The 72,089-nt window shown below is 35.4% G+C and overlaps 1 pseudogene; it reads right to left on the bottom strand.

Moving 5' to 3' along the window:
- Nucleotides 1-19,163: 19,163 nt before the first annotated feature.
- Nucleotides 19,164-50,224, bottom strand: LOC122201801 (annotated as a pseudogene).
- Between the last annotated feature and the right edge of the window lie 21,865 nt (nucleotides 50,225-72,089).

Genomic DNA, 72,089 nt, shown 5'->3' with positions numbered 1-72,089 from the left:
AAAGGATTTAGAAAATGAGAAGCAAATAAGGCCTAAATGCATCAAAAGAAGGGAAATAGTAAACATTAGAGCAGAAATAAACCATATAGAAAAAAAAAACCAGATCAGTGAAACTAAAAGATGTGTTTTTTGGAAAAATAAATAAAATTAATAAAACCCTAGCCAGACTTATCAAAAAGAAAAGATAGAAGGCCCAAATAGATAAAAATACGAATGAAAGAGGAGAGATCACAACCAATGCCACAGAAATACAAACAATTATAAGAGAATATTGTGAAAATTTTATGCCAACAAACTGGGAAATCTGGAAGAAGTGACAAATTCCTACACACTCACACACTACCAAAAGTTAAATAGAAAGAAATAGAAATTTTGAACCGACCAATAACCAGCAAAGATATTGAATCAGTTATCAAAAATCTCCCAACAGGGGCGCCTGGGTGGCTAAGTTAGTTAAGCATCCGACTTCAGCTCAGGTCATGATCTCACAGTTTATGAGTTAGAGCCCCATATAGGGCTGCGTGCTGACAGCTCAGAGCCTGGAGCCTGCTTCGTATTCTGTGTCTCCCTCTTTCTCTGCCCCTTCCCTGCTGTCACTCTGTCTCTCTGTCTCTCAAAAATAAACATTGAAAAAAGTTTTAAATTCTCGCAACAAATAGGAATCCTGAGCCAGATGGCTTCCCAGGGGAATTCTACCAGCCATTTAAAGAAGAGTTAATATCTATTCTCCTCAAACTGTTCCAAAACATAGAAATGGAAGTAAAGCTTCCAAACTCATTCTATGAAGCCACCATTACCTTAATTCAAAACCAAGGACCCCCAACTTACTAAAAGGAGAATTACAGGCCAATATCCCTGATGAATCTGGATGCAAAAATTCTCAACAAGATACTAGCAGGTAAAGTTCAACAGTACATTAAAAGATTTATTCACATGACCAAGTGGGCTTTATTCCTGGGCTGCAGGGTTGGTTCAATATTCACAAGTCAATCAATGTGATACACCACAATAATAAAAGAAAGGATAAGAACCATATGATCCTTTCAACAAATGCAGAAGAAACATTTGACAAAATACAGCATCCTTTCTTAGTAAAAACCCTCAAGAAAGTAGGGATAGAAGGAACATTCCTCAGCATTAGAAAGGTTAATACATTAACATTTATACATAACATTAACATAACATTAACATAAATGTTAATACATTAACATTTTATGCATGTGTTCATTCACCTTTCCTTATTTCATTGATCTACAAATATGCATTGATACACTACTGTGTATTAGAGTCTGTTTTAAGTTCTAAAAGTTCTTCCTCTTGTGTTTTGCATTCTACTGGGGGGAGAAATGTTATATTAAGTGCTGTGAAGAATATGAAAGCCAGTGGTAGGTTAGAGAGTGAGTAGGAAGATTCATTGGCCAAAGGGGTCTATGATTTCTGTCTCAGGAATTGAAAGTTAAGCAAACACCTGGATAATGAGCAGATGTTGAAGAGTGGAACATCTTATAAGTGAAGATGCTTACAGATGAGATTTCAGATTATGTCAACACCAGTTCAGGTAGCATTTTCTGATGATAAATAAATAAAAGGTGAGCAAATGCCCACTGGTAATTTCATATCGGGATAAGATCTCCATCCAATGGTACCCTAAAACAATAAAGTTATCAATATTAGACACAAACTAAGAAATAAGAAAACGTAGCAGAATTCCGATGCACAACATCAACTACAATTGTAACAAATGGAGGAACGAGCTCATTCTTTTAAGAAAATATCCTGGGCTTTCCTTCTCAGAGGAAGAATGACTAGACACACGGTGGCTGGAGTCCGCTTCTATACTTTCACGAGAGGACACAGACTGTACTATTTTCCCAGATAATTGGTAAAGTATATAAACTCCCTGTGATAAACAACATAAAACCAGACCAAAGATCGTGATTTCAAAATGTTTGATGTTAACTTTTGTTAAAGGTCAGGCTGAAAGAATTGATGTATTTATAAGGAAGGCAGCCTGCAATTTACAATTGAACTACCTCATATCTTCTTGTTATTTTCTCAAATCAAGCCAAATGGCCAGAAAGCTAGGAACTTTGGCCACTTTGGTTTCTTCCCCATCCCAAATGGTGACAGTAAACCTATATTATAAATACTTTAGCACCACCGCATTGACTAATATTGAAGATAACTGTGAAAAGGAAATATAAAAAAACAACAGTACATACAACCTCTTATTCTGTTTAGTGAATGAAAATCGCTGCCAGCACTTTTCACATCATCAATTTTCCTCCATTATGAGATGCACATCTGAAATTTCTTTCTTAACAAAAGCCCAGAAAATGACTCTGCGAAATCATTATGTGTGGGTGTGATGGATGAAGTGAATCATAGCTGAAACCTTATCTATTCTATTTAATCCAGATTTGCAGTTCAACTCTAATCCTGTAGAACTTTGACTTAATATGTACAAACCTTATATTGCTACTCACCTTTGACCATGTCTTCTTTTCGTATTTTTTCCTGACTCTGATTTTTATCAAATTGTTTTTTTTTCTGCAAAATTGCTTTATTCCTCAAGATCGCTCGTGTCTTAAGTGAAGTCAAGTGGACTATAATTGAATAAATAAGATAGAAAACTACTGCAAATGCCCTTTTAATTTTTTTCTTGCAGAAATAAGAATCTGTGAATAAAACCTCTCATGGGAAAATGCACATAAATATTACGGACAATATTTCTACTACTAAAGCTACTTTTGAAGAACCTGAATATTGTGTAGAACCCAAGTGTTACTCTGTGGAGAAGGACCTTGGAATATAGCATACTGGTGCAGTCTCCAGTTAGCTCAGAAATCGACATTCTTACTAGTGTTTGTATAGAAAGAGGAGAGAATATTTCCTCCACTTGCAAATATTCAGTGTTCTTCTACTACCACTTTGCTGGGAAAATATGTAACATTCTTGTAACAGGAGCAGTAAGCATTGGACTGTGACCCTTGCATTTTGCTCATTAATATTTTGCAGGGCTCTCAGTCTGCTTCAACATTCAGTACAACATCTCGGTGCCTACTTGCTCCCCATGCCCAGGGTCCTGACTAGTGAAATCATGAGATGACTCCTAAAATTCCATAATTCCTGCATATTTAACTAACCTCAGACACTGAATGGTAACATTGAATAAATTAGAAATGCTGAATTCTATGCATTAGCAGTGATATTTAAAAATCTTAGAGCACAATGATGAAGAAATATTGACCTAGGTGGTTTTGACTCCTAATCCCTGGAGTTTCAGTGATAGGTCCATATTAGCTTCCTTAATTTGGGTTGAAACCACTCTTAGACAAATTTTACATCCTATCCATTAATGGATATAATTCTATTAGGAACCCCAATAAAGTTTGTTTTGAATCTCAATCAAATTATTCTAAAGCTTATCAGGAAAAATAAGCAGACAAGACTAGCAAAAAGAATTTTACTCTAGAAGGTCAATGAGAGGGCACTAGCCATCCCAGACCTAATTTTAACCGAATAAAAAATTGACATAAAGTTAGAGGAACAGAGCAGTGAAACAGAATTGACAGCTAGGAACTAAGACCAATTACATATCTGCCTATTTTAAGATAAAAGAAAAAGCACAAATGAAGCCAGAAAGGAATTTATATTAAATAGTGTTGAGATAATTGGTTAACTACTTGGAAAAATAATACAAGTAGAGCCCTATCTTACAACACATAGCAGAGTATTATAAATGAATAAAAATGGAATTGCTTTAGGTAGATTAATTTTTATTCAAACAATGGAAGATATTATTAAGCAGAAGGTGGACACATTTTCACTTTATAAAAATTTAAAACTGGCATATCTAAAATAGTAACCAAACTATATCCATCAAAAATAGGGGATACATTTATTTATATATTTATATTTTATTAAACAAGGGTCACGTACACAGCAATAAGATGCAAACACTGTGACTCTGATTACAAAGTAAAGGCAATGAGCTGGTAATTCCTTAGGTATAGGTGTAACAAGCGGATATAAAAATTAGGAAAAAATTACCTAGGTTGGTAACTGTTCATATGACCTTATTTTGAGGGTGGTACATAGATTTATCATTTTAAGTGTTATTTATTAAATTTGAAAGAGAGAGCAAGCAGGGGAAGAGCAGAGAGAGAGAGAGAGAGAGAGAGAGAGAGGACTCCAAGCAGACTCCACACTGTAAGCACAGAACCCGATGTGGGGCTTGAACTCACGAAACGGTGAGATCATGACCTGAGCTGAAATCAGGAGTTGGGTGCTTAACCAACTAAGCCACCCAGATGACCCCACAGATTTATCTTTTTATAAAGCAGTTTGTCAACATAAATCCATGTATCAAGGCATTTTAAAATGTTTCTGTGCCTATCCAAGAAATTATACAGCTGTTTACTCTAGAAATTATTAATTGGGAGCATTGATACACACAAAAATCTTAAATGTAGTGTTTTTATAAAGCAGAATTTAGGAATAGCTTACATTTCCAAACATAGGGGGAAAGTATGAATATGGTGACGAATCTACTTAATAAAACTGTATGCAGCCATTGAAAATGCTTATTGTGATTAGGTGACATTATGGAGTGCACCAGGAAAATGCTTATTAGTTGAAGTCATTAGGAATAAAAGGCAGATATAAAATCATATGTAATAGTTCAATTGTTTAACTATCACTATGAAAAAAAAAACTTGAAGGGACTACATACATCAGGAAGAGTAGACATGACTGAATATATTTCAGATAGAATAGTTTTTAACATATATGTTTGCCTTTTAACGAATATTATAATGAAAAAGTTACTTTAAAAAGAGTACATTATATATAATCTACAGCATTCCTACATTACCTCTGAATATTTTTCTAAAGCAATAATGCATTTTTCAGAATTTCACCTCCATTTTCTGCTACAATGTTTGCTATTCAGTTACAGATATCTGTGGTTTTATTCCATACAAGACATGTTTTTAATGCTTTGAAAAGTACCAAGCTATTCTGCACATACTATTATAAAGATGATATGCCACAGCAATCAGGAGCACCAATTAGCATCAATTATAACCTATCTTACCTGTCACCCTGCATCCTTGTGAAAATAGCTACAGAACTTTGCTTCTTTATATGCCCTGGGATTGAGGGATTTCATTGTTATTTGAGCTTGAACCCAGTCATTCAGTGAACATAAAGGTTAAATGAGGGCTGTGCAAATTAAGACTTTTAACAGATCATGATGTTTTCTAAAATTCCTTTTACCACTAACTTTTCAACTTATGACATTGAAAAATATATATGTGATATTACATTTGTGAGCACCTGTAAAGGTTTAGAAATGTGCCAGCTCTAATGGAAAGTGTAATTTAATGTGTTTTTTTTTGATGTTCTTTTAAGAGAATTTCTATAAAGTGCATTCTGACTGTATTTATACAGTTTTCTATAATGTATTCTCAATTGAACTGATGCTGCTTTGGGGAGGAAATGGACAAAGTCACTTTTCAATGCAAAGATACCATCTTTCATAAGATTTTTAACTTCTTTTTTGAAAAAAGGAAAATGATAGTAGTCATTTACTTTGAATTACGATATGATATCTATCTATTCCTTTGCTTTGCTGAGACATTATTTTTTAATCTTTTTACTTTTGAAATTGGGGATAAATGAGTGAATACTGTAGGTACAGACACATTCAAAGGAGGAGAAACTAATTTCTTCAGGTCTAAAACAAAAAATAAAGTTAGACATATCAAATAAATCTAATTAAATAGCAATGACACCACCATCTGTGTATCCAGTATTATAGTCTCTCACACTTTGTAAAAACCATTTGCTGTGTGTGTGTGTGTGTGTGTGTGTGTGACAGACCAAACCTCTTGCACATGATTTCTTTCTATTTCCATCACATTTGGCAATGTCGATATTTCCTATTTTCCAAAACTTCTCTTTCCCCAATTATTGGACAGTATCTTCTATGGATGTTGTTCTGCCTGCCTGACATGCATCATTTGAGATTCAGGACACTTGGGCTGAAACACAGAGTAAGGCAGGAGTCAGTTTCCTGAAAGCCATAAGCAAATCTGTGAGAATCTAGAAACAACACAGTATGGAGTCAGGCTCACAGAGCTGACAGGTGCCAAAATTACCCAGCTCTTACCTTCCTGTCTCATCTAAGATGTGGAGAAGAGGGGAAAAGGGAGAGAGAGAGACAGAGAGAGAGAGAGAGAGAGAAATACTTGTGAAAGAGGAAAGAAAAGAAAAGTGACTTCTGAAGGTCACAGCCTTTGGAAAGAGGTCTGCTAAAACGCTGAGGTTTAATCATAACACTATAGAACACTTTCTTATACTCTGTGAAGTGCTCAGAGGGAAATTTATAGCTATAAATGCCTACATTAAAAAAGAAGAAAGATGTCAAATCAATAATTTAGCTTTGTACCTCAAATAACTAGAAAAAGAAGAGCAAACTAAACTAAAGCTAGCAGGAGGAAAGATATAATAAAAACCATAGTGGATATAAATTAAATAGAGAATAAAAAGTGATAGAATCAATGAAATCAACAGATGGTTCTTTGGAAAAAGCAACAAAATTGAAAAAATATTTAGGTAGGCTGACTATAAAAAAAAGAAAGAAGAGAGAAATAACTGAAATCTGAAATGAACGTGGAGCTATGATTAATGATCCCACAAATTGAAAAGAAATATAAGAAAATACCATCAACAATGTATGTTAACAAGTTAGAAAAACTAGATAGAATGGACAAATTTCTGGAGACATACAAATTACTGAAATGAACTCAAGAATTAACAGAAAATCCAACCACTTATGGATTTATTAATAAAAATAAATGACGGATTCATTAATTTAAAAAACAACAACAAAGAAAAGACCAGGTCAAGGTTACTTCTCTGATTCTTTCTTTCTTTCTTTCTTTCTTTCTTTCTTTCTTTCTTTCTTTCTTTCTTATTCATTTTGAAAGATAGAGGATGGGCAGAGAGAGAGAGAGAGAAAGAGAGAATCCCAAGAAGATTCCACACTGTCAGTTTAGAACCTGACACAGGGACACAGGGCCAAACAGTGAGATTATGACCTGAGCCAAAGTCAAGAGTTGGTTGCTTAACAGTTCCAGACACCCCAACTTCACTGGTGAATTCTACCAGAGATTGAAAACAAAACAAAAGAAAACATCAATGCTTCTTGAATTCTTCCAAAAATTGAAAATTATTCTATAAGATTAACATTATGTCATCCCAAAGTAGACAAAGATACCACAAGAAAAGTAAACAGTAGACCACACATGAAGATAGGTGTGAAAATCCTCACCAAAGTAGTAACTTACTAAATTTATAGAATAATAAAAATACTCACCACGAATAAATGGATTTTTTCATGATTGCAAGAGTGGTTTAACATATGAAAATCAAGATAATATACCACATTGACATACTGAAGGGAAGATTGAAATAATTGTATCAATTGACATGGAAAACACATTTGACAAAATCTGGTATCTGCTTATTATAAAAACAGAGAATAGTAGATATATACAGAAATTTCATGAACATGATAAAGAGTGTTTATAAGTAACCCACAACTGGGGGTGTCTGGGTGGCTCAGTCAGTTAAGCATCCAGCTTAGGCTCAGGTCATCATCTTATGGTTCATGAGTATGAGCCCTGCATCTGGCTCTGTGCTGATAGCTTAGAGCCTGGAGTCTGCTTCAGATTGTTTCCCTCTCTCTCTGCCCCTCCCCTGCTCACGCTCTGTATCTCTCTCTCTTAAAAATAAATAAACATTAAAAAAATAAAATAAATAATAATAAATAACCGATACCTAACAAAACACTAAATATTGAAAGACTGAAAGTTTTACTCCTAAGATCAGGAACAAGACAAGCATCCCACTTTAACCACTGTTATTTAAAGTTATATTAGAAATTCAAGAGAAATAAGGCAAGAAAAAGAAATAAACAGCATTCAAGTTGGAAAGAAAGAAGTAAAAAAAAAATCCTATATACAGAAGAATTCAGGAAAGGTACTGAGTACAAGACCAACATGAAAAATCTAGTTGTATTTCTATACACTCTCGATGGAAGTAAAAACAATTCCATTGGTAACAGCATCAGACACTATAAAATAATTAGGATACAGTTATCTGTGGAAGTATAAAAATAACACACCAAAAACTACAAAATACTATTGAAGGAAATGAAAGTAAATAAATGGAAATAAAGGGGAGTCTGTATTGATAGACTGAAAGACATAATATTTTTTTAATGTTTATTTAAAATTTTTTCCATGTTTATTTATTTTTGAGAGATAGATAGACAGAGTACGAGCAGGGAAGGGGCAGAGAGAGAGGGAAACACAGAATCTGAAGCAGGCTCCAGGCTCTGAGCTGTCAGCACAGAGCCCGAACATGGGGCTCGAACCCACAAACTGAGAGATCATGACCTGAGCTAAAGTCGGACACTTAACAGACTGAGCCACCCACGTGCCCCTATTTATTTATTTTGAGAGAGAGAGCGTGCATGTGAATGCAAGCAGGGGCAGAGCAGAGGACGAGGGGGACAGAGAATCCCAAGTAGGCTCTGTGTTGTAAGCACCGAGTAGTAGGGGAGATGGATCTCACAAACCTGAGCCCAAATCAAGAGTCAGATGCTGACTGACTGAGCCACCCAGGAGCCCCAGTAAACAAAAATAAATAAAAAGGAATCTCTATTAATAAACTGGAGGACGTAATATTGTTAAAATGCCAATACCACTCAAAGCTTTCTATACTTCCAATGAACTTGCCATCAAAATCTCAACAACCTTTTTTTCTTTTTTTCCAGGAATGGAAAAGACTACTGTAAAATCTGTGTGGAATTTTAAGTGTTTCTAACAGCCAAAACAATTTGCAAAATTTCCTACAAAGCTACAATAATCATAGCAGTTTGATGTTTGCATCACCCATATACATCAGTGAAAAAGAACTGAGTGTCTAGAAATAAACTCATACAGTTATAATCAAGTAAATCTGGAAAGGGTGTCAAGACTAGTCAGTGGGGAAAAAATTGTCTTATCAACAAATGGTGCTGAGATAAATGTGCATCCGCCTTCAAGAGAATGGTGCTGGATTCTTCAAACCATATATAAAAGTTAAAATGGATCAAAGGCTTGAATATAATAGCTATAATGATAAACCATGTAGAAGAAAACATCGGGGTAAATATTTGTAACTTTGGATTTGGCAATGATTAATTACACATGACAGCAAAAGCACAAGCAAAAAAATAAAAAAAAACGTAATAGACTTCATTAAAATAAATATTTTTTTGTGCGCTAAAGGACATTACTAACAAAATAAAAAGACAACCCAAAGTGGAAGAATGTATTTGCAAATCACTTACGTGATAAAGAATTAGCATCCAGAATACAAAAAGACTTACTCCAATGCAACAACAAAAAGAAAAGCAACCTAATTAAAAATGGACAAAACACCTGAATAAATATTTCTCCAGAGAAGATTTACAAATTAAAAAGAAGCACATGAAAACATTTTCAATACCATTAGCTATTAGGGAAATACAAATCAAACCACATTGAGATACCAATTCGTACCCATTAAGATTTGTTATATCATAAGAAAAATAAAAAAGTGCTGACCAAAATTATGGAAAAATTGGAGCCCTTGCATACTACTGATGGGAATGCAAAATGGTATAACCACTTTGGAAAATAGGCAGTTCCTCAAAACTTAAACATAGAATTAGAGCCCCTGGGTGGCTCAGTCGGTTGAGCGTCCGACTTCAGCTCAGGTCATGATCTCACAGCTTGTGAGTTCGAGCCCCACGTCAGGCTCTGTGCTGACAGCTTGGAGCCTAGAGCCTGCTTCGGATTCTATGTCTCCCTCTCCCTCTGCCCCCAACCCACTCGCATTCTGTCTCTGTCTCTCTCAAAAATAAATCAACATTAAAAAAATAAACATAGAATTACTGGATGGCCATAAATTATAAACAGGTACTCAAACAAAACTTATATACAAGTGTTCATAGCAGCACTATTCCTAATATTCAAAAGTAGGAAACAACTCAAATATCCATCAATTGATGAAACGATAAATATAATGCACTATTATCTGGCGATACAAATCAAAGAAATGCATGTACATACTACTACATGAATAAAGTTTATAAACATGCTAAGTGAAAGAAGCCAGACACAAAAGTCACACATTACGTGATTTCATTTATATGAAATGTCTGAATAGAATGAGCCATAGAAACAAACAGCAAAGTAGTGGCATCTGGGAACAAGTAGGAGGGAGGAAGGGAAAGTGGCTACATAATGAATATGAGGCTCCCCTTGAAGTGATGAAACTGTTCTTGAACCTAGTAGGGTCCTTGTCATATGACATTGTGACTAAATATAGCTAATGATAAATTTTCTTTTGTGTATTTTACTAAACACAAAACAAAACAAACCCCAAAGCAAAAGAAACAAAATCAGCCAGTGACCCGAAGAATCTGTGTTTTCACAGAAGAAAAAAAAATATATATATATGCAAACATGGAGGACATATTACAACTTTAAAAACTTACAGGAAGTGATCTAAGCATTTTTATCTACCACCCATTGCTAATAATACCCTTAATGGGCCTAGTCATCTTATTAAAATATATTCTAATATTTTAGAAGCTCTAAAAATAAATTTAAATTATATGTTTTCATGTTTGAAGATGTTTTCATACCTTGTCCCCCTTCTCTCCATTCTTACCTGCTCTTGCATTGCCCTAAAATATATGAAAAACCTGATTAAATTAGTGATATCCTAGAAAGTAGTGTTGCTTCATGTTCTACTAAAGAAGCAACCCTTACAAATAGGTTCCTAGCTTTGGGCCCATTATATTTACTGGACCATTTTAATTAGGATAGTTGCTTTCTCTGGCCATGGAATTTTCCATAACAGAATTTACTTGGATGTCTCCTAGTGTCCTGAACTAGTCAATGCACTGTACCTAAACAAATAGGTAATTTTGCTTCAACCATGTGCTCTTAGTTTTGCTCTAACAGGAAGTTTCCTTCAAATCTATTAAAATGTGTTCATGCTCACCATCTGAAGATAACAATTTTGTTGTCTTCTCATGTCATGAGTCTGTCCTTTATATATACAACAAGGTTCAGGGTTGGATTAGCTGGCAGAGAAGTTCTGGGAGGTTTTAAGAATTACAGCTATGTCTGAATTATGATCACTCAGGATATAGGTTCACTAACATTTTAGGCAGATCTCAAGCTCTAGACAAAACTTGATGACAGAGAATCAAAAACAGTAAAATCATAGAAGATGATTCCTTAAACTGGGTCAAAGTGGTCCATTTCAGAATCAAAAAGCTGAGACATCTCAAAAGTACAGTGGAATTTGCACTTCATTTGTGAACACAAATTTTCAATATTTTTCAAACTGGAATTATTAAAACTTGGTCAAAATCACAGCTGCTTGTTATGTAAACACACTATGTAGCTCTGCTTTCTCCAATTCTAAATTTTTGGCTGTGTTAAATCCTTCGAGAAAAATGGAGAAAATGCATCTCCTTCAAACTAGTCTTTATTGCCTTGCCTATGAAATAGCTCCATGAGAGAAAGGCAATTAGCTTGGAAAAAAAAAAAAAAAAGACAAGGTTATCATCATGCTTCCTGCAACCTTAGACTTTCCTGGCTTAACTCCACTATCTTTCATTTATTACAGGTCTTCTTTCTACCTTGAGGTCTATGTGAGGACATTCAAGAAGTCACTTAGAGTATCCAGACTTGAGGCTGATAATATTGCACCAGACATTTTTAAAACCTGGATAAAGTCACAAGAGAACCTAGTTTATTGTCCAAGAGATTGCTAAGGTTTGGCTTCATCACGTAAGTTTCTGGTGGCATGATGGAGATTGTGAAAAACAAATAAAATATTAAAAAAAAATAAGTTATTGGCAGTGGTGGATGATATCTAGAACAGATTTACCTAAGCAGGTTCTGTTGTGTTTCATTCTGAAGACAGTGTTCTTTGGGGAAAATTCCAAGACATAAAAATGATATTCTTATTAAAGTCTCCAAGATGTAGTTTTGTTTTCTATACCTCCAGATATTGTTCCGTTATTGTTTTAAGCATCTGAATTTTTTATGAGTATTTACAGTTATTCTAATTTCCCTGTTCTAGAGCTCATATTAATAATATTTGTAGAACATAAAGGAACTTTATATCATCTACAAAGAATCTCAGAAAGCAAAGAATGCTATATTAATATGTTTATATGCTTTTTCCTTGAGATAAGTAGTTTTTAAAATACCTTCTATATTTTATTGTAGCATAAGCACAAATACATAGTTTTGAACTTACTAGTCTGAGGCAATACCTGCCATCACGTAGCCTCAGTAAAGACTTAATGTTTGTGCATAAGCATGTTTTTTAAGTGTGCATGTGACACATTGCATTATTGCACACGTGGTATGTTATTATGTGTGATTGACTAAATCTTTCTACAACTGTTTATAGGGGGTTATCTCCTGAGAAGTCTAGCAGAGTAAAAGAAAGAAAGAACCTGATTTTAGAGCCATGTAGTTGAGATCAAGTTACATCTTCAGGATGTCATTGTATTTTTATTTATAATGTAGTCAAGGACAGAAGTTGATAACAATTTTCTGCTGCCTTCAAATTAAGATTCTCTCTTTTGAATTGTGGTAACAGAATGTTTTCAGATCTCTGTGTGGCCACTTCAATGGTGTATTCCAGTGGATTCCAAACTCTAGTGTGTGCAGAACTACCGGGAGTCTCACTAAGACAGAGATTGCAGGGCCCCACATCTGAAGAGTCTGAGTTGCTAATTCCGAGGTGAAACCCGAGAACTAACAAGTTCCCAGATGACATTTAATCATTTTATCTATTTGAGATAGTTTCACACAGGTCGTGAGATGAGTCTCTCACTTGTGTTCTCCTCCCAGAAAGACCAGCCTTGCACCCGCACTCTCACTGCCTAGTTCTCCTACCTTCCCATGAAATATTCCCTGAGTACCGTTATGTCTTCCTTCTAGGCCCCCAAGATCCTCTCTATTTACTACTCTATGCAGCACTTGCACAGGCTTAAATGAAAGCCATATTTTTAAAAAAATTATTGGGGAACCTGAGTGGCTCAGTTAGTTAAATGTCTGACTTTAGCTCAGCTCATGATCTCATGGTTTTGGGTTTGAGCCCCACGTGGGGCTCTGCACTGACAGCACAGAACCTGCTTGGGATTCTCTCTTACTCTTTCTCTGCCCCTCCCCCACTTGCTCGTGCACGTGCATGCGTGATCTCTTTAAACTTTAAAAAACATTAAACTTAAAAAAAAATAATAATAAAAAAAATAAAAAACATTAAACTTTAAAAAATTATTTTTTCCACACACTTTCAATACACCTTTCTCTAGTTACTATCTTTTCTATTTCTTCCCCCTTTTAAAACTCTTACGAACTTTTCAGTTACCTGTTTATTCATCGTCTCACATTTCTCACCTCAACATATTCTCAACATGCCTCTCTGGCTTCATATCTAAAAGTTCCTAAGAATAATTTTTAAACAACTTTTACTGCAATTCAGACACCATTTGATTTTTAAAAAATCCCCTTGAGTTTTCTTTTTCTAGTTTCTATACCGCCATAATCTCGTGTTTTCCTCTACTTCTTTGACAACTTCTTTTCCATCCGTTTTGCTTATTCTTCTTTCTTTGCGTAACAATCAAGTGCTTGAGGTTCCGAATCCTCTAATTTCAATAAGTTCCTTTTCTCACTCTATATCACCTTTAAACAAACTCATTCACTCCGGTGATTTCTATTTTCAGCTATAGGCGAACAACTTCCAAGTTTTTAATTCCAGCTTTGATTAATTTTTGAGTACGAGACCCACAATTAAACTGCATACTAGGTGCTCTGAACTTAACATACCTGATGCATAATATTCCCCTAAAATGGTTTGTCATTCCAATATTCTCTGTCTCATTGAGGGGTACCATCATCATTTACCCACTCATTCATTCCAGAAACACCTAAGTTATCCTCAACATCTCCTTTCTTTTCACCCAGCTTCATACAATTAGTCACCGAGCTTTGTCAATTTCACCTCTCCTATCCTCAAATTCTCCATCCACCCCAGTGATCCCAGGCTGACTTCATTCAATGTTTTTCTCACTAAGACCATTGCCTTCTTTAACTTCATCTCATTCTAGAAAGAATCATTCTTGAACAATGCAATCTAAACATGCTACATTTTCCCTACTTAAAACATGTTTGTCCCTTTACATTGTTCTTAGGACAAAGCCCAGACTTTATGGCATGACTCACAAGACATTTTTTACCTGTTATTTTATACCTGATATTTTACCACACTTGTTTACAATTTAAACATATTGATTACCTTTAAAAATCAAATGATCTTTAAATAATAACTTTAATAAATATTGAATGTACTCTAAATATCATGCCATGCCATATACGACTTGGAAAACATTTCTAATTAGCAAAATTTGAACAATAGAAATATAATTGTAAAAGATCTTAAAAAAGTGCAATATTAATTTGGTGCCACAAAAGCAGTGTTACATTTTTTAAAAGGAATATGTATAATTACACACTTTCACACACACATATGTGACTTTAGAGAATGACTGATTTGATACTACATGTATATTAAATTGTCTGCAGTTGAACATTGTGATTCTATTAGCTGTCAATTCCACAGAAATAGTCAAATTTGTTTTACAGTGATGAATAACCATAGTTATTCTTTTAAAGAGTTGCATATCTTTAGAATTTTTTCCTATGGCTATTTCTGAATCTCTCTCTTCAACCCAAAGAGTAATAAATTGACATTTTTGCTAATGAAGTGATAGTTTGGTACATTTGACACACCTTGTTCATAGATGAAGCATTCATATTTCTCCCTTATCAAATAAGAATCTTTTTTTTAAAGTTTATATACTTCTATTGATAGAGGGAAGGAGAGGAAGAGAGAGAGGGAGAAAGCGAATCCCAAGCAGGCTCTGCACTGTCAATGCAGAGCCTGACGTGGGGCACAAACTCATGAACCATGAGATCATGACCTGAACAGAGATCACAAGTTGGATGCTCAACTGACTGAGCCACCAGGAGTCTGCCCAATAATAATCTTTAAGTTAAATTTATTTAAATCCAACAATATTTCATATTTCATGCATGAGCCTTTCAGAGGTCCTCATATAAGATGGAATGGTAATGACAGCCGTGCTTCTGTGAATGTTCTGGCTCAAGAAAAGAAATGTCTTTAGGAAACCTATCATCAAAGATTCAAGACCATCAAAGTTAGGATTTACCAAGTCATGCTCTTACTTTTGCTATACTGTCTTATGTATGCTTTTGGTCTCATGCAAGTAAAAAAAAAAAAATACTGTCCATAAACAGTATAATTTCTGTATCTTGCCTGTTCAAAAATAAAAGAAGTCAACTATATATTCAATTCTTTTTTATCTTTTTTGCTTCAGGCTTTGTAAAGATGTTGCCCATTGACATAACATTATCTTAACCCTCACCATTTTTAATTTTAAAATTACCTCGTGTATGACATGAGTCTGACATATACATTGTAAACCAACAGTGAATCTGACAATATTAGTACTGGAGAATACATGTTTAAATACTTGAGTTTATAATTTATGATAAGGATAAACTTCCAAATTTAAAATTTTTTTTTTTTTTTAACGTTTATTTATTTTCGAGACAGAGAGAGACAGAGCATGAACGGGGGAGGGTCAGAGAGAGAGGGAGACACAGAATCTGAAACAGCCTCCAGGCTCCGAGCAGTCAGCACAGAGCCCGATGCGGGGCTCGAACTCATGGACCGCGAGATCGTGACCTGAGCCGAAGTCGGACGCTTAACCGACTGAGCCACCCAGGCGCCCCTTTTTTTTTTTTAATTTTTTTTTTTTTTTTTAACGTTTATTTATTTTCGAGACAGAGAGAGACAGAGCATGAACGGGGTAAACTTCCAAATTTAAACATCAACTGCATATGATTTATTAGCTTTATGTTTAAGTGTAACAAAGAGAACAGCAATAGAAAAAAGCCATACATAACTAGTCACTAGTGATAATTAAGCAATAGTTACTTTTCATCTATAAAGTATATTACTATAGACTATTACTCTCAATGAACGTGAAATGACTTTGAGTGATCAAAGTCTGGGCATACTAAATAATAGTCACATTTTGTTATGTATTATTTCACAAAGGAAAGTGTGCAAATACGGAGAGGTTAGCAAAAAAGGAGAAATATGAATTTCTACAACACTTGATTTCATAATTGTTGGGAAATAATTCTGTGGGGGAGAAATCACCCTCAAAGTTACATTCTCAATATTTACTTACAGACAAAAGGAAGATGAGACAGACACAAAACAATATTAATGTGATCTGAGACAGTCTCCTTTGAGATTTCCATTGTTCATACAATTTTGCCTATGGCAATGACACAATTTATTTGATATACAGCATTAATATGCATGAATAAATAGACTTGATATGAGTATCAGAATAAGCAAGGCTACTGTGATAACATCCAAATATAATCCTTAGGCAAACATAAGATAGTGTAAAGCAAACCATTGAAAAGTAGATTCATTAAGAACTAGCATCATATTTATGTAATTGTTTTCCTTAAATCTACAAGGAAGTTCAACTTTTGTTCACTCAAAGATAAAAAAAAATTCTGACAAAATCTAAGCTTTGGAAGTCAAAGTATGCTTCTTTTGGATAAAATCCTATTTCAGAATTTGAACTAACAACATACTTTTTTACTTTATCTGGTTCTACTTAACTGTCAATTATTAATTAGGAATTATCTTGGCTCCCACCAATTATCTTTGAATGACATTAATTATTTCTCAGGTTTCAACAGATTTTTGCCACTCTTTATCTGATGAATTAGCACAATACATATTAATTTTTAAAATAGCATATGATTATTTTCTACTGCTTTCCCTTCACAATGTAAATGTAAATCTTATTAACTTTTCTCAATTACCAACACAGAAAGCCAATTAAAGTAACAGTAAATGAGAGAGGAAAATAGCAAACAGAAAAGAAGTAAGAAACAAAAAAAAATAAATAGAAGAAAAGAAATTTTCATTGTGTGTTAATGCATATTGAAGCTGACCTAAATCTTGTAAGAATAAAGATAGTGCAATGTATTACCTAACGAAGACTTTTATTTATTTGTTTTGGTCATATATACCACTTTATTAATTATGCAATTGAGTTCTGTGCGTAAAGCTAGCGTCACTGTTCCTGTAATTTTCAGGGAAGGAAAACTCTGACAAATTGTGCGGCAAAGTAACAAGGGAGATGGACGGATTACTACAGACACAAAATTACTTTAGACCCAGGGTTTTGATCCTTGGGTTTGCCATTCCAGAAAATGGATTTGATATCTCTGGAGCAAGCTTATACCAGCCCCAAATCATGAGATTCACAAGAGACTGACATATAAAGTACAAGTTCCATTTGTTGGTTACAAGGAGAAAAGTAATTCTGACAAACAGGTTGGGATCCTCATGACGGCAGGACTGATGCCTCCCCATAGTCACATCTACCTAGGAAGAAAACAGATAAGGTTGCTTCCAGAACATGAAATCAGAGAGGGAAGATGAGTAGGTTATAATTCATAGAATCATTGATCCGTAATAGTCAATTCAGTCATTTTTTTGCCCAAGAGCACCCCTGCTTATGAACAAAATTATGATTTTTTTTGCATTTAGATAAAAAGCATATCTCAAAAAAGTTCCAAAGTAATATCATGCAGAACATGTTAGAATAGATTTAAAAATTGTACAATATCCATCCAATGAAATATTTATGGCATTGAGAACGATCGAGTAGATATGTGTAAAATAACAGATAAATGTCAAAAAAAAATCCAATGTTGGGCTGCTGGGTGGCTCAGTCAGTTACACAGCCGACTCTTGATTTTGGCTCAGGTCATAATCTTGTGGTTCATGAGATTGAGCCCTGCCCTGTGAGCATGGAGCCTGCGTGGAATCTCTCTCTCCCTCTCTCTCTGCCCCTCCCCCTCTCACATGCTCGCTTTCTCTAAAAATGAATTAAAAAATAAAGCTTGAAAATAATTTTCAGTGTTGAGTGAAAAAAGCAAAAGGTAATAATCCATTTAGTATAATATTACGGATACAAAATTCAACACATACAAAATGTAACAGTACTACATTTAAAAACACTCATTTATAGTAATACTATTTTTAATACTTTTATCATTTATATTCATTTATTTTTTGAGAGATACAGAGACAGCATGAGCAGGGGAGGGGCAGAGAGAGCGAGACAGAGGGAGAGTGAAACCTAAGCGGGTCGATGTGGGGCTGAACTCACAAAACCATGAGATCATGACCTGAGCTGAAACCAAAAGTTGACACTTGAACTGACTGAGCCACCCAGGTGCCCCAGTAATACTATTTTTAAAAGCAGAAGAGTCATAAGCACAAAATTTAGAAATGTACTTGATATTAGAGGAAAGGCAGTAGGATTCAAAGGGCACTTGAGTATTGAGAACTACTTTTTCAGCTCATTTGATTTTCAGATGTGTTAGGTTTATATGTAGATATTTGTTGGTTATTAATATATACACATATGAAACCATATATTCTATCATATATCCAAGATGATACTTGGTGGAGATTCCATAGGTAGATAAATTCAAAAGGTGGCAAGTACAACTACAGTTCAGTTGACATTCTGGCCGCTTGTATTACAATCAGGTTAGTTTTATTCAATGCCACAAACCACAAATTGGAAAAACAATAGCTTTCATCTTTGATTTTATGTTCTTCAGTAGTTTCATTTCAAACTGAGACTGATGAATTTCCTTTTCATTCTCAATAGTTTTTCTTGCCTTTTACTTGTTTCCCATCTCCCAGAATGGAACCCTACTTTGTAAAAATTCAGAAACAAAATTTATCAAGCATTAGCTTTTTTTTTTTTTTTTTTTTTTAACATTGGGATGAACATTTTAATCTGACAGTAGCACATAATACCATACAGGCAGTACTTCTAGCTCCAAGAGTCCCCTTCCAGTTTACAAGGAAGTTATCAAAAATAACCAGATTTGCTACAGCCTGGTCCCCTGCCCCTGGAAGGGACAGGGAACGGAATGGGCAAAGCACTGAGGTCTGCTTTCTTGCCACTCATAGATCCAGTTCTGAGCTCAGCTTTTGTAATCTACCAGCTCCTCAGGCTGAAACCGCAAGCCAATCTCCTTCTCTGCAATCTCCATGGAATTGCTGCATGGATAAGCTTCTCCTGCCAGCTTGGATGCACAAGTTTCAACAGATTATACTAGGTATGGAGCCCACAGGATTGGTCTCCCTGAGCATCACTCAGCCTGTCTCTGCCACATCCAGTCCCTCTAAGATCATGGCAACCACAGGTCCTGATTGCATGGACTTCACCAGGCCAGCAAAGAATGGTCAGTTCTTTAGGTCAATGCAGTGTTCCTTAAAAAGCCTGAATTAATCTCATAGCAATAAAATGGAATCCTTTTTGCTGAAAACGCTTGATCTCCCCAACAAGGCTGTGCTGGACCCCATTGGGCTTGATGGCAATGAAGGTGTGTTCGCTGTTGGCCGTGACCCCTCTAGCTGCTCCGGCTGCAACCAATGGCAACACTTAATGTTAGCTTTTGATGTCACATATCATTTTCATGTCCTCTACTGGACCATCAAAATAACTGAAAAATTGCAGGCTCTAAAGTGGCCATGTAATTAAGACCAAATATCACGGCTTTGATCTCCCTGGCCTCATGAATTCAGAACCGATGTGGACTTGGGTGCCTAGCCCATATCCACATGGATGATGATGATAAAATGCCCTTTTTGTAATCTACTCCTACCACGAAGTACATATGAGCCTTGAGGAAAGGAGATATTGTGAGAGTGGATCCTTGGATACACACAAAAAATACCTCAACTAACTTAGATTAAATTACTTTCTTCTGGTGGAATAACAGCCTGAATTACAAATGAATTTTAGTTAATCAAAATGAAAAAAAAAAAAAAAAGAGAATGTCTCTTAAAAGCTGAGGTTTTGCTGAGTTCCTGGGTGGCTCAGTCGATTAAATGTCGGACTTCGGCACAGGTCATGATCTCACAGACTCTGAGTTCCAGCCCTGCTTCGGGCTCTGTGCTGACAGCTCAGGGCCTGGAGCCTGCTTTGGATTGTCTCCCGCTGTCTCTGCCACTCCTCTACTCATGCTTGCTCACCCTCTCTCAAAAATAAATAAACATTAAACAACTTTTTTTTTTTAAAGAACTGAGGTTTTGCTTAGGAAAATTTATGCCCAATAAAGATACTTGAGGCATAGAAAATTTGTTTGTTACGCTTTTCATCCATAAACAAAGCCTGATAATTTCCTTTTTCATTTGTTTTGAAGATTAATAAGAAAAACAAAATTCTAACTGTTTGGGCTAGCTAGTGACTTCTGCTTAATCCACACAGGGACATTCACAGAATATGACTATTGGATGTGTTTGCATTATAGGTTTTGCCATAACAAAATTGAGGGTGAGACTTGTGTGATATAGCTAATATCTCCAAAATTCTTGGGCTAAGGCATATTTCTGAGTTTCTCCTGTCCCTGATTATCAACTGGGCTTATAGTCACTCCCAAATTCCATAGCATTTTTGTGATCAGCTTTTGACCCAGGGACTTTAGTTATTATCTGTTTACAAATTTATTTCACATTTAGTTCATGGAATACTTGAAAACAACTGTAGTATTATTTTAAATTAATGCCAACATCAGTTTAAGATCTATAAATTTTGTGAAGTATTTTCTGATTAAAATGTACTGAAAGAGCTAGCTGGTTTATTCTCCTCCAAATTACTCTTGCCATAAGCACAGACACACTGAAAACTATGAAATTTCAACTGTATTTTGTATGGAAAGACATATACTTAGTTTGTCACTAGAATACAAAGAAGGCCAGAGTGACTATAGCAAAATGAGAGAAAGGAGAATTAGGTCCAAAAATGGGGCCAAAGTGGAGTGGTCATATCCCATGAGGATGTGTAACCTAGGCATAGTTTAAATTGTAAAATGAGGTAAAACACATGCTAGAATATTTACACTGAGAAATGTGATCAACTTATTCAAGGATCACCCTGGCTGCTAGGTGAAGAATTGAAAATGGAGTGCAGTGCAAATTGATGATGCTACTAAATTTATAATGCTGAATATTCTAGAAATATAGAATCTTCTACCAAAAGAATTATGATTTGGTCTACCAATATGTTAAAAAACAATATAGTATTGATACAAAAATTGATAGATGGGTTGACGATTTAAAGGTCCTTGGGGCAAAAGTTGACAGAGAAAATAGTGGAAAAGAATGACAGCTCAGAAATTGACCAATGTGTACATAATATATATATATATATATATATATATATATATATATGTTTTTTTTTAAGTTTTATTTATTTTTGGGACAGAGAGAGACACAGCATGAATGGGGGAGGGTCAGAGAGAGAAGGAGACACAGAATCTGAAACAGGCTCCAGGCTCCGAGCTGTCAGCACAGAGCCCACGCGGGGCTCGAACTCACGGACCGCGAGATCATGACCTGAGCCAAAGTCGGCCGCTCAACCGACTGAGCCACCCAGGCGCGCCCCTATGCATAAGTTTTAAAATACCCAAATTAATTAAATTCAGTGATAGTCAAACATTGCTGAAAATTTGGGCCACCTGCATGGCTCAGTCTGTTGACCATTCGGATCTTAATTTTGGCTCAGGTCATGATCCCAGGGCCATGGGATTAAACCCAAGTCAGGCTCCATGCTGAGCAGGGAGCCTTCTTAAGATTCTCTTCCTTTCCCTCTCTCTCTCTCTCCCTCTGTACTTCTCTGTGGCTCATACTTTCTCTCTCTCTAAAATAAAATTTAAAAAAAGTACAAAACATTGTCAAAAAATTAAGAAATAATATAAAAAATGTCATTCACATCTTACATCTGAACTTATAGTTTAAAAAATATAAAGAAAAAGATGTGTCTATGTATGGAATTTTGTGAAGGAAAGTATTTCCTAAACATATTAAAATTCTTTTAAAGCGACATAGATTTTTAAGGATTATAAAAACACAAAGTCAAAAGCAAAATTAAATGATATATGTACAATAGCAAAACAGTTAGACAACCATGAAAAAGAATTAGTATCTTTTTTAAGGAAAATTATCTTATCAAACACAAATGCAAATGGTAATACATCTACAGAAAAGAAGTACAAGATCATCAAAAGAAAGGAAGATCAGTAAGAATATAAAAATTCCAAATCGTTGTTTATTAAATGTATGCGGATGAAATGAAAACAAATGTGATCATGAGGTGTCAAATTTTCTCTTTTCTAAATATTTTTAAGACAGAAAGTGCGCACGAGTGTACACACACACACACACACACACACACACACACACACGAGTGAGCACGCGCGCGCGCGCCCACGTGGGGGAGGGCTGGGGGGAGGGGACAGAGGATCTGAAGCAGGCTCTGTGCTGACAGCAGAGAGCCAGACGCGGGGCTGAGCTCAGGAACAGTGAGATCATGACCTGAGCCTAAGTTGGGCACTCAACCAACTAAGCCACCCAGAGGCTCCTCAAATTTTCGAAATGCTTGTTCTCTCATAAACTGCTAGTGAGAATACTGACTGATAAAAGATTCTTTAGAGAGCAATTAGAATTTTAAAAATATGTACTTTTTACTGTAATTACATTTCTACAAATTACGCTGTAAAAATAGAGGATATGTTTAAGGATGTCCCCCAAACAATATTATATTGAGGCATTGGAAATAAACAAGTTATTTAAATAAAGTATGGCAGGACAGGATTAAATAATGTGTAACCAATATTATGGATATTTTCAAAAGCTATTAATGATGCAGACTACTTTCTTGAATGCAATGTTACCTAAAATTCAGGATGTAAAATGATTGCAACCACATTAAAATCATGCATGTGCTTAGATGTGGCAATGAGGGCAGAGTGTCTATAATCATGGCATTAAGGGCATTTGCTTTGCCCTCAAATTAGGAAGGTCTGGATCACGGTTCTGAAACCTGCCAGCTGTGATACCTTAAGCAATTCACTCTCTGTGACCTTGGCAATATTAATATGTGCCTAAGCTTGGCTTTACAGAAAATAGAATAATAGTAATATATGGCACTTTGTGAAAATTTATTTCATGATATCATGAAAAGAGAGGAAAAGAGAGCCAATAACAGTGTTTTACATTTTATATATGATTTCCATTTTGTACGTAAGAAACACTTCTGTTTCCACCAAAAAAATAAAAAATGTGAATATTTACTGTATTTTGGAAGCCTTTTTCTACCCCTCTTTCATCATACCCCTTACAGTTGCTCCCTACAAGCAGCTGTTCTCCTTAAATTCATGTCGAGCATTCTTTTGAGCTGTATTGTTTAACTGTCTGCTTTTGAACTTTATGCATTTGTGAAGATACCATAAAGTTTCAAACGTAATTCGCTTCCTTTTCTTAATATTACATTTTTAAGATTCATCATGGTTGACACGCATGGCTTGTTGATTTATTTTCATTGTGCATACTATTCATTGAATGAATGTATGATGATTAATCATTCTATTATTGATGACATTAGGCTGTTTCCACTTTTTTTAGATATTACAAACAACATTCTTATATATGTCTTCTATGCACCCATGCCAGATTGTCTATAGATATCTATAGAATTGAAATTGTTGGGTTGTATACACACACACACACACACACACACACACCTTAAAGGAGAGGTGTACAAAACAATACGAGGCTCCTTACACTATTCAAAACAGAGATAGTTTTGTAGAGAGGGAGCTTTGTCTGTAATGCCGAGAACTTAAAATTAACACATCCCCACCAGAAAATGGTATGTTCTAACAATGCTTTTGTAGAACCCAAATGTTCTACCTGGCTGACACATTTCGCATTTGAGGTTACTGATGTGATAGTATCTCCTCTCGTGGGTACTATTTTCCCCGCCCATATCCATGCTTTAGGCATGAAGTGAAAGAAACAGTGATTTCTCAAATAGCAAATGTTTCAGGCAAGCCATTTTCTTTGTTTAAGTGTAACATCATCAATTCATTATCAGCATTATTGTTGACGATATATACTCTATTAGTTTATAAAACCTAACCAGGTATCAATAGCTCAACCACCATCAGCATTTCCTTGACTGCTTTATGGTATGGATTGAGTGGGCTGTGTATTAATTCCAGTTTTGTTTTAATGATACAGAGAGATGTGCTCAGGCTTTTAAATTACTGCAGCAATGCAGCTGGAAAAATTAAAGCAATTTCACCTCGAACCGAGGTAAACAAATCATTTTCACCCCGTTTTCAGCTTTCATTCCTTCAAAAAGGTATAGGACAGCAGCCTTTCTTTACAGCATATTACAACATTAATTATTCTCTGGATAAAAATAAGGAATAAAGAATACAGTGGGTGAGGTATTTTTAACTGGATTTGAACATGGATAATTAACAGGCAAGAAACGATGTTTCTGCTCATAGCTAATTTTTTATTATAATTTCTTTTGTTGGAAAATGTGCAAAACTTTAGTTTCTCTCAATCTCTGAATGGCTCCCATCTATTCTAAAGCTGAGAGAAAAATCTGTGAAATGTTTAGAAAAACTTCCTAAATATTAGTGTCTTTGGACACTAATGTGTTCATTGTGAAAAGAAGGGGGGGAAATCACATAAAAGCGATTCCAACTAAAAATAGCTATGCTATGTTGGTTTAGCTGAATTACAGCCAGGAGAAAATTTTAACAGGAGAAGGGATGAGAACAATAGTCATCATTCCAGACTCTAAAAGGACAGAGGAGTATCCTGGTATAAGCTGTAAAAATTTGTATGATTTTTACAAATCTTTTTTTTTCAAATGGATACTGCTGAAATAAGTCTAGGTTTGCCTTGAACATGCAGGGGCACACACTCTGAAGTCTTTCCCTTATTTACCAGGGTGACCATGGGTCACCATGACTTGGACTGTCTGAGACCGTCCTAAGGGACAACCTTGGTGAAGATGGAGAAGGGATAATTGAGGACAATTGACCTAACTAAATAAGGTAACTAAAACAAGGCAATGCACTTTTCTATATTAGACATCAACCTGTCTGAATGTATGAGAAGATGTAAGTAATGATCGTATCTAAATTGATTTTAATTTTTCTCATGTAACAAGAACTGAAAAGTATTTCATCTGGGGCCAATATGGTGGTTTGAAAATGTGGTCAGTGACACAGTACTGTCAAAACTTCCACTCAGTCATCTTGGGATGGTGGTTTATATCCTTCATCTTGTCACCTCATGGTTACATAACAGCTGCTTTACCACCACCATCTTCATTTTAGGAATAAGTGAAAGGGCATGCCAGTGAGAGGCCCTTCTCTTACACAGGACTTTCCTAGGAGGCTCTTCCAATGACTTCTACTCTCATCTTATTTTTCACAAGATTATATTACAACAGACGTCTTTGTTCCCACCTTTTGAAAGAACTATTACAATTGTGAAATAAGATGTACTGAATCATGTTGGTAAACAGATCTTTTTTCATGAATTAAAAAAAAATTATAACCAAACTCCTACATGCAGAGGGCACAATATAGTTGCCAAGCTGGGGGTGGAGGAAAGGGGGAGATGCTGGTCAAAGGGTAAAACATTTAGTAATAAGGTGAATAACTTTCAGGGATCTAATATAAAGTCAGATGACCATACTTAACCATACTGTATCGTACACTCGCAAGTTGCTACGAGAGTAAATCTTAAATATCTCATCATTAGAAAAAAAGGTTATTGTGTGAGTTGATGCAAGGTGTTAGCTAATGCTATAGTTGTAATCATTTCACAACATTTAAGTGCATCAATTCAGCACATTTTGTACACTTTAAATTTATGCAATATTATATATCTCATAAACACTGAAAAAAAGGAAACTACTCAAAAACTGAGAGGGGCACGTGGGTGGCTCAGTCAGTTAAGCATCTGACACTTGATTTCCACTAAGGTCATGAAAGATCTCATGGTCCTGAGATTGAGGCTAGCATTGGGCTCTGTGTTGGGTGTGGAGCCTGCTTGAGATTCTCTCTCTTCTCCTTCTGCCCCTCCCCTCTCTCAAGAGAGGGAGAGAGAGAGAGAGAGAGAGAGAGAGCAAAGTTATGATTAATTTTATTTGTCCACCTGGTAGGTGTTTTTTGGATGACATTAATGTTTAATTTAGTGAACTCTGAGTACAGCAGATTGTTCTCCATAGTGTGGATGGGCCTCATCCAATCAGTTGAAGTCTTGCATGTTACAAAAAGGCCAGCCTCCCAATTCTCCAGAAAACAGCTGGTTGACTTCACCAGTTCTCCTAGATCTCCAGTCTGCTCACTCACACTGTGTATTTTGTACTCATTAACTTGTGTAATCATATGATCCAATTACTTACAATAAATCTCCTATTTAGGCATGTATTGTATTGTTTCTGTTTCTCTGGAGAACTGGAATAATATGAGAGTCATATGAATGGAATCAATGAATGGAGCTCCACATGCATGGAGCTTTATGTCTTCTCCAAGCTCTTCCATTCCTATGATGATTTTTTTTCTTGCCCTTGATCGGTATTTTACATTCTTCTTCATACAGATTTTCTGCTTTTCTTCTTAAATTTATTCTTAAGTACTTTAAACTGTCTTGTTTTCCATCCATTGTAACTCCTGATTATTATTTACAATCATGCAGGCTCTTTTTTTCTGCATATTAATTTTATACTTAGCCACTTCACAAAATTATCTCACTTTTTGTACTAATTTTACATATAATTATTTTTAGAATTTCAAGCGTACAAAAATATTGAAAACTAATGATAATTTTGTGTCAACTTTTTAAAATGTTTACCCATTATGTTTTCTCTTTCTTAATTGCTTGACTAGTACCTGCAGTATAATAGTATCCTTGTCCTTGACATTAAAAGAAATATTTCTCAAATGTGATATAATATTTTAAAATAACAAGTAAAATAGTAAGTTTTGCAGGTTGAAGCCACCTTTTGTCTTCATATTTCTAGCCTACCAAAATCACCACTATGACTACAAATATAATGGTATACAATAGGTATAAAAATATAACTTTTAGTGAAATAAATGACAAAACCATGAGGTCCATTTAGCAACCCCTTTCTACCATCACACTTTGTAATCGCATCAATATCCTCAAGACATCTGACTGCCAGTTACCTTGTTTCAAAGTGGGCAGAATTTCCTCTCTTGCTCATTTAGTGTTACAGTTTTGCAGAGGAGATCTCAAAGATCACATCTTGTGCTCTCAAGGTCAGAGAGTATTTCCGTTAAATAGTTCTTTCTGTGATCATGTTATTACTTACACATGTGCCAGGTGAATGGTGGAGGTTTAGACCTCTCAATATACCGCCACTATTCTCTGCATCACGAATTCCATCCTCTTCAACAACCAGCCACCTGAAGTGGCCTTATTGGCATATCTACTTCTTTCTCCCCAAAGAACATGTTCTTTTAGCAGCGGCTCCAAACCCTCCATTGCAAGGAAATTGGATGTACTACTGTTCTATTTTTCATAGTTTTATGCACAATTATTGTGTCCCTCTGAAATTCATATATTGAAGCACTAATCTCCAAAGTGGTGATAAAGGATGTGGAGCCTTTGGGAAGTAATTAAGTTTTTATGCCATCACTAGGGTGGAGCCTTTAGAAAAAGAGAAGAAAATACCAGGATTTCCTTTCTCCAGCACGTGAGGCTATAGAAGAAGGTGACCATCAGCATCCACAATCTGGAAAGAGGGCCTTCACCATGAATCAAATCTACTGGCACCTGGATGTCGAACTTCCTAGCCTCTGGAAGTGTGAGAAAAAATTGTGTATTGTTGAAGCCAGCCAGTCTATGGTATTTTGGTAACAGCAACCCAAACTGACAGACGCATATGTTCTCAGATTTTTCTGAAACCAGAGGTGAAGTTAAGCTAGGAAATCTTGCCAAAATACATACAGCATTCCATTTATTATATTTTTGTTACACAGATGGCACACAGAGGCTCAGGGATTAAGTAAACTCTGAAAAATCAATCACATAGCTGGTAAGTGTTAGAGCCATGATTCATACCCAGAACTGTCTGAAGCCAAAGCACTTGTTCTTTCTAGTATACTACATTCTTTGTAAAAACTGGAATATAGCTGGGGCACCAGGGTGGCTTAGTTGGTTAAGCGATTGACTCTTGATTTTGGTTCAGGTCACGAACTCATGGTTTCATGGGTTCAAGCCCTGCCATTGGGCTCTGAACGCTGACCACGCGCAGAACCTGTTTGGGATTTTCTCTCTCCCTCTCTCTCTCTCTCCCTCTCCCCGACTTGCGCTCTTTCTTTCAAAAAATAACAAACTGGAATAGAGCCAAAAATATAAATAATGTTGCCATTAAATTGTATAAAATCAATAACAATGAATCAAATTACATGTCATCATAGAAAACAAGCACATTGGAGCTACACGCCTATCTACGGAGTTTGGCACTAGGGTGGACAGACTATCTTATCTTAAAGGAGAGAGAATACTGTAAGAAATATTTTGAGAGATTTCAAATACATAAAAATAGAGAAAGAATGCAATAGAGACTTTCTTCTCCGTCGACACAGCATCCAGTTTCAACAACTACTATCCCATGGCCATCCCATACCATCTTCTCCCTGGCAAGGTATCATGTTCCAGTAGATCCTAGGCTTCCATTCCATTTCACCTGCGAATAGTTCAGTAGTATCAATAAAAGATGAAACTTTAACAACAACATAAAAATGATACCATAACCCTATCCTTAAAAACACACTAAACAATTATCACTAACAGTCAGTGAAGATTCAAGTTTCCCCGGAAATCTCAAAAATTGATTCTTTGAATCAGGATCTAATCAAGATTTTCTCACTTTAAATATTTTTTAACCTCATTTTTACTCCCTACCTTTTTGTTTTCCCTGTACTTTGTTGTTGTTGTTGTCATTAAGAAACCATGTTGCCATTACATTATTTTGCTGGGGTTTACAAAATTGTGACATATTAATTCAACTATTTTTCTTAATTTATTATATGAATATTTTTTGTTAAAAAAAATCTCCCTTAACTATTTGAACACCCTGAGGTCAGAGGTCACACAACACAGGGTAAAAATTCGACTTTTCCTCCCATAAGTACTATTTTTTAGGAAAGTAGCCAACGAGGTGTTTTTTTGTTTGTTTTTGTTTTTGTTTTTTGTTTTTTGTTTTGATCTGCAAACTATTACAAATACTTAGATTTAAATGTATTTGATACAATTCACTCTAAGACTATTACTTTCACTGCTTCCTAGGTAGTCCTATTTTTGGCCAATAGTAGTCTCTTTACCTTTGTTCCTGGACCCTCAGTCGATTTTCATAACTACTTTGCATTCTGATCCACCATGTTACGGGGATCAGGCTTATCTTGCGTGCTTCCCCCATTCTTGGAATCAGCCATTTTCTTCATACATCTTTGTATTTTTTATTGGGAAGTAGTTTTTCAGATACCGTAGTCTGGTTTATGGGTGTTCTTTGCTACTATTTGTGTTTGTTTTGGAGAAAATATACCCTAAATTCATACTTATATCTCAAGATTAAATTTGGGAGAATAGGGTTTTGTATTTGATATGTTTGATTTAGTTTGCATCTATTTTCTCTAATGATGATAATATTGCATCGAATTATGAAATTTACGATAATTAGTGAAGCAATCTATGACATAATAACTTAAACATTTAAAATTTAATTATGTAAAGAGACGTTAATAAAGTGAAAGATAAAGATAATATGAAATGTCATAAAAATCCCAACAGCAGTGTGTATTCCTGTGTGTGTGTATGCATGCGTGTGCATGTGCAATAATTAAAACATTTGTTTGGAAGTACAAAGGATTTTAAATAGCTAAGCAAATGTTTAAGAAAGAAAAAAAACTTTTTTCCAGTTATCTGTTCTTAAAATAGTGCATAGTAGGAGGAGTACAAATTACTATTTTGTAAAATCATTTGAAATATTCTTTTCTGGGATTTTTTGCCATCTTGATACACAGGATATTTATTTCATTTTGGCTTTGATTTTAAAATTCAATTAATTTTTTGAAATATATGTTAATTTTTATATCTGTATTTGACTTTGAGTTGATAAATATTCCACATAGTTTTATCTATCCACACATATATGTATTTACAAGTTATAAAGTCAACTTCACAAATTAAGGTATAGTTAGAGAAATACAGGCTCTCTTTGGCTTCTACTGTTTTTCCTATTTTTTTTCCTTTCTCTTTTTTTTAATAACCATGGGCACAATATTTCTTTTAATTTTTTTTAATGTTTTTTTTGAGAGAGAGAGAGACGGAGCGTCAGTGGGGGAGAAGCAGAGAGAGAGGCAGACACAGAATCTGAAGCAGACTACAGTCTCTGAGCTGTCAGCTCAAACCCATGGGGCTCAGACCCATGAACCATGAGATCATGATCTGAGCCAAAGTTGGACATCTAACCGACTGAGCCGCCCAGGCACACCTCTTTGGTTTTCTTACAATATATTTTGGAGATTACTCCATAGAATTTGATAGCACTATGTTTACACTGTTTCTTACTGGCAAACATTTATGCTACTTGTGGTCTTTTTGGTGGCACAGAAAAACTACAATGGAGAGCTTTCTGGAAAAGTCTTTCCAACTTTTTCTGGGTATATCTACAGGAGAGATTTCTTGTATGTGGGATCACTGTATCAAAGCTTGGATGTATAGGTAATTTTATTAGGTACTGTGTGATTCACTTCCATGGGTGCTGTGTGATTTTGCATTCCTCACAGCAATCTGTAGAGTGTCTATTCTCCATAGGAACATAAATATGTTTTCAAGTTTTGTGATTTCTGCCAATGTGATACATACATATCTCTTCATAGTTTATTTTGAAATTCTTTTCAAGTACAGTTGAGCATCTTTTATGTGATCAGGAGCCACTTCACTTGTATTTATTTGTGACCACTCTGATTACATGTATGTGACATTTATAACTATATTAAGTAGATGATAGAAAGTGATGAATGGAAAAGTGGATAGATAGACAAAAAGTTATTAACTATTACAAATTTAATTATTTTTCTTTAGTTATTATTTTATTTGCTTCTGATGCTCCTGTCTGCAATGCTTTTTTTTTCAGCATCACTAAGTCCAAATTATCACTTCTTTCTTTTTTATATCTAAATTTTAACTCATAATTATAAAACTTTCTTTATATAAAAGTAATATAGCATTCAGTTTATATTTTCTCTAGCATTTGTATGGATATAATTTATACCTATAAAATTGCACACTATTTTAAATGTATAATCTGATGAGTTTTGACAAATGAAACGCTTAACCACTATTCCACTTGACATTATAACCATTCCATCATTCCAGAAAGCTCCACTGCCGCATTTTACAATCTCTCAACCATTTTATACTATAGGCAACCACCTAACCACATTTTATCTAGACTGATGTCTTTGGTGTTCATCAGTGATGAGAGTATCTGACATTCTTTTAAAATATTGTTGACGATAAACATTTCTATTCCCAACTAATGGTTATTGTAAGTAAAGATTTATTGAAATTCACATGAAATACTTGTATGAAAAATACTTTCTTTCTCTTGGGAAAACACCTAGGCATGGAATTGGTAGCTCCCATAAGTGCTTTAGCTATGCACAACCTGCCAAACTTCATTTCCAAAGTGTTTGTACCATTTTATAGTTTGAGCAGCAATGCAAGAGAGTCTTAAATGTTTCACATCCTCACCAATACCTGATATTGTCAATCTTCCTAAATGTAGCCCATGCAGTGAGTTTTCAGTGATATATCAAAGTGTTTGAAATCTCCACTTCTCTGATTACAAATTATGTTAAGCTTACTTCAAAGAGCTTATTAGATATTCATAAATCTTTAATGAAATGTCTTCTCAAGTCTTTTTCATTCGTCTGAAAGCTTGTTGATTTTACTATTGAGTTATTGGAGTTATTTATATATTATGTTTAAAATTCTATTGTTTGGTATATGAACTATGAATGTATTTTCCTAGTCTGTGACTTACTCTTTTTCTTTTTTATAGTATTTTTTGAGGAGTAGATTTACATTTCAATGTAATTTACTTTTCTTTTAGGTCTACAATATATTCCAAGTGTTTGTTGCTGTTGTTGTTGTTTTTGAGCATGGTGTTAGGCAGGGGTCAAGCTTAGAGTCTTTCCATAGATATATATCCAGTTGTTCAGCGTCATGTATTGAAAATACTAAACATTAAATATTTAATGACATTTGTGCCTTTGTTGAAGATTAAATGACTACATATGTGTGGGTCTATTTCTTTATGTTCTGTTCTTTTGATCACATGTCTTTAATTACTCTATGTCTTGAAGTAAAGTAGTTTAAGGTCTCCATCTTTACTCTTCACTATTTTATATCCTTTGCATTTCCAAGTGCGTTTTTTAATTACCGCCCAAATTTTCAGATGTGTGCAAGTGCACGCACACCAACACACACGTGCACCTTTACACAACCACTGGGATTTTGATGGCACTTTCTTTGTATCCTTACTGAGGAGAACGCATCTCTCAAATCCTTGAGTTTTCTAATCACTGAACATATTATGTGTGTATATTTTATTTGGATCTTCTTCAAATTCGTTTAGTAATATTTGGTTTTTCTTAGTGTAGGAATACTGAATATTCTTTATTAAATTTGTTCCTGAGTATCTTATGTTAAACATTTTTTTATTATTTTCCAATAATTGTGTATCATCTCAATTTTTGCTGCTGACCCACAGAAATACCATTGAATTTTGTAAATTATCTTATATCCTGAGGTTTTCTTTAATTTAGTTATTGTCCCATCAACTAAGTCAGTGAATTTCATCCCTGAGGAAATCTTCTCCTACATAGTTATATCCATATATCTCAAGTGCAGAAAAGATCCAGAGAGGAATATTTGGTTGGAAGGAAAATAATATTTAAGGAATTTGATTTATTTATTTTTCTTATCTGAGTATCATTGAAACACAATGTTACGTTAGTTTCAGGTGTACAATATAGTGATTCAACTTCTCTATACATTAAGCTATGGTCTCCACAAGTGCAGCTACCGTCTGTCACCATACAATGCTATGATATTATCACTGCCCATATTCCTTGTGCTGTGCCTTTTATTCTTGTGTTGTGTTCATTTTGTAACCGGAAATCTTAGAAAAGAATACAGGCAGTAATTTCCCCGACATTGGCTATAGCAACATTTTTCTGGATATGTCTCCTGAGGCAAGAGAAACAAAAACAAAAATAAACTCGTGGGACTACATCAAAGTAAAAAGCTTTTGCATAACAAAGGAAACTATCAGCAAAACAAAAAGACAACCTGCTGAATGGGAGAAGATATTTGCAAATGATGTATCTGGTAAGGCGTTAATATCCAAAATATATAAAGAACTTATACAACTCAACATACACACACACACACACACAAATACGATTAAAAAATAAGCAGAGGACCTGATAGATATTTTTCCAGAGAAGATATGCCGATGGCCAAACAGACACATGAAAAGATGCTCAACATTATTAATCATCATAGAAATGCAAATCAAAACCACAATGAAATATCACCTTATATCTGTAAGCATGACTAAAACCAGAACGACAAGAATTAATAAGTGTTGGTGAGGATTTGGAAAAAAGGAAGCCTCATGCGCTGTTGATAGGAATGTAAGCTGTTATAGCCACTTTGGAAAACAGTAAAGAATTTTTTAAAGTTTATTTATTTTGAAAGAGAAAGAGAGATGGGGGAGGGGCAGAGAGAGATTGAGAGGGAGAATCTTAGGCAGGATTTATGCCCACTGCAGAGCCCTACTCAGAGCTGAATGTGGGGCTCAATCTCACCACCATGAGAGCATGACCCGAGCCGAAATCAAGAGTCAGACACACACTGATTGAGTCACCCAGGCACCTCAAAACTATATGGAATTTTAAATATTTTACTTATCATTGCTGGTATTACACTGAAAATTTTGGATCTACTCTTACGCATCATTTTATTTTTTAAGTACATTTAAATAGCTCCAAATTTTAGCCATTTTAAGAGAGTGAACGTTCTACATAGTATTCATTGCGAAATGGAGATATTTATTTGGTATTGGGATTTAATTTTTTTTTTTATTTCATTTTGGTAAGAACATTTAACATGAGATCTGCCCTTTTAGCACATTTTATAAATCTTTTCTTTTTAATGTTTATTTATTCAGAGAGAGAGCGAGAGTGGGAGAGGGGCAGAGAAGGAGGGGACAGGATCCCAGGTGGGCCCTATGCTGACAGCAGAGAGCAGGATGCAGTTCTCAAACCCACAAACCATGAGATTATAGCCTGAGCCAAAGTCAGATGTTTAACTGACTGAGCCACCCAGGTGCCCCTGCCCTTTAACACATTTTTAAGTATACAATAAGTGTTATTGACTGTAGGTACAATGTTGTACAGAAGATCTTTAGAGTTTATTTATCTTGTTATAACTGAAACTGTATGCCTGTCATTAGCAACTTCCCACATCCCCCTCCCCCCACCTCTGGTAACATCACACTATTTGAGTCTATGCATTTGCCTATGGTAGATACCTCTTACAAGGGGAATCCACATTATTTTTCTTTCTAAGACTGGCTTATTTCGCCTAGCATAATGTTTTCATTTTTTTTTTCTTTCAATGTTTGTTTATTTTTGAGAAACAGAGACAGAGCATGAGTCAGGGAGGGGCAGAGAGAGGGGGAGACACAGAATCTGAAGCAGCCTCCAGGCTCTGAGTGGTCAGCACAGAGCTCGATGTAGGACTCAAACCCACAAACCGCGAGATCATGACCTGAGCCACCCAGGTGCCCCTAACATAATGTTTTCAAGATGGCTCCATACTGTCACAATGGTAGGATTTCCCTTTTATTTTTTTAAGTTGAATAATGTTCTATTATATGTATATGCTGCATTTTCTTTCTCCTTTCATCCATTGATGGATATTTAGGTTGTTTCCACACCTTGGCCATTGTGATTTGTACTACAGTGAACATGGAAGTGCTAATATCTCTTTAAATTGTTTGGATAAATGCCCAGAAGTAGGATTATTGAAGCATATGGTAGCTTTATTTTTTATTTTTTTGAGGAAGCTCCATATTGTTTTCCTTAGTGACTACACCATTTTGGATTCCTACCAATAAGGTGTAGAGGATTCCAATTTCCTTACATTCTAGTGCACACTTGTTTTTCATGTTTTTTTGTTTGATAGTAGCCCTCCTAACAGGGTGAGGTGATATCTCATTGTGGTTTTGATATCCATTTCCTTGATGATTATGTTGAGCAGATTTTCTTATACCTGCTTGTTTTCTATGGAGAAATACCTATTCAAATTCCTTGCCCATTTTAAAATCAGGTTAGTAGGGTTTTGTTGTTGTTGTTGTTGTTGTTTGTTTTGTGTGTGTATGTGTGAGCATGTTGTTTTTTGGTTTTTGTGGGTTTTTTTTGCCATGGAGTTTATTTGATAACTCAGATTTTTTTCTTTTTTTTCATTTTTTGCATATATATTTTGCATAAAGTAATCATATACACTGTTGTTTTTATCATTAAGATTCTTCCCAATTTTCTTTCTTGGATTTTTACTCTCTAAAGAGAGACTGATGCTTTTTTTTTTTTTTTTTTTGAGAGACTGACACATTCATAACTTCAGTCTTTTAGTAAGTGCATAAACTTCATAAACCCTGGGTATAGCATTGAAAACCTGCCTAAGGGATCACTGGGGAGGTAGGAAGGATTTCTGAATTTTCTTAATGCTAACAGATTTTATGCACTTTATCACCATATACTGTGATGTTTTCTACAAGAAAATGAAATAGTTTTAAATCATGTTTTGAAAAGATTACCAACTCACATTTTGGAGAGCATGCTCTGATTCCTTCAGTAAGTCATCTGGGCATCTGTGAAATAAAGAATTTGGACTGAATGATTGAGAATTCATCTGTACAGTTTTGTGATTGCTTAACTTCTTACAGAGATAGAAATTTAAAAGCTGCTGTTATCTTACTGTAATTAACAAAACAGAATACGGTGGAGTCAGCCATTCAACAGAGTGGATTACCATCACACATCACTTGGGTCAACTAACCAAGGCTTTATTTTGCTTTTTAAATGCTATCTCATTGGGTAAATAAACTTGAAATTACAAAATGTGTTTATAATTAAAGGATCTTAGCCAATTCAAAAATAAGCAAGTCCCAATATATGACTTTACTCAATTTCTATGTGTTTTTAAATTATTTGGTTTCATACATATATTTATGCTATTCCATATTAATCTTTATTTTTCCAGTTCTGGGACTAAAATCTGCACCTCTTACTGTTCTCCCTTTTCTGTTATTACTATCACATATATCCCAGGCAACACTGAAGAAAACTTTACTCCAATTTTACCTTCTTTTTTCAAAAAAAAAATTTAATGCTTTTTAGTATTTATTTTTGAGAGAGAGAGAGAGAGAGCATGAGCAGGGGAGGGGTAGAGAGAGAGAGGGAGACACAGAATCTGAAGCAGGGTCCAGGCTCTGAGCTGTCAGCACAGAGTCCAACGTGGGGCTTGAACCCGCAAACCATAGGATCATGACCTGAGCCAAGGTCAGATGCTCAACCGACTGAGCCATTCAGGTGCCCCAATTTTACCTTCTTTTAATGCACATCCAGTTAATCATTATATCTAGAGCTTCCACTACTAGAAGCTGATACCATCCAGTTTTTATCTTTATTAAATGAAATTTAAAATAATTATGATAGCATGATCAGCTCAGATCTATGTAAATTTACCTTTACAACTTTCTTCAAAACACTCTCTCCTGATTTGCCACACATACCTAATTTCTCTTCCTTAATGTGTCTTTCTCTCTACCCATCACATGCCCACCTGCATTTATTCAGATATTTTCTTTTATACTTGATATATATTCCATTGTTTTCTATTTAAAACAGTCAGTAAAGGGATACCCACTTCTTACACCACCTCCTTCTTTATTGACATCCATTAGTTAAAGATAATTCTCTCTCTTCTAAGGTCTTTGACACTTTGTTTGCTATTTATTTACTAGTTAATTTTTTCACGTATTTATTTGTTGACTTGTGCTTGTTTTGTCCATCTGGGACATAGAAACATGACACATTTTTCCTCTACCTGTGTAATTTCATTATCTCACTTAAGTTTCTCAGTGATATTGAAAAATTGGTCCTATTATTATCGTTTAGAAGATTAGCTAAATGAGGCTTGGGAAAGTTAACTAAATTGTGAATGGTGATATCACTAGTATAACCACAATGGTGAGAACTTAAAGTCAAGTCCTTGTGCATTCTGCATATTGTTTCTGTTGCTGTAATTTCCAACAATGCTTCATTATAAAGAAGCCTTTTCATTGAGATTGTTTTTTTCTAAATGAAATTCCTCAAGAATTGTGATCCCCAGGAAAGCCTCATGAGCTGCGCCTTGAGGAGGATTCATCTCATCAGTCTCCCAAATACCCAGCATAATACTATGTCCTTGGGAAGATGTAAGAGTCGCATTTTAGAATTTTCAATTTAACTAGGAATATTTGACAAACACTGATAGAAACGAAACATATCACATCTATCCCTCAGTCCAACGATTCTGATATTTTCTTCTGCCAATGGATAAAGGCCATTAATAGAAATATATTGAATAAAATCATTAATAGAAATATACTTTTATTAATTTTATGGAAAAATAAAATACATCTCATCCTAAACAAAAAATAAGTCAAACAATTATTACAAATAAAAAATATCAGCAGAACTAAAAAAAATAAGTATGTATAAGTAAAGAGCCATTTGAACATGAACATATAGTTTGTGCATAATATGGAATATGATAGCATTATGCTATAACCACCAGCAAGGAAGAAAGAAGCTGACAGTGTGTGATGGGTGGTGGATAAGAGATATGAAAGAATCATTTGTAAAAAAGTGCAATCATATTTTTTCTCAAGTTCATTAATTGTTTCAATAATTTAGGACCTTTGGTTATACTTAATAGGTACTTAATATGCCCCTTTGAAACAGCACACCTGTATCCCTTGGATAAATACCTAGTAGTGCATGCTAGGAATTTACCCAAGGGATACAGGAGTTCTGATGCACAGGGGCACTTGTACCTCAATGTTTATAGCAGCACTCTCAACAATAGCCAAATGATGGAAAGAGCCTAAATGTCCATCAACTGATGAATGGATAAAGAAATTGTGGTTTATATACACAATGGAGTACTACGTGGCAATGAGAAAGAATGAAATATGGCCCTTTGTAGCAACGTGGATGGAACTGGAGAGTGTTATGCTAAGTGAAATAAGCCATACAGAGAAAGACAGACACCATATGTTTTCACTCTTATGTGGATCCTGAGAAACTTAACAGAAGTCCATGGGGGAGGGGAAGGAAAAAAAAGAGGTTAGAGTGGGAGAGAACCAAAGCATAAGAGACTCTTAAAAACTGAGAATAAACTGAGGGCTGATGGGGGGTGGGAGGGAAGGGAAGGTGGGTGATAGGTATTGAGGAAGGCACCTGTTGGGATGAGCACTGGGTGTTGTATGGAAACCAATTAGACAATAAATTTCATATATTTAAAAAAAATACCTAGTAGTGCAATTACTGGGTCACCGGGTAGTTCTACTTGTAACTTTTTGAGAAACCTCCATACTGTTTTCCAGAGCGGCTGCACCAGTTTGCTATCCCATCAACAGTGTAAGAGGATTCCCCTTTCTTCACATCCTTGTCAACATCTATTTTTTACTATGTTGTTAATAAAAATGACATTTTAAAAAAATTAAAAGTTTAGAGATTGAGTTAACAAAAGGAAAATTTACTTAAATATTTCTGGTTATACTTTCGTTAAATCACATTATTTTTAATATTATTAAAATTGTTTTCACTAACAGGCTGCAGTGAAAAAGGTATAAAGAGATTCCATTACCTAAATGTCCCCAAACATTATAACATCGAAGTGTAATTGTGAGGGGTCCTTTGAACCAGTAGGGTGCTTTTACTTGTGAAGTTATCATTAGTATGAAGACAACAATGTCAATTTTCCTTTCGATTCTTTTATTTTCTCTTACTTCCAAACCTTCTTTAAAGGCAAAGATTTATATGACAGATATCGTGAGTCACCTCACAATTTTCTTATGAACTAACATGGATAATTGTCAATTCTATAAAGAAACATCAACCAAAAAACCTTAAGGTAACATTTTAAATAATTAAATTACTACCTACTCCCTCACAAATTAAACTGAAGTTAATTTTCTTGCAAACTGTGTCCCACTGATGATTCAGTGACAAATGTTTTGTTAAAAACAAAAAAAAGAAAAAGGCTCACACACCAGATAAGTTTTAAAAAATTTTCCTTTCTCCTTTTGCTCTATGGTCCATTTCATTATATTAAAAGTTCCTGCACATTCTCCTCCAGAGAAACCTGTTATGCTTTTTTAATTCGATATTTCCCAAATTCACCATGAAACTATCACATACTTACCACAAAACTACTTACCGATATTTCACAGAAATACTATGCTCTTCAGAAAAAGCTTGGGTAAAGAGGAATGAGGGACTGTCTTTCCTTAAAAAAGAAAAAGCCCTAAGAATAATTTTGTTCATGGTAGATTATTTGGCAATTTGCACATTAAGATTTCAGAATAACTTTTACGTATCAAAACTGTAGAACTCTGATAGTCCATCAGGAGTCAAAACACAGATCATGCAGCCACCATTGGTTTTGCAAATAAAGTTCTCCTGGAACACAGACACACATTTGTTTGTGTATTTCACAGTACAACTCTAGAGATGAATAACACAAAATGTACACAATGTACTAACTAGTGCTTTACAGGAAAAGTTTGCCCACCATCGATCCTAAATTTTTAACAATCAATTGACTGGAAGACAAGTTTGTGATGATACTTTTTTTTTTTTAATGTTTATTTATTTTTGAGACAGAGAGAGACAGAGAATGAGTGGGGATGGGGCAGAGAGAGAGGGAGACACAGAATCTGAAACAGGCTCCAGGCTCTGAGCGGTCAGCACAGAGCCCCACTCGGGGCTCGAACTCACGGACCGTGAGATCATGACCTGAGCCGAAGTCGGACGCTTAACCGACCAAGCCACCCAGGCGCCCCTGTGATGATACTTTAAAAGTTAAGACACACACTTAAAGCATGGGCCATGCAAGTTCTGCAGAGGTGGACCCAAAGAGATTTTTACATAGACCCAAGATACGACCCAGAAGAAAAGTTCTGAGACCTAACATCTTCACCACTCTCGATCACAGATAATTACACACGGCCGTGATAATTTTCAAATGGGGATATTTCAGATGCAAGTATCATCAATTGTCCCCAGCGTCCATTAAAAATTTCCAGTAATGCACTTGTAAAATATCTAATTTAAATTGTAGTGGGTGTTACTCTTACTGAGCAATAACATCATCCATCCTGACCTTTTCAAATACAAATGTCATTTGTGTGGCTGTAAATCATGACAAATGAGATGCAACATTAGCTATATCGCTTAGGCATCTTGGTAGGAGATTGTTAGCCTTGTTTCAAAAGGTCATCTTATATTTTTTTCTAAAAATATGACATTTGTTTGGTCTTTCTGACGTAAGTCTAAATGAATGTTTATTAAGTCTATCTATCAAGAAGCCTATTATGAAATAGCTTCTTAGCTCATCCAATCAGATTATATTTTTCCTGGAAAGGAAACTGCACAGATTTCTAAGGGAAATGAGACAATGGAAAAAAATATAAAGATAAGCTCTTCTAATATAACAGTGGCCCCCAAATGAGCTATTAGATGTCTAATAGGAGGCCTTTCCCACATACAAACCATGCCATATACAACAGGGACAAAGTTATATATGCCACATTAAAAAAAAAAAAAAATTCCTCAAAGCCTTTTCTACTTTTCCACAACACGATAGCTTGACAAATTATATACAAAAGTCTTTTTGTTTCTTATCGTGTACCTAAGGTTTCACCACTATATTTAAATCCTCTCAAATTATCATAACATTCCTTTTAAGAACAATATGAATAATACAACATTTCTTGTGACTCAAATGGAATTCGTAAACATGTTAAGTTCTTTTTCTGAGATGGGATATTATTTGCAGAGCCTGGAGGACTCTCAGAGAGAAAGTAAACCTGGATTTTTGTCCAGACTCTATGTAGTTCTAGATCACACACGACTTCCATTCAGTCTCAGTTTGTTTACCTGAAAAATAGATATAATATTAATCTTATGTGCAAAAACTTTAATGTAAAGATTGAATGATACCTTTCAAGTAAATATTACTCTCTGAAAAAAATTTAAAAGATCAAGATGGAATAGTGAGCCTATACACTCTATTTTCGAACAGATGATTGGCAGGCCTGTTGCCCCTGTTTTATTGAGGTATAATTGATGAATAAATTTGTGTGCATTTAAAGTGCACACATGATGTTTCGATATAATGTTTGACATACATATATAATGTGAACTGATCACCACAATCAAATTCAATATCCACCATTTCATATACTTTTTACAAAGTTAGCTTTATTTCCTTTGGTGAGAAGAATTAAGATTTATTCTCTTATTCTGCAAATTTCAGGTGTACAGTTCAGTATCATTAACTGTAGTCACTACACTGTGTGTTCGATCTCCAGAACTTATTCACCTAGCGTATCTGAACTTGTAATCTTTGACCAATATTTCACTATTTTCCCCACCCCAAACCCTTGGCAGTGACTGTTCTGCTCTCTGCTTCTATGAGTGGGAAAAAGACCTGAATAAACATTTTTCCACAGAAGACATAAAGATGGCCAGCAGGTCTATGAAAAGGTACCCAGTGTCGCCAATCATGAGGGAAATGCAAAACTGACACCAAAATGTGATATCACCTCACATCTGTTAGAATGGCTACCATCAAAAAGACAAAAAAAAAAAAAAAATGACAGGTGTTGGTGAGGAGGTAGAGGAAAGGGAATCCTTACACACTGTCGGGGAGAATGAAAGTGGCAGAGCCATGATGGAAAACAGTACGGGGGTTTCTCAAAAAATGAAAATAGAGCTACCATATGACACATCAGTCCCACTTCTGTGTATGTCTTCGTTTGTTTGGGCTGCTATAACAAAATGCCACCAACTGGATGATTTACAAACAGCATTTATTTCTTACAATCCCAGAAGCCAGAAGTCTGAGATCAGGATGCCATTATGGAGTGACTTCTTCCAGGTAGCACTCCTCTCGATTTATCCTCACATAAAATGAAGGAGCTGAGGGTCTCTTTTATAAAGCCACTAATCCCATTCACGAGTGCCCCATGCTCATGACCTTATTACCCCCAGTGATCCCATCTCCAGATATCATCACGCTGATGACTAAGATGTCAACATGTGTATTTGTGGGAGGAAACAAACATTCAGCCCACAGTGAAGTATATCCAAGTAAAATGAAATCACTATCTCAGGGAGACATCTGCACGCTCATATGGATTATAGCATTAGGAGCCTGTGGTAACATGGATGAACTTGGAGAGCAATAGAAGTGAAATAAGCCAGTCACAGACCAACACATACTGTATGATCTCATTTACATGTGATTGGCTTTTCACGAGGACAAAACGTAATATCTAGGCATTTCCTGGCAAAAAGACAATGCACAAAATGTAAAAAGCAAAACCCTTGTTCATCATGTTAATAATTTGTTAAACAGCTCTGGAGGCAGACACAGTTCAGGGGCTATGATTAGACAGCCTAAGTGGGTTTAGTCAGCTGCTTCTTACGGAAGCAGCCAGTCGACAAGGAGCACGAGCACAAAATGAGGAGACACCAGTATATGTGACACATTGAAAAGTAAGGTCTTAACTCTGAGATTTATATCTGGGGTACTCAGGCAGGGAAAATTCCAGCAGGTAAGACTAGATAACCGATAATGCAGAGTAAGTGTAATCTAACAAAGAGGGGGGAAATAGTAGCTGTCCTCTCACTCTGCATTTATTTCCATGTAAATCAGAAATACCCAAGTTACCAAGTGACTGTGTGAGGAAACTGCATCCCGGGAAAGATCAGAAGTCAACAGGGGTTCCACTAGCAAGGAGAATTATATTCACATGTGTTCTCTCCTATTTTTCTGATTCAGTCAAAATACATTTACTTTACGCTTATGCTGAGCCAGATACCGATAAAGTCCTGGGGATATACGTTTATACAAATAGGATTACTATTCTCCAAGAGTTTTAAGTTAAAAGAAGACACAAGCCAGCATACAAAAATTCAAAATAATGTGATAAGTAGTATTATTTATAGGGTTCTTTAAGCAGGTGGAAAATGGGTACCCAATGCAGCCTTGGGAGTTAGGTCAGAGAACACACTGGAACTCTCACTACCTCTAACAGGGCCCACTGATTCAATGCAAGGAATATAGAGCACGTTTTTTGGAGGATATTATGCACATATTCATTCAGCCTAAACAGTTGAAATATTTTTTGAGTGAATATGTTAATTACAGTGTGGTGTTTGCAACCCAGCTGCCTGTACCTACTGAAATAATAGTGTAGGATTTGGGTTCCTCTGTTTGGCGTATTACCTATGTATTGAATTACCTTATCCTATGGTGCCAAAGCGAATTTGTAGGGTATTAGTCAGGTCTATAAAAAATAACATTCCAATTAACTTTCTCAGAAGACCATCAACTAAAACTCAGACTTAAAAAGGAAGAGTGTTAGAAATGCCCATGTGATATGCTTGAAGGGACTGAGGAAGAGCACAGTTCTCACTTCTCAGTGCTCCACACCTACTTACTTAATAGGTGAGATCAGTGGATTAAGCTTTGACCCTTTATTTTTTATTTTTTTATTTTTGAGAGAGAGAGAGAGAGAGACAGAGAGAGAGACAGAGACAGAGAGAGAAAGCTCATGAGAGCACATGAAAACAGGAGAGGGACAGGAGGAGAGGAAGAGAGAGAATGTTAAGCAGGCTGCATGCCCAGTGCAGAAGAGCCTGATGCAGGGCTTGGTCTCATGACCATGAGATCATGAACCTGAGCTGAAATCAAGAGTCAGTTGCTTAATCAACTGAGCCACCCAGGCATCCCAAGCTTTGATCTTTTAGAGTTATCTCTAGATCTTTTACAGTTATCTCTAAATCTATTTATTTCAAAGGCATTCATGGAGCACAGTACCAAGTTTTTCAGTGTCCTTGCAAGCCCCATTCAAAATATCATTTGTGTGCTTAGACTCAATTGACTGAGACCATCCAGTATGATGTTAAAGATTTTGGCAGACCAAAATCTCAACCTTGGAGAACCCAGTGCACAGCAGAATATTAAGCTTTCCTCAGTAACTAGTGTAGCTTTTGAGCAGTAATGATTTTTGTTGCAAGTGGAATTTTAGAACACATCATATTACAGCATCTGCTTGTGCCCATGTTATGTGTGTTCCTGCCCTGTTCAGGTTCAGTGTGCCAATTTTACTCCCCTGTCAAACTGGGACTGTTTTATCCCTGATGGTGCGGCTGCCTTATTAAAATGTTTCTGTGGTTGGCCAGGCTCAGTTGCCAAGGTAACCATCTTGTTGTGTGTTGCCTTTAGGAGTTTCTCATTAGATACATGAAAACCTTGACTGCATGTAAATAATAAAAGCTATCAAGGTAATGTGCCTTTGTGTTTCACGTGGTATTTTCCAGAGACTCACAAAAATATGTGATAATGCTGAGCTTCTATTCATACGTTTAGTCAGTGATTATCAAAGTTCTTGATAGGACTATATTAATCTTTCCTTACATTTTTAAAAGTTTTAGTTTATACATAGGGAGCCCAATTTAAAATATTTCATTTATATTATTTTATGTCAAACTTCACGCAAAAGTAATTTGATGGAGTTTTGACATTGGTTACGGCAACTTCGAAGGAAAACATTTGTGAAATTATTTTAGGCCTCTAAACTTCATTTCTCCTTCTTTCTAGCCTATCTCTGCTCTCAGCCACTGGGTAAACTAGTAATTGTATCAGCATTATTTCCTCTTCTCAAATTTTATCCTATTCCCCCACCCCTTGCCCAAAAGCCAGAATCATAGGCTTTGGAATTCAGATATATATTTTGGCTTATGTCTTTGCTTTGCTATACTCATCATTCATTCATTCATTCATTCATTTTCTTTTGAGCCTCAGTTTCCTTATCTATATAAAGTTACAGATTGATCCATGAATGGATTAGTGATAATGAATATACATAATTTAATACAGTATCTGACACATTGTTGGTTTTAAAATAATTATATATATTATCAAAAATGAACCATTTGTCCTTTCATAGGGATTTATTTGATGTTTTCTTTCTGTTTGTATTGATAAAATGGTTGATAAAGAATGAACAGTGGGATACCTGGGTAGCTCAGTCAGTTAAGTATTGGACTCTTGACTTCTGCTCAGCTCATGATCTTGTGGTTTGAGCCCCACATTGGGTTCTGTGCTAACAGCATAGAGCCTGATTAATATTCTTCCTCCCTCTCTCTCTCTCTCTCTCTCTCTCTCTCTGCTCCACCCAGCTTGTTCTGTATCTCAAAATAAGTAAAAATAAACTTAAAAAAAAATAGAATGAGTGGCCTCCTAAGGGGGTGTTAAAATGATTCTAGGGAAACTTTCCTGCCCTCCAAACATTTGCAAAGATTTCTAGCCTACCAAGCTATGAGGATCTTTGCATTTTAGAATGCTTGTTTTGGGTAAGTCTTTGTGTTTTCAGGAGTGTCGACTGAAAGAAAGCCAATCGCAAAGTAGGTGAGTAAATGCTTTATTCCTTGTCTTACTGAGGACTACAGCCTGGGAGACAGTCTTTCAGCTTGTTTTGAAGAACTGCTCTGAAGTTTGTTACGTACAGGGAATTCTATATGAAAAATGGGAAAACAGTATACGTACTTGTGAGCAGTTCTCCAAATACTTGTGGGTCACAAGGTCAAAATTAAGGTTTTTATTTGTTTGTTTTGTTTTGTTTTTCACATAGACTTGAGAAAGACTCTTAAGTAATCTTAATACATTATATTTCTATTGCCTCTGATTATTCGAAAATATTTTCTCTGTGGCTCTGCTTACCTGGTTTTCTGGTTCCTCCTGTTTTTGATATATCCTTGAGGTCACCAGGGACAGGTCGCTGTCCTTTCTGCAGGAGATCTGGGTGGCTCACACCCCTGTCCATCACACTTAGATTAACCAGCTGTATTTGAAAAGAAGTGAATTGGGCTTAGGTTCTATGAGATAATGATATACACACACTTTGCTGGGGGACTTGACGCAGATTCTGTTTCTGGTGAGTTACATCACATGTTTGTGCTACTTCCCCACCAGAGAAACCTAAACCATGAATTCATCGACAGTGAGGGCAATTAGAGAAAAGAGAAAACCCCAAAACAAAAAGATGAATGAAGCTTGTAACAGATCAACATACACATTGATTTACTTAGAAAGCATCAACCAAGTTTTTAATTATTTTACTTTCCCCTGTGTAAGTTGCATCTTGTCTCACCAGACTTCCCCTTATATTTGTATTTTTTAATTTATATTTATTTATATTTATATTTATTATTTACATTTATTTTTATATTACTTACTTATATTCATATTCATTCCTTCATTTTTTTAACCTCTCATTTTCACTCTTACAAGGAAAGAAACATCTTTTTGTTGCTTGCTCTGTTCAGTTTTCTAGAATTAAGGAAATCACCATTCAAGTACATTGAGCACAACCAAATGAGTCATCACTGTAGAGCTTTATGGCAGATGGGAAGGTGTTGGTTACATTTCCCATTCTTTCCCCATAGATTCCCCAGTGCTTTGTGGGTGCTTATATGACCCCACACAGAGCTACTTCTTTTAGTCTCTTCCTCTTTGAAAGAAGAGAAGAGAAGAGAAGAGAAGAGAAGAGAAGAGAAGAGAAGAGAAGTAGAGAAGAGAAAATGATGCACTATTATTCTCCACCCCAAATCTCTTCTTCTAAGAACTTTAAGCTTATGCAATGGTGATGCAGAATGACTTACAATGGAGCATTAGGTACCAATAAACTCAAGGGAATGAAAAGCACACTACTATGAGTTATAGTGCCCTGATGGGCCATTATATAGGCATCAGCAAGCTTTAAAAAATCACAGTGGTTAGACAAAATAATTTGCATTGCCCAATATCTTGTAAAAACAGCTGAATGTTTTATTTCACAAAATTCTTTCTCTGGTTATGCCTCAGTGATTTTCACTTACTAAGTAGCATCACTGAGCCATGAAAATATTCTCCCCAGGCACACACAGCTCACTAGAATTTTTGTTCACAAAATATTGATTTCATGATTAAACTTTCCGTTGGATAAAAACTGAAGGTCTGAGCTTTAGACTTTTCATACTGGGTTGCATTTATGATTTGAAAATCCTTGAAAATTGTCTATTTCCATTAATAAAATATAGAGATAATGTTCTACATGGAGAAGATTAGATTTATTCCCAAATCCCTATTGCTCACAAGAGGCTACTATTCTGTCAATTTTATGATGATATTTAAATACTTAAACTTTATTATGTGGGCCACATGCCATTATTTTTACACCTGTAAAGTAAGACTGGAAGTTATCAGGAAACAAAATTGATGCATGGCTACTTAGAAGAATGCACACTGATATCTCTTGAACTACTTTTGATTATTGCCTTTTCTTCCACTAACAAAGCTGCTTACAAAAGAATGAATTTTCTAAATTCCATTTATAATGGCCACAGGAGTTAAGTGGCAATGTGGGTTACTTAAACAAACTATGATAGGTTCTACATATAGTCCCTCTACTAATCAGATACTTTGAAATACTTGATTTCCTTTCTAACTTCCTCCATTATTTGGTTGGCAAACACTTAGGTGATCCTTAAAATTACAATACATTAGGTCTTTAATGGAGTGATTCAAAGTTACCTTAAACACTCCAACATTGATTTTAAATTTAGCAAGACTTTAACTTGAAATCTAAGCTCCCGCTTCTACATTTGAAATTGGAGTTACACATCGAAAACATTTTTCTAAAGATCACATTGTCCTAAACAGTCAAAATATCAATATAAATGTACAAGCTTAGATTTTCTAATCTGATATACTAATATAGAGTCAATTACATTTTGTGTGATTCTAAACTTTCATAAAATTTTAAAATGCTTACCACTGACACTGCAATTATACCAACCTACAAAACTTGGAGGGCTGCTTTCCTAAAGCAATATTTTTGGAATTGCCCTTTTAATTTCCTGAGTATTTAAGAACTAGAACTATTGGTTAGGATGCAGCTGAGCCCTTGACTGCAATACTAAGGATACATATGAACGCTATTTAAAATTGTTGGTGACTCAATCACAAAAAGATGGAAGCGGTGAAGTTAAACATGCCCCTTAGATTTGAGACCCATGTTTAGTGCCTGATGGCTCTGGCTCTTGGTTAGGATATTGTTTCTGTTGCTTTTATGTAATTGACTCTCTTCTGCAACTCTAAAGATATTGGACCTTGAAGAAATCCTGCATCCTTATAAGACACATCTTCTTTTAGAACCAAGTAGTACTTTCAATTATGAAAATGACGTCCAGTAGAAATTTTCATGTTTCTCAGGGCTTCTGCTTATTTGGTGTTATCAAAATGTGTTATTTTTAGCAATGAATTGCTTCATCCTCTAAAGAGATTGGATTATTCTAGGTTATTTCTAATATGTATAATATGAGAGAATCTCCAAGTTTGAAACATGTTTTAAAGTACATCTAGCCCACTTATTCATCAGACAGAAAAGAATTGCTTTTTTAAAAAAAATCACATTTTAATTTTTTTTTTTAAAGTTTATTTATTTTGAGAGAGAGAGAGAGAGATCACGTGGAAGTGGTGGGAGGCAGAAAGAAAGGGACAGGGAGAATCCCAAGCAGGCTCCATCCTTCCAGTGCGGAGCCCAGCGTGGACTCCATCTCACCAGGGGCTCAATCAGACCATGAGCTAAAATCAAGAGTCGGATGCTTATCTGACCAATCCACCCAGGGGATATCTTTGATATCTTCTGGAGATATCAAAATGCAGATTGTGATTCAGTAGGACTGGATGAGGCCTGTAATATGATTTTTTGTTTGTTTGTTTTAAATATGTTTTGACCTAGTCCTGAGGTCCTAGCTAGAAGCCAGCCAGTTTCTCTAGTTAAGTCCACACTCCAACCACCTGCATTCATAGGCTTTCACACTCTGGGTCATTATGTACCTGAGCTCATTGACCTAGGGCCAGGTGTCAGACGACTAGGGACAGCCTTGACACCCAGAAACTGAAAATTTATTCAAACCAACCAATTCAGAAGAGGCAGAAAAACCTAGCCACCCCACCCCACTTACCGTACATAAGCTGCCGCTTACAGCTCCACCTTTCTCTTACCCCATCCCCAGGTACACCCTCTGTATGACCCTGACTGACACCATTTTCTCATTTGGAGATGCCTATAATAGAGTCCTGCCTGTCACTTATCTTGGTGTCAGTGTCGTGTCCTGCCATCAAAAACTTAATCTGTGTCTATTGGTGGTTTCCACGTCTCTCTTTACCCAAATGTCCTTGGTGATGGAATATTAAAGATACTGGCTAAACTCAGGGGACTGGCTGCATACCAGCCAAGGCGAGGTCCTCACTTAGGGCAGGAGGAATGATGGATCACTTGAGTTGCACTTCTGGGGGCACTTTTCCAGTATCTTCCTGGTCATTTCCTACATTTGGCAGAGGCTTATTTCAGGGTCTTGTCACTTCTTCAACACCAGTGCTGTTTTGTTTTTGTTTTTGTTTTAATTGTTATTTGAGGCAGAATTCTGGTTTATCCATGCACTTCTGGTGACTCCTGTGGAAGAAGATATCGACCAGACTTCTTCAGAGTAGGAGGAATGACACTCCGTTTCTGTTGATGTTGCTTAGATGGCCCATCTTCTGTGCTGCTACACACCTTGCTGTTGTCAACTAACTTCATGTTGCCCAGATCCTGAGGGGTATTGTGGGTTGCATCTAGGTCAGTGGCCCAATGTTTAGACCAGAGTTGAATATCTTACCTCTGTCCTCCCGCAGCTGCCAAAGTTACCCAATTGCATAAATAATGAAAAAAAAAAAAAAAAGCATTGTCCAGTGTACTTGTGCTTTACTAAGTGCCACACCATGTCAACATGTGGATTGACTGACACTTTGGATAAGGGGCTGTGTTGTCCCAAGGAGAGCCAGCTACACCTCTCTAGGTGTAGACCCCAGTCCCTGGGAGGTGGACTGGGAAGGGTGGGAACAAAAGATGGCTGCCTATGAGGTAGGCTACCATTATCCTTCTCCTTTCTTGTAATGCCACAGAAAGTCCTCACTATGACTTAGCAAACAGACACAGAAACTGAATACTGTGGCTTTAGTCTACTAGAAGTTCAAAACAGGAAAAAAAAATAGGGGAGAGGGATTAAATAGAAACAAAACCCAAGATACTTGGGGAGGAACTAACAACAGAATACACATGCACATAATTCATTAAAATAAAAATCCATAATGTGAGCCAATTAAAAATCCAAAATTTATTTTAAAAATGTATATAGAAATAATATATAAGAATAGTAAGTGGCTTTTGTGTTTCTACTACATAGATTCTAGATTAACTGCATTTGCTAAAATGCACCATAGACAAGGATTCATGGGCTTAATCAATACTGGGCTTTAAATTATAATTATACCTGGGATCCCACTAAATTTAAACAAGGTATCCCAAATAATCTTGGGAAAATAACTAAATATAAATTAGACAAAAAAATAGCCATGCCTCATTTTAATTACAACCTTGGCTAAATTTCCCATAGTCATAGTACCCTTTGCCCTGAAATATCTCATCTTAGACATAAACACTCTGACATATTGAGTAATAAATTTAAATTAAATTAAGTCTTTGACACTTACAAATTGGCTTGATAAAATGGGACTCCATGAGCCCCTAGTTAGAATGGTTAATACATCCCCAAATAAATCAAAACGGGGTCTTCAAGGATCAGAATTTATTATATAAGACCTAATTAATGAATGGGTGATTATCTCCATTGCTTCTTTATTTGACAGCCTCGTTTTGCCTGTTCTTAAACAAGGAAAGATTAAATGGCTTGTCATGGTAAACTACCACAACCTTAAGGCTGTGGTCATATCCGTTAAGTCCCCAACACCCAATAGTATTGAAATTACTAACTCTATTCATCAGTAGCCAGTAAATATCTTTCTATATTACATACTGGGCTAATATGTTTTATGTTCTACTACATCCTTACTTTAATAACCTCTCAGCAGCAGTTAACCTTCACCTCCAGAGGACACACACACCTTTACTAGCCTCCCTATAATGTATGTGCACACCATCTTTGCAGACAAGATCTTAACTGCATCCACTTTTCTTCAGGAGCACAGGTATGACGTCACATTGATATCCTCCACTGAGGAAATGCATTTGGCACATTCATTAAAAACTCTTTGTGAGTACTGAAAGCACTATACTCCTCATTTACAGATGTTACTTAATTTCACTAATGGTGCTACTTACAAATCAGCCTACCTTGAAAAATAGGCTCTAGAATCCATCCAAATCAAAATCAACAGGCACTCCCATTAGTGCTCTCAGAGACTTTTCACTGTAAAGACGTTAGCAACCTCCCTGTCTGCCTCCTAGAGTCTCTGGACCACCTATGATGGCCATAAATTGCATATGGGGTCCCGAGGCAAAAAAACAAAAACAAGAAAAAAACAAAACAAAACAAAAAAAAAACAAACACAAATCAACTGCCTGTGTTGGCACCATTAGAGTGCAGATTGCTGGCAACAGCCTGGCTCTCCTGAAAAGAGAGGCTGCCACACACTCTGAGACTGTAACCCTCCTTACCTAGTTTTCCATCATTATTCCTTGGGTCATGAAAACTGCACCTTACAAGCTTGGCAAGGTTAACAAAGCCTTCTTAAATAGGACAGAGCCAAATCTGAAGTCACTGGTATATTCCACCTGTAGGATGGAGTGGCTTTCCCTGTCCTCAGTCCCTTGCCAAATATCATGGTGCTGGAGATCACTTTTCCCCACACCCCTTAGCTACTTGGGAAGCCCCTTAGAACAAACTGAGTGAATAGCAATCAGTCGATATACTGTACCAATGATATTTCTGCCATCATAATTTATATAGTTCAGTAGAATATTGCAGCTTACCATCCCTTAACTGAGATGTCCCTGATAAAGGATGGGACCCTAGATCAGCACATCTGGTGAAAATTTGGGAATTCTTCCTAAGACTGAAGGCTTTTGTGAGCAAATGGTGAAATCTGCACATTTGTACAAGCTCTTGACTATAGCTTAAGAGAAGAGGTGTCCCCTTCAGGTTAAGGAATTCTGGGAATCTCTTGTGTCACAATGCCCAAAATAGAAATCAAAGTCACAAATGTCTCCACATATGGTCAGATGACAATACAAGGACTCACTAGGACTCTACCTATCTCCTTCAGCATTTCAGACATCAATGAACTTTAGTGCCCATGCACACATTTCACTTCTCAAAATACACAATGCTGCACTCTTGGAAAAGGCATTCAATAGAACTTTTATTTCTCCAGTAGGTCCCACGCATCCAGTTTGATTGAGATGCCTACTTGACTTCCCAACAACTTAGAAAAAAGACAAAAAAACAAAAAGACAAAGAAACAAACAAAATAACCCACCAACTGGGTCTTAATCTCTCTTAATCCAAAACTGCTTCTTCTAAGACACTGACAAATTTGGACACAAGACATTTACTGCATTTACTGCTTCTCTTCTTTCAATATCAGAGATTCTCTTTCTTGAGCTCATTGTTTGCTTAGCCCATGAACCTTGCACTCTTCCAGAACATATACCCTTACACTCTGCTCCATGACTAAGAGAAGAATCTTACACAGGTTGCCACTACCTGAGCCATTCTAAAATTAAGTGGAAATTATTGCTTTCCCGAGTCAACAATCTCTTCATATAGGCATATCTCTCAGCCTCTTGAGGAGAGGACCTCCCGTTGCTTTGTGCCTTCTACTCCGCTCCTGCTTGCTATCAAGAGGTTCTGCCTATTTCCTACATGTGTCCCTTACTCTTGGTTATGAATACAACTAGCTTTTACATATACTTTACTGAACTTTTAGTTCATGCCTTCTAAAAATGAAGCTGCAAGACCTCCAACCTCGATCTAAGGAATATACCAATATGTTATTATCATAAATGCGTAACTAGTACTTTAAACACATTACAACTCCATCAAGATACTGTTTGAGGCCATCAAAATTTAAATCTGGTATTTATTTATTTTTGGCTAGTGTTGTATACATGTTTCCATGGCAACGGGTTGGCCTACAAAGACTCTTTATACTTCTTCATGTTGTGTTCTTCCTTTTTACTTTCAAAATAAGATGTTCTCCATGGTGTTTAAGGCAACTTCTGCCTTATTCTCTAAAAGTCTCCTGTCTTATTTTGGCCACTCAAATATCCCAAATATTCAAGCTGAAATTCGATTTCAAGACATCAAGGATTCAACTGTAGTGTAACTTTGTTTGTTTGTTTTGTTTTTAATACTGTCTTGACTCCGTGTTGAGCCACTGGCTAGAGGCGGATGTTTTCCCCTTCTTGGGTAGCTAGTTTGGTCCATATTCCAACCATTTCCATTAATGAACTCTCACATTCTGGGCCATTGTGCCTTAACCACCTTGGGACCACATTTCAGACAACTATGGCTAGCCTGAATGCTCTGGAGCTTGTGAATATTATTCAAATAAGCCAATCCACTGGGAACCCAGCTAGCTTTACCCTACTGGGTCTACATAAACTGCCCCTGACTTATCCATTTTCCAAGTCTTGGGCAATTTTTTTGTTTGTTTCCCTTCCTAATTGGAAACATAAAGGAAAGAGAATTAATCTAAGAAACGTAATTCAGCCTAGTCTAGTGAATATATGACAAAGTCACTGCAGTACACCCGCTATCAAATTTGTACTCATACATTTATGTTTAGAATATGTTTTATTTCCAAAGAAAGACAACAAAGTCATGCTTACATCTAACATGATTCAATTACCATGTGGAAATGATAACAACTCCCTGAGAAATGTATACAAAGTCCTTGTTTTGTGGATGGGTGATGTTCATTCATTCTTTTAGTTGATTCACATTTCCTCTTTGATATTTGTAACATAAATACTGATATATAAACAAATTTCATTTAAAAAATTCAATGTTAGGTAGGAGGACAATGGGAGAGAAAAAAAAATATTTGGTTAATAAATATACAAACATACTTAAATCAGAACTACTATAGTCCACCTTTCTGTAACTCATGACATGGTCATAGGTGGTATTTATAACTGGTATTTATAACTACTTTCTTCTACTCATTGCATATCTTCTTTGGCATGATAGAATAAAAGAAAGGTAGAGAAATACATTTCTGTGTTTGCAATTTTTTTCTTGTGTATTCATCTAGAAGTTATGAAGGATCATGTACAGTGTTTTCTGCATCACACTGTCATTTCCAGGGTACAACAGAGAGAAACAGATGTTCCAAAACAATTTCATCTACAATATAACAGGGATTATATCTTCTAATAGTTGGCATGACCATCTCCTCCGTGCATCTAATAATATACAATAATCTTATTGTACTTGACCAATCTCCAGAATTCTGTTACGACATCTCCTGGGATAAGGGGAGTGAACAATAAGATAGGAATTTGAGTTAGATAGGTAATTTGTTTATTTTTTATTATTATTTTCCATTTGATTTTGTTCATTGTTTTGTATGTTTGTTTACTTAACCCACCCTTTGCTTTTCCCTTTCCATAAAATGTCTGGGTGCATAGGAAATTTCAAACTAGGATTCATACCTGAAAATTTGATCATTATTATATCCACAATACTTTATCCATAATATTTATTAAAACATGTAAATTGTGGGAAAAAAAGACAGGCTTCTTTTGCTCTTTTTAGATTTGAGATCTCTCTTTTAGATACTTATTGAGATGGCCACATATGTGCTTCTTATGGCAAATATTTGTCTGTTGTTTCCATAAAGATATCAGGATTTCATTGAAACTTTAGAAATTAGTTTCCAGTCCCACATTTTACACCTCAATCTTTTCATTGTCAATGATGATCAATGACACAGACTATGATTCAAAAATGAATTTTAAAATATTTCTTCTAGCTTTTCCTACAGACTATAGCTTTTTTATCTTTACCATAATAGCTCCTATACATATAATATTTATAGTAAACCACCAAAAATAATTTGTGAGAGATAACAGAGTAAAGAAAGTTCTTTGAATTATATTTACTTAGAGAGAAAAATGGGTACTTAAAGCATTTCTTCTGTCCATATTCAGTACAATCATTCCAAATGAATCAGAGCCATGTGAAATACTGGTTAACTTAAAATACAACATAATATCTTGTCTTCTAAAAGAGAAAGTGTCTCTGAAACCTAAAGGAAAGATATTCAGTAGTGCAAAATATTAGATAGCTCCTCTCCATGGTAATTATAATCTATGATTTATAAAAATCTGTGCCAGTATTATTAAAGTGGGTAGCTAACAATGCGAAGGTTTATTTGCCAATTAACCTTTGTTCTTCGTAAGTATAAATTAAGATCAATGGTTCATTATTTAAATGGAAAGAAGAAGATATGATACTGATATGTACATATATGATAGTGTTTTCATTAAGATTTGAAAAACATATATCCTCCTTCCCAAGAATATTTCCTTGACTTTCCTGCCAAATTATCACATTTACATTGGTGATCACTGGAGAAAGCGTTGAAATCCTCTAAAAATCGTGCCAGAGCAGTGTAATGTTTGAATCCATTCCTTAAAAATCATGTCATATTATGGGGCGCCTGGGTGGCTCAGTCAGTTAAGCGGCCGACTTCAGCTCAGGTCACGATCTCGCGGTCCTGAATTCGATCCCCGCGCCCGGCGCTGGGCTGAGGGCTCAGAGCCTGGAGCCTGCTTCCGATTCTGTGTCTCCCTCTCTCTCTGCCCCTCCCCCGTTCATGCTCTGTATCTCTCTGTCTCAAAAATAAATAAAAAAAAAAATCATGTCATATTATCGTTTTTCTTTTCCATGCACAGAATAGGAGATACAGGATCGACAAGTACTTACAAGGTGGGAAGGACCTGATTCAGGAATTATTCTGTAGAGCGACACACTAAAGCTATCACTGTAGTGAAGAGTCTAAGCAGTCAGGAGTAGCATGAAGGGAGGTGAAAAAATGCTTGCCACATAATGATTTTGCAGAGTATTTACTCTTATGTGTGCGTGTAATGTCAGAAGAATAGTAGGGAAAATATAAAATAACATATTTTTGTTTATTTTTCTTTATACTATGTGCATGTGTTTTTTTTAAACTGAAGTATAGTTGAAATACAGTATTATATTATTTCAGGTGTATAACATAGTGATTCAACATTTATATACATCATGAAATGTTCACCACTTCAAGTATAGTTACCATCTGTCGCCATACAGGGTTATTGCAATATATTTTTTTAAAACAAGGAAAAAGACGTTTGCCTCTGGATACAAGTCTACTAGTCCTAAGAACAAGATACCTATAAAACCTATAAATTGTCTTCCTGCCTGAATGCATTCCTTCACTACTAAAATGAAACCAAAAGTTAAACCCCAGATAATTGAATAGTTCGAGTCCTGTTCTCAAATACAGATATCTCTACAGTTAATACCCATTGAGCAGAATAAGTGATGCCCACTATTTTCTTTTGTAGTTTCAAAACAAGACATTGATGGCCAATGTCACATTTACTTGAAACATAGAAACAAGTAAAGTAAATGATTCTGCCTGTTCTTTAGAATGCCATATTATCTGACTTAGGATGACTATTGACTGCTTCTTACTGTGCTAATAGTTTTCATGTCTTGAAAAATTAATTCTCTGTGACAGAGAATGGTTCAAAAAATTGTGTCTCTTTATTCATGCATATTTGTTCTTGGAGTGAAGAACTTAATAACACTATATTAGAATGAATTAACACTTTGAAAACAATTCATTTAATACTTGGGCTCTTTACAATCACAAATACTCTTGACTAATGTTGTTGGTTTTTTGCACATACAAAATTGGAGACAGAGTGAATCTATATAAATTCATTGGTTCCTGACCTAGTAAAAATTTGGAAGAGTTGACTGATGCTTCTATATTAAAAAATTAAACTTTTTATGATGTTCATGAATAAAAGCAGCTCATAGATGAAATAATTTGTATGAATGCAAAGTATTTTATAAAATACAATTACATGTAGAATTTAAAATGGGCACTTAAGTAGCTAAATTCAGATCCACGTTAGAGTTCACAAGGCCCCTTTCTCGTATGCTACCGCATTTATCATCATACCATCATAACAACATATTTAAGCACCATTATCCTTTTCGTGCAGATGAGATAAATGAGCTCATGTTATATTGCTTAAAGTGGCAGAACTGGACTTGAATGCACGTGCCTTAAGTTCAAGTAACTCTTCTGAACTGCTAACCAAACACATTTAACACAGTTGTATTGAACATGCCCATTCTTTGTGCAGCATCACTCTATATTTGTAGCACAGCAATGAAGCTGCCCATGGGATAATTGCAGAAGCATCTTGTAAAAAATGAAATAAAATAAATGGCACAAGTAGAAAAGAAGCATGAGGTCTATTGGCAGCCCCATACATTGGTCTCCAAAAGAAGAATCCTGTCTGTTGTGTGAAGTGGTAATTTTTTTCCCATACAACTAAGGGTGGTTGATGGAACATTGCTCAATATACCCATTCAAAGGGCAGATTGAGAACACTGCTGTATTATCTCTGAGGGTCTAGTAGTATCCAGTTTGAAAGAACAAGAGACTTGATAAGCTGTAATGGTGGAAATCATAAGGAACATAAAGAATTGGTTTGAACTCCTTTATTAGTATTTATTATAGTATTCATTCTGTCAGAGGAAAGCCACAAAAGGCACATCTGTCTGTTCCACTAGTATGAGGCTGTAACATCTAATAGGAGGGAAAAGGTGTGCCACTTTCCCCAGATTCAGTATAGAAAACTCTGACATGTCCTTATTCACAGTGTGGAAGTAACAATTTGCTTCAACTATGAATCCACTTAAGAATTTAGACTCTATGGTTATTTGGTTTTGTGCTATAACATAAGATTTATTCCTCCAATCTTTGTAAAATCAAACCTATATTCCATGACAGATATCCAAATTGGTTTTCCTATTTATTTAAATTACAGACCTATGTCTATTGCACCTGCCTTATTACATTATTCTATTTATAGGCACTGAGTGTTTATTACACAAAGCTTTGTATTTCTTTGCATCCAGAAAAACAGAAATAATGTGTTCCCTGCTGACATTTGCCTTTATGTTATTGAGTGTAGCCCCTACAACCTGTACTCTACAATTACCATTTCTGAATCAAAGTCTTCTACTTCCATTGCATTATGCAATATGGATTAGTCTGTAATTTAAGTAAGAGACTAACTGGTCATGCACCATATACCACATTATCTTAGAAAGACCAATACCTGTCTCACACTGTGATCTAAGTTGCTTAGAAATTGTGGTGCTCACTCTCTCATTTTCCTCTAAGAAGCAACACATAAATATATCCAGACTACATAAGTAGTATCCTAAACACAAATTGTAGCCATTGAGAGAAAAAATACGCATATAATTTCAGTTAATTATATTCATTATACTTCATTCCTAACAAGTTGAACACAATTTCAAGTAAATAGCTGCACATAATTTGTATAGTAGAATAACAAAAAAAAAAAAGTAGAAGAATTTTTATGTGCACACAAGATTTCAAAATGGAAAGCCAAGGAATATAGTTTGGCACAGTTTGGAAACTAAAATAATGTATGCACTTTGTATGGTAGCTAAAAAACAATTTTGGTGAAATTATTTCCTCAAAATCTTTTTTATTGTGAACAAAAGTAAACGCATGAAAACAATGCACTGTTTTATACATAAGCAGGACCTCTCAGCTGCTGAAGTGATTTAGAAAATATGGTTTATGAAGCAATTTGAGCCACCCATTATGATTAGAATATTAAAAAAAAAAGAAAATCCATGAGCATTTTAATAAAGGATGGTCATGGGCTCATTTAAGAAACAAATTTACAAGAACTTGTTGAGATGTGTTCACATAAATAATACTCCTTCAAATCTATTGGCAAACCTTACAGAGTTTGAAACCAAGTTTTAATTAGGTAGAGTTGGCCTGTGGCAGTGGATGAGCTATAGGCTGAGAACTGTGAATCCAAACATGCTTTCTCTAAGTCAGCTTGATTATACACTCAATTGTTACAAATGTTTGGGCCACCTGTGTTTTGAATCAGCCATTAACACACCAGCAATTAAAATATTGGGGTTATTGTTGCATATTTCTAAAATGCAAAGTATCACTTCCAATACTTTTCCTTAAAATGTATGTGAGCCTTAAGTAAGTGGAGCTTAGGAAAATCGTTGAAACACTTAGTGTTTGTTTGTTATAACGTTTATTTATTTTTGAAAGACAGAGAGAGACAGAGAGCAAGCGTGGGAGGGGCTGAGAGAGGAGGAAGAGACACAGAATCTGAAGCAGGCTCCAGGCTCTGAGCTGTCAGTACACAGCCCCACGTAGGGCTCGAACTCACGAACCGCAAGATCATGACCTGAGTTGAAGTCGGATGCTTAACTGAACCTCCCAGGCACCCCAAAACACTTAGTCTTAAGCCAAAGCAAAACAAAACAAAATATTCATGGAACTGTTGGTATGTTTCACAAGTTTCACACCCTAGTCTTATTATATCAATCAATAAATCTTGGGCGAAGGGGTAATTTGGTCCATTTTAATAGTAAATATCTGACTCTGCTATTATCTTCTCTTCCTGCTGATAGTGGGGTCTTTTGCTTCTGGTTAGGAGGTAGAAAACATCAAGAAATCAACACTGTCTTATTTACCTTTTCATTCAGTCAATATACAACTTATCCCCTTACACACTGTAGGAATTAAATTATTTCATGTTTAAAAAAATATTTTTAACCAAGTTTTAAAGTAGTTGAAGTGAGTTGGTAGGCAATGTTGAAATAGAAATAACTTTTGGATTTGTGACCTAACAATTTATGAAAGCAATCCAGCTAGATGCATAGATGCATAGATGCATAAAGTGGTAAGAGGCCAGATTCTGAATCCTTTTTCCCAGGGTCAAATATTGGCTCTGCCGCTTATTGATCTCAAATTTACTGGATAATTCTTTTGTGGCTCAGATTCCTTAAGTGGACAATGAAAACAACAATAGTATATATCCTGCGGCGTTCTTGTGAGAGTGCCTGACTAAATATATGTTAAATACTCAGAGCAGTGCCTGCATATATAATCATTGCTTTGTGTTAACTATTGTTATTAACCCTAAGTAGGTATAGTGGACAGGACGACATTTTATCCAGAGTTCAATGTTGTGATTTATCAAAGTTCTTTATTCCCTGTCATTTTGGGGATAAATGACAAAGTATGATTTTTGAGATTCTGATTTTTGAGACTTTTATCTGTACTCCTATAATTCAGTTTATATATCGGTGAACTGGGGATTCTACCAGTAGCCTATGTCAGATGTTTTTATATGGCAAGAGCTAAGAAAATATATAAGACACTTTCCAAATGAAGAAATATATGTCTTCCAGTGAATCAGTAGAGAATTGCATTTAAACATGTGTAACATCATTCATCTGAGTATCTTAAAATTGCCTTATGGACAAGTATGATTCTATTTAAGAGCCAGAGAAAATGAGATCTGAAATTACTTTTTCAAAAGGTCAAAAGGCAGAAAGCTAGTAACAAAATTGAGGTTTCTGAATTTCCTACTACAGAGGCCTAATCAGTAAGCCTACCTGAGTCTTCCCAAGTCATTCTAATGACCTAGATGGTGAACAGTTAATTTTCCACATGAGTGCATTAGACATAGGGGCACTTTACTCCTTCACTCTCTCTGTCTCTTCACTGTCTTTCCACACTGATTTCCAAAAAGCCTGGGCCTCTCTTTGATGAGAAAGATTCTTGTAAAGCAAAAATAAGCTGGACAACTTTTAATATATGGTGGAGCCGACCAGGTTTTTGCACAGGCACATGTCTATTTAGTAAAACCACTCAACAAATAGTTAATGAGCACTCATATGTACTGGTTGCTAGGACAGACAAAAAGAAGTAAAATGAGGGATAATATTTGCTTAATTAATGTCTTGCAGCAAACATCTCCACAAATAGACATGTTTTCATGTGCCAAAGAGTTAATAGTCTTGGTAAATCTCCACTGATGCATTAGCCCACCAAATGTTACAGTTGGAATTTGTTGACTTGGCCCAACATACAGAAACAGAAAAGTGATTGTATATGCTTACCTTTCACTACCCTTCGATAGCTTCCCTCCTACACTCAAACATCCCCAAACCTGTCCATCTCCTCTGCTGGGCATCCACGGTGGACCCCTCTTTCTTTGTATCTCCATTCCTTTTTTTTTAATGTTTATTTATTTTTGAGACAGAGCATGAGTGGGGAAGGGTTAGAGAGAGAGGGAGACACAGAATCTGAAGCAGGCTCCAGGCTCTGAGGTGTCAGCACACAGCCTGATGCGGGGCTCGAACCTATGCACTGTGAGATCATGACCTGAGCCGAAGTCAGATGTTTAACCCAGGCGCCCTTTTGTATCTCCATTCTGAACAAGGTACTGGTATATCTTTTTTCACTTACCTTAAACCTTTCCACAATATTGTCTGTACTTGCTATAACTTCACATCCCTTAGCTCCTTTGTAAGACTTTAGTTCCCTCTTTTAAAGACAACATCAATTCCACTCTGGTCTCAAATTGACTTTGCATTGAATTTCCAAGTATCTTATACAATATCTGCATCTTTCTGTAATTTTAAGCAAAAAGAAACTGGAGGCGTCTAATCCAGAATCAGATGTATGCCATTGGAAGAACTCTAGAAATCAAGAGATTTCACAACAATATTTAAGGTTGAGCTCGTGGACCCCTAGATGACTTCTAGATGGATTCGAGATGTGATATAGGTTATGAACTCCCATGAAATTGGGTGCAAAAAGTTATGTATGTGTGCTTGTACAGATATATATACATATATATATATATATATATATATATATATATATATAAAACATACATATATATATATAAAACATACATATATACATATATATCTCACATATATATCATATATACATGTTTTTGATACATTTTTCCAAAAAAATATTTCACAGCTTTCATCAAGTTGTCAACAAAAACTAAGACTCAAGAGAATAACATTTTTATTTTATTTTTAAAATTTTTTAATGTTTATTTATTTTTGAGAGAGAGAGAGAGAGAGCATGAGCAGGGGAGACACAGAAAGAGAGGGAGACACAAAATCTGAAGCAGGCTCCAGGCTATGAGCTGTCAGCACAGAGCCAGACTTGGGACTTGAACTCACAAACTATGAGATCATGACCTGAGTTGAAGTTGGATGCTTAACTAACTGAGCCACCCAGGTGCTCCAAGGAATAAAAGTTTTAAGTTATAATGTAGAGAAATAGGTAAATGTATATGGGAAGAGAAACTATCCAAATAGAGAGAGAAGACTTTTAAGACTGCAAAGAATGTAATATTGATAATACAAACACTGCGGGTTAATCAGATAGGTATTCACTAAAGGAGCTGAAAACATTTGTGTGAGTGGAGAGGAATGGCAGAGCATTCAAGGAAACCATTTCTATATCATCATGAGCATAGAAGAAAGTTTTGAAAAAAGATGTGCTTATGGGATAACAATGCTAATAAGTTCCACCTTTATGATGATTACATCACCAGCCTGTGCAAAGCATTTTACATGGATGATTTAGTGTTCACTACAACTTTATGAAACAGGTACAAGAGTGCATTTCATTATCTTATTTCCATATAAGAAAATCCATGCTCAGTGAGGATAAATAACTTGATGTTGTAGGCTCTAAGTCTAAAGTTCTCTCTTGGCCAACAAAAGAGTGGATGCAGGATGAAAAACAAGTGATGGCTAAAGTCCGGGAAAAGACAAGAGCCCCGGATAAGGATCCTTGCTCTGTATTTATTAAGATCAGAAGGCTTATAAATGGTGGGCATGCACAAAGAGGCAATTAATATGTGAACATTAACTCATGGGCATGAGGGAAAGGGGGTTTTGAAGATATACAGTGTTTGGGGTTTGGGTCAATATAAAACAAAATCCTGGTGCCAGTAGGATGGGCAGAGGTTGTTAACAGCAGATGGGAAGCTCCAATGTCTGTTTCATTTAGCTAGCCTAGGGGATGAGACAGACAGGGGGAATAACCTCAGGGTTAACAAGGCATCTTTTCTTTTGTAAATCATCTCTACTGTGGGCAGCTTCACCTGCAGCACAGTGGTCTATAGCCTTATTCACCTGTTCACCTAACTTGGTCCTTACCTCCTGTAAAAGCAGCTTTCTGCTATAGTACTAAATTGGGGGGGGGGGCACTTTTGCCCTGAATACCTAATCTTGCTTACTTCATATACCTTTGTATTGGAGACATTTGCCCCCTCTCTATTCTGGGGGCAGCCCTCAATCCTTATTCACCTAATCTTATTTACCCAAACTTGGATGTGAGCAACCTATGGTTTGTACTTCTTTATGCGTTGTTAACCCATTGGTGTAAGCCCAGGAAATTTCTAAATTTATTTCCCACAACTTGATAAGATCTTGTGGCCAGAAAGTGTCTGATCTAAGATCTAAATCTTAACCTCTGAACACTAACCAGTGCTTGCTGGAGCATATGGTTGGTGTTGAGACAAAAATAGAAATGAGATTTTGTATCCCATTCAAAAAAAAAAAGCAATATATGAATAAAATTTTATTAATCTCTCAATCGAATTTAGGTAGAGTTTGCTAATAAGAGTCCACATTTTTAATAACTTCTTGGTCTGCTACAACTATAACCATAGCCATTTAATAACCTATTTTAAACCTTTTCCACTTTCAGATGTTGAAAAGAATTCTTCAATAATGGGGATTCTTGCTAACTATTGTCTGCCTTACCATGCAGTGGCTTTATAAGATATTCTCATTCAAATGCCAATTAAAGTTCTGATGGAAGATGAAAACTGCTGTAATCCATTTTGGGTAAGAATAGATATTAACACCTTTCACTTTGTGATTACGCACCTTGTCCTTACTAAATAATATAAACCTCCTTTCTTTCCCTCTCATATTTAATGAAATGAATTGGAGACAAGTTGCTGACCTTTCAAAATGAATCTCACTAGAACATTGAGTTAGAAAGCAAATTGAATAAGTAAGCAATTACTAGGGATTATTCTTTGCTTTGGACTTTGATCAATGAGAATGGAATTTGCAGTTGCCACAGATATAGAAGGAGGTGAAATGAGGAATTTGTATTGCTAGTGACTTTACAGAATGTTTATGGGTTGGGTGAACATACTGGCAGTCTTAACAGAAACTCTCTAAGAGATAAACCAGATTCTTGAATGGCTAAATATGGAATACTTAAAAAACAAAAAACAAAAAACAAAACAACGATCTGTTCAAGATTCTGGTCTTATACTAATAAATTCAGAATAGAAAATCATAGTGTCCCTCCTCACTGTAAATACCTGTATCTTCTTTGTGATAAACAAACAAATGAGCAAACAAACAAACAAACAAAAAAAAATCCCCAGAATTTCACAATAGAAGGAGACCTCATTTTACATACTATTATTTTGTGGAAACATTCCTGATACTGATCAAAAGCACTTTTCTGCAGAAAATCATCTCGGGATTTTTCAAACCAGAGTCGAGTTCAAAGCACGGGAAATCTCAAGTCACTTCTGGCTTTGCTTAAATCAAATGAACACAGCAGATTAACCACAATTAATGGGTAATAATGGGATTTATATGCTTAAATATTTTTGCTGTAAAAAAAAAGTGAAGGTTATTTCTTGATTTGAATAGTTCATCCAGATATATAGTCAATTTCGCTTGATGCTTATTAGGAATATTAATGTAACTGATGATTGTGATCATGATGCAAATATAGGTAACTGTCAGCTTGCAAACTTGTGCGCTGCATGGGTGCAAACTAAACTTGGCCCTTGTACATGAGGGGGAGGAAAGACTGAAGAAAGAGACATGCCACTCCAGACTGGAAGGTGGTAGTTTAACAAGAAAGGAAATTTACACATTGGGCAGCAGCAAGATGAGTACATCTCACCCACCACCAGAATCTTAAGAGTTTATCTAGAGGCTTTAACTAGGTTCAGTCACATAAACCATACAGATGGTCTCAACAACACGTTGCTCTCTTAAGACTGCACCCTTGAAAACAGCCCCAATTGTGCAAACAGTGGGCAGAATGTTCCTTTCAAGGACAGGGGAGGGGGCGAGGAGCTTCCAATTGCCTGGGTCCAGCTTGCAGGTCAACCAGTGGTCGTGTCGTCTTGATGACTTCTTCCAACAATAGTGATAAAAACGTTTATATGGTGTTAATATTAAGTGCCAGACACGGTCTTACCTTGTCAACTCAATACCCAGTGGTATATATTTCATTACCATGACAGATGTAGCTCTGAAAATTTTTTGTAAGTTGTTGTATACCCACATATAAAAAAGGTACCATAGGTTCTTCTGGTTGCCTTGTAGTTTCTGAGTTGTGTCTCCATAAACACAGGAGTCAGTAAATGCAATTTTAGCAACTTGTATTAAGATCAGAACACTCAGGCCTCAAATATGATTGTAAAATATGAATGATAACACCAAGGTGTATGCATTTCCTCAGAATGCCTAATATGTATGACAATGACTTGTGTGTCTTTGACAGTATGAAGTGACTGCATATTTATTTCTTCTATGAAGTCTTTGTAAGATATTATACAAATAAGATATATTACATGATTTTTTTGCCCTCTAAGTTTTAAAATGGTATTATTTTTAACTGAATTATGTAATCAGTTCTGATTGTATTAGTATTCGTAGTACTCCATAAAACTTGACACAATTGCAGAAATATGTTTTAGATATATTATGTGTTTGTTTATTTATTTTGAAAGGGAATGAGAGCAAGAGAGCACATGCATGCACACACACGTATAAGCGAGGTAGGGGCAGAGGGAGAGAGATAAAGAATCTTAAAGCGAGGTAGGGGCAGAGGGTGTGGAGCCCTGTGAGGGGTTTGATTCCACATCCCTGGGATCATGACCTGCGCAGAAATCAACTTAATCAACACTTAATCAACTGAGCCACCTACGCTCCCCTAGATGTATTGTTTACCAAAGAAATTATGTCATATATATTCAGGATGATTAGCTTTCCATATTATATTATGCTGTAGAGATGTTTTCATGTTAATACAAAAAAGATCTGGTTTATGTTACTCTTTTTATTGAGATATAACTGACAAGAAACATAATATCAGTTTCAGTGTACAACATAATGATTCATTATTGGTATATACTGCAAAATGATCACCATGTAAGTCTAGTTAATACAGGTCACCACACATAGTTTTAACTGCTGCATAGCCGTCCACAGGATAGATGTAAAATTCATTTAACCATGTCCCTATTGATGTTGTTACATCCCATGCTGAAGCAATCCTCTTTGCCATATCTCTTTGTATACCTTTAATTACTTTTAGAGCAGATATTTAGAGGAATGAAATAATTATTTAATGTTTCACACAAATTTTAATTTGATTGATAGGGCCAAATTATCCTGCACACAATTATATTAATTTGAAATCTCAAAAGTAAGAGAAGTTTGGAGTTTATCATTCTTTCCTATTTTATGGGTCAAATCAGTGAAGCATATTATCTCATTATTATAAATGATGATTGACAAGTTTGAGTATTTTTTCCTTAAAATTTTGTGACCATTTTTTCCATGTAAATTGTTTTTTCACGTTTGTCCATTTTTTTCCATTAGTTTTCTTTTCTTTACTCATTTATGCAAATACTTTAAATAATTTGAAGGTTAGCTCTTTGTTTTCATATATGTTGGTAATATTTTCTCCAAGTTTTATATTTGCATTTTAACAATATCTGAAATAGTTTATCATATTAACATCATAATATTTGAGGGAATAAACATTTTTCTTTATATTTTTTGTTTTGTGGAGATTTCTAGTACCTCCATGTAATTAATTAACCTCTTATGTATGATTTTCTATTTTGTTCATTAATAAATTGGAATTTTACTGTGAAAATATAAGGCAGAGTTGTGGATACTTCATTTGTATATATTTTTCTATTTTTGATGTTTGTAGTATGTTTAGCTGTCTTTTAGATTAGACCAATGCCATTATTGCTTCATTTTTCCCCAAATGCTCAAAATTCTTTATGCAAATATTTAAGGTAAATTTGCCAACTGTTTATAAAAATCTGAATGAGGTTTTTATTGGTGGTTTAAATCTAAGTAATACATTTAAGAATTTAAATGTTTTCAATATTGAGACAATGCCACCAAAAAAAAAAAAACCCCAAAAATATATCTTACCATTATTTACATCTTACGTCTACTAGTCAATTTTCATATTTTTATTTATATAACTTTTGCACATCCTAGGTTTACTTTAAAGCCTTTAGAAATAACTTTGTTATATGAATTTTAAAATTTCCCCAGGAATAACAACTGCTGCTATTTCAAAAAATGTATTAATTTGGAGATATTCATCTTGATGGCTTTTCTTATTAGTTTTTGTTCAGATGGACCCTTGGTAAAATTCTTCCTTAATGACCTGAAGCCCAGTTTGTGTAATTGCCTATATATTTTGTTGGCAAATTTTGCCTACTCAATATCGTCTGTAGGTAAGATACACTAGGATCTTTGGACACATTTCTCAATCAGATACATACCACAGTCTGGTACAGATGAATCCTTACAGCATTTGTCAAGACTACGAGAGAAGTCTCCTTCCCAAAATGATTCCATCTTGATGATTTGGGCTGGAACTAAAAAAGAACAAGAGCCTTTCTTATTAACCTTGCCTTTAAAGAAAAGTGAAATAAGTGAATAAGAGTGAAATAACAATTGGATATGATTCCTGTTAATTTATCTACATCAGGAGATGTGATGATGAAAATACACAGAACCCTTTGGAAGTAGATGTTGTACTGGCATCAAAAATTTCTCTTATTTCATTCGTTAAAGCAGTAGTGGGCACACTTTATGACCAGTCACCTGTTTTTATAAACAAATTTTTATTGTAACACAGTCATGCCCATTATTCACATATTGTCTATGACTGCTTTCATGCTCTAACAGCAGAGTTGGGTAGTTGCAACAGAGACCTAATGTCTTATGAAGATTCAAATATTTGCACTTTGGCCCTTCACCTATAAAACTTTGTGGATTCTTGATCTAAAGATTCAGGATCAAACCCTACTTAGATATTTGGGGAAAACAAAAATCTCTACCTGCGCAAACAGTGCGTTAAACACATACAAACCAAGGGTTAAAAGCACTGGAGTGGTAATGCCTGAATATTGTTTAAGTGGTTTGATGAATAAAAAGGTAGTAGTAGAATAACCCTTTGCCTTGTTCCTAGGTTGTATGGTATCCTAAAATTTCCACCTCACAGTTTATTTTAGAATACATAAATGACCAAAATTTATGTGTGTGCTAGAGGAGATGGCCTTGATTTTGATAATTACCTGATCCAGTTTGGGGTTTATCCTTTTTTGTGTTCTTGCTTTGTTTGTTTTTTCCTAAGAGGAAATCTTACTGTCTGAAATAAAAAGAGATTTGTCTTTTTAAATATAACCATATTTCCTTCCTTCCTTCCTTCCTTCCTTCCTTCCTTCCTTCCTTCCTTCCTTCTTTCCTTCCTTCCTTCCTTCTGTTTCCCTCCCCCCGCTTTGGCATTGGATTGGCTGGGAAGTCTATCAACATGTTAAACAGTAACAGTGATAGAAATGTACGTATTCTGCATAGATACTTTTAAAACTGTGAAATAGAAGATCTTAGACATATTTTAATAAATCTGAATTCTAAATAAAATGTAAGTGTAAAATTTTCAACGTGTGGTCACAGAAAATCAATCCCAATCAGTCATAACACATTTCTGTGTATTTCCACATTCATAATACTACTTTCAGAAGTTGAAGAACATTTCAAGAATATACTAAATTTTAAAATAATGCAAGTTATTATGTAATAAAATGGTGCATATATACTCTGATCTATTTAAGCAATTTAAATTTATACATATTTAATCCACTTGGTGGTTTATCATGTGAGATACTATGATATCTCTCCAGATGATAGTTAATTAGTTTTAATATGATAGTGCCTGGTAAGATTATTTGATATTTCTTTTTAAATCCAGCATTGCAGATCATATTCTAATGTAAATCAGGTTGCAATATAAGTCAACTCTCAGAGGTACTTTGGTTTGTTAGAAACTCTAAGTCTAATGCACCTGATGTAATGAGCTAATGTAAGCAGCTCAAAACCTGTTAGGTACAAATGTGATAATTCTTATAGTCCTCACAGTTCAGGAGCTATAATACTTTACAGTTAATATAAGGCAGTACTCACTTGAGCAGCACAAAATTTGGTTTTCATAATTTCAGTTTATATTATTATATTAATAGTGACCTGAAATGTTCATAGGAGATTCATTTGCCAAAATGGAACTTTTAAATTAAAGAAATAATCAAAGACAAGTGAATATTTCATATGCAAACAGTCTGAAGAGCAGCCCACTAATATTTATATTTCTTTACGGTCCTCCAGTAAACACACTTTCCTGCATGAGGTGAGTATTTCACCTAATTTTTATGCTATTGACCAACTGAATGATCTCAGTTAGAGTGTAAAACATTTTTTTCAATTGCTTCATTCTGCTCTGTATTTTAAAATATTTACAGCTTCCCAAAGGAAATCCAGATACTTAAGTTTAGTGTTTTGCAATCTGTTTTTTAATCATTTAGAGTTTTGCAATCAATTTTTTAATCATACATATTTTTTGAATAGTGATTATTAATGTTATGGTTTTTTGTTGCTGAAGTTAATATGAAAATATCAAAATGGTTTTCAGGAGTTCCTTGTGGTGAACTTAACTTTCATAGATAACTGTTATAAAATCTGGGCAAAATACAAAAACACATATTTGAAAGCATTTAAGAGTGCACAAAAGCAGACAAGAACTAGAAGTGAACTGACAATTTATGAAAAGGTGCTACCTCAGGTAAAATTTTGCAATTTTATGACTTAATGCCTTAAAATACACCCCAGCATTCACAGTGCAAGGTGACTCATATTAACAAACAAAAATCCCCATCTAACTGCTACTAGAATAGTGGCAATGTAAAGGTGGGGGAATCTTAGAAAGGACATACTTACAGACAGGTGAGTTCCATAATTGGTGTGTGCCTACACTAAACCCCAGGATTGTCTCCCCTAAAGTGCTTATGCACATGAAAATCACAGCTGAAATTCTGGAAGTAATGAAGTATTGTAGCTCCTGTGCATCACACGATTGCCAGATTTTGGTGTTTAAGTCCACAGATGTTAATTGCATGCATGTTGGAAAAATATTAACAATTTTCAGAGGAATATAACAAAATGCAGAGTATCTGCAAAATATCATTCATAATATCTAATATAAAGTCTAAGATTTTTAGAAATACAAAGGAATGAGGAAATATAATCTATAGTCAGGGTAAAAAGCAATTCACAAAAATTGACACTGCGATGACCCAGATTAAGTTCTTGGTAGAGAAGGACCTTAAACCAACTATGATAAATTATGCAAAAGCATGAAGGATAAAATATTTTAATGAATAAAAATATAGAAAACTAAACAGAAAATGAAAATGGAAAAAGAAATCAGAAATTCTACAGCAGAAAATGATAACTGAAAATTTAGAATACTTTATTAGCTTAACAGCAGGTTGGAGAGAGCAGAAGAAAAGATTCATGAAATTAGAGATATATTAATAGAAATAATCCTACATGGTAAATGGACACAACATTTAAAAAAGAAAAACTTGGGGAAAAAATCAAGTGGTCTAAAATACGTGTGATTTTTATCTCAGATTGAGAGCAGATGAAAAATGGCAGAAAAATTAATGGCCTAAACATTACTAAGTTTGGCAGAAACAAGCAAGCAAACAAACAAACAAAAACCCCAAGAAATCCAAGAATTTCTTGAAAATACAAATATAAGCAGGATAAAACTAGCAAAAATAACACTGAAGCATGGTCAAAATGCTAGAAACTGTAGGTAAATAGAAATTTTCGACACAAAACACATTACAAACAGAATTAATAATACAAATGAGAGTTGACTATTCATCAGAAAAAATAAAGACTGGAAGATAACAGGCTAACAATATTCAAATGCTGAAAGAGGAAAAAAAAAACACATCTCAAGCCATAATTCTATAACCAGTAAAAATATCCTTCAGAAATTAAAGCAAAATATATTCTTAGATAAATAAAAATGGAGAGGTTATCAACCAGCACATATGCACTGCAGGGAATGCTAAACAAAGTCCTTCAGGCTAAAGATGAGATGCCAGATAGAAATTCATACCTACATTGATGAATGAAAGGAAACATTCCATTTGATAAGGAGGAAACAAATCTTCAGAGAGTCAAGACAGTTGGTTAGTGTAATCTGACAAGACGAACAGTGCTAGGATTCAATACAAGACGTCAATCACAAGACTCAGCTTGTTTCCATGAAGTCTTTGTCTTCCTATCCTCCTGCTGTCACTTACCCTTACCCATTATTCATTTATATAGGCA

This window comes from Panthera leo, chromosome D2, assembly GCF_018350215.1.
Source record: "Panthera leo isolate Ple1 chromosome D2, P.leo_Ple1_pat1.1, whole genome shotgun sequence".
In the NCBI taxonomy this organism is placed as follows: Eukaryota; Metazoa; Chordata; class Mammalia; order Carnivora; family Felidae; genus Panthera; species Panthera leo.
Note: the sequence above shows the minus strand (reverse complement) of the source record. Positions and strands in the feature narration are given on the sequence as shown.